Source organism: Miscanthus floridulus, chromosome 12 (assembly GCF_019320115.1).
Source record: "Miscanthus floridulus cultivar M001 chromosome 12, ASM1932011v1, whole genome shotgun sequence".
Classification (NCBI taxonomy): domain Eukaryota; kingdom Viridiplantae; phylum Streptophyta; class Magnoliopsida; order Poales; family Poaceae; genus Miscanthus; species Miscanthus floridulus.
In genome coordinates this window covers 53330598-53394830 of record NC_089591.1, presented here as the reverse complement: position 1 = coordinate 53394830, position 64233 = coordinate 53330598, and the positions used below count along the sequence as shown (strand labels likewise).

At 45.4% G+C, this 64233-nt stretch overlaps 2 protein-coding genes and 3 pseudogenes across 4 annotated transcripts; 2 read left to right on the top strand and 3 right to left on the bottom strand.

The window, feature by feature from the left end:
- The first annotated feature begins 11288 nt into the window (after positions 1-11288).
- Positions 11289-13271, top strand: LOC136495890 (ultraviolet-B receptor UVR8-like; annotated as a pseudogene).
- Positions 13272-13675: 404 nt separating this feature from the next.
- LOC136497045 (protein STICHEL-like 2) lies at positions 13676-24479 on the bottom strand. Of its 3 annotated transcripts, none has more exons than XR_010769178.1 (9): positions 23989-24479; positions 21178-22857; positions 20873-21092; positions 15530-15718; positions 15242-15442; positions 14473-15151; positions 14301-14372; positions 14103-14189; positions 13676-13969 (listed from the first exon to the last, which is right to left on the bottom strand). XR_010769178.1 is itself a non-coding variant. In XM_066492832.1 (8 exons), the coding sequence occupies exons 2-7, from the start codon at positions 22732-22734 to the stop codon at positions 14306-14308; spliced, it is 2913 nt and encodes a 970-aa protein (XP_066348929.1). In that variant the 5' UTR covers positions 22735-22857; positions 23989-24479; the 3' UTR covers positions 13676-13969; positions 14301-14305. The 3 variants fall into 3 exon arrangements, 1 of the variants encoding a protein (XP_066348929.1); XR_010769177.1 differs by lacking the exon at positions 14103-14189 and having other exon boundaries at positions 13759-13783; positions 13867-13969; XM_066492832.1 differs by lacking the exon at positions 14103-14189.
- Positions 24480-35045: 10566 nt separating this feature from the next.
- Positions 35046-36949, top strand: LOC136495288 (mitochondrial inner membrane protease ATP23-like). Its single transcript, XM_066491254.1, has 4 exons — positions 35046-35095; positions 35930-36067; positions 36158-36241; positions 36815-36949. Exons 2-4 carry the CDS (start codon positions 35951-35953, stop codon positions 36947-36949), a joined length of 336 nt encoding a protein of 111 aa, XP_066347351.1. The 5' UTR covers positions 35046-35095; positions 35930-35950.
- Positions 36950-46429: 9480 nt separating this feature from the next.
- Positions 46430-59236, bottom strand: LOC136496314 (protein ALP1-like; annotated as a pseudogene).
- LOC136498250 (uncharacterized) lies at positions 47468-50118 on the bottom strand (annotated as a pseudogene).
- Positions 59237-64233: the final 4997 nt, after the last annotated feature.

The following is a 64233-nucleotide window of genomic DNA, read 5'->3' as shown; positions in this document are numbered from 1 at the left end:
CATAGAATAGTTGTTTGCATCTTATAAATAGCCCAGATCCAAGCCTAGATAAAAATCATAGTGACGAAAAAGAACATCACAAACTAGTGCTAAATCATCACTGCATTAACATACATCATAGCTCATAAGATGCACCAATCACATAAATAAACATTAATCATTCATGTATTAGCAAGCCCACTGTTGTTACATTTTATCAAATACAAATTGGTCTAGCTCAGAGCCGTATAGTTTGAACAACTAAGCTTGAACTTAAAGATTCAATCTCCAGGGAGTCTTAAATAACTAAACATTAGTATCCACGAGCACTTCAATTGGCTTGCTACCCATAAGATGTGCTACCTGAAAATCAAAATGAATATAAGATAAGTCAGCTTTTAGCTATGATTGTAGAAAGAAATGCATCTATTTACTGGGAAGTTTTGAGACTAGTTAACTACTATAGTTCAATGCATATATTTTTGAGAGCCCAACAAGTAGAGCATGAGAATCTAAATATCAATTCACAACCAAGCTCATAACAACTAAGTAGCAGTTAGCATTTAGTGTTAAAGGAAACTAAGTTCATATTCATCACAACAAGAGTAGATTAGATGGTATTAGGAATCATTAATTTAGTTTCATATCTACTCTCAAATTCTCATTAAACTTCACATAGTGAAGCACAAGCAGTAATAATTCAGCAAAGCTCACATGACATACTTGCTTAAGGGCAGCTGCAGTAGTTGCACTACTTGTAGCAAAGGGACACCACATGTTATCTGTAAAAATGCATAGTCATGTTCAAGTTCAGTAGCCACTCATGGAGAAAAGAAAATTCCTCGTTGCTCCTCTAAAAAGCTAAACTTATTAACCATAGATGTAGGAATTACTAAAGGACATAAATGAAATGTAAAAATCTGCATCACAAAGGCTGACCGTTTAAATAGAAGATTTGTTATGACTTACATCTTTGAGGATAGAGTTGTCGTGCAGGTATGAACCAGGGGCTCAATGTTGTCTGCACTTTGCACTGAACTAAAACTTTTGGGATATACTTTTAGTAAGCAAAGTAACTGAGGAACTGTTTGTAAGTGAGATACCTCATTTACATTACTGCGAAGTGAACTTGTAAAGCATAGAACTAGATCTTAAAATCAAAGCACCCTATCAAAATTAACCAACTGAATGGAAGCGGGGAGCATTGAGATAGCTTATATATATCTATAAATGTGAACCACTGGACAGCGAGAAGGCACTTTGAACAAGCAAAAGTAGACCACCTGTCCAAATTGATTTACTGTACGGATCTTACATTGTAGGTCTGTGTCACTTATGCATAACAGAAGCTATGACGGGGGGACATCTTGTAATCTATGCTCAACAAGAAAAACTAGATTTCAAAATTCACACCCTCAAAGGGACACGACATGTTATCTGCAAAAATGCATAGTCATGTCCAAGTTCAGCAGCCACTCATCAAGCAAAGTCACGTGCAACTCAATTACAGGAAACTAGCTGACGTTGTTCCTTAAGAAAACTAGCTGCCTTGTAAAGATAATAATTTATACCAGGAAAATACAAAGTTTCATGTTAACAAACAATATACTAAAACAATGATGCTAACACAATTTTGACCTAATGGTACCGGTAGCTAGTAGCAAAGTCACCTTTTGTAGTTTGCCGCCCTAGGTCATGCATCACAGAAGATGTCACCTGCCGCTGCATGCACCTCCGGCCGCATGCTCGTTCTCGGCCACCACCGGTTGCGGGCTCGTTCTCGGCCGCCACCATGCCCCAGTTGCCTCTGGTTGCATGCTCATTCTCGACCACCACCGCAACCCTATCACCTCCAGGCAGATCTGAATCTGGATCTAGGCGATGATCGACGGGGAGGGCGGCGGCGGCGGCCGAAGGCAGAGGCAACGACGTGTGGGGGAGGAGCAAGGATGGGCGATGGCCGAAGGTGGACGCATTGGCCAGAGGTGGAGGCGTCGGCGTTTGGGGGAGGAGCAAGGAGCGGCGGCACTATGACGGAGACCGAGGGAGAGAGGGAGTCAGACATGAGGGAGAGCTCGTGGACTTTGGTGGGGATGGGAAATTTGGGTGTCGACATGTATGATGTATCCTCCTCTCTCTCTATTTTTTTAGTTCTTATTTCTTTTCTATTTTCTTTTTTTTTGAACTGCTCTTTTTTGGTATCTTAGATATTATATAAGTCATCGAGATGAGATGTGCATGTAAACAGGTGTGCTCTTTTCTTCTTTTCTTAATTTTTATTTCTCTTTCTATGAAATTATGTTTCTTGTTTTCATTCATGAAATTGTTTTAATTCCTTGGCTTTTCTGGAGTCTCACCTAATATTTTTCAATAACTCTTATTAATTGCGTTGATGCATCAATGATTAGTGTTAATGATTGTCTAACACCTAGGGTGTTATAATTAATTTGATTTTAAACATTAGTTTACAGTTAAGATTTACCATAGAGGTACCAAAATAATCTGCGACGTCCAACCATGATGACAACTTAACCAGTCGTCATAGATGTATCACTTCATAAATGAACCGTCATAGATGACAGAATTCTATGAAGATTTCTTAAAAGATCACATGTGAACTATCATGTATAAAGGTATTTCTTGTAGTGAGTATAAATTTGGCAAGTATATAGTGCCACGTAGTTATAGCAATTGTATAATGTGGCAGAACCACCCGAAATAACACGTTTTCAGAGGCGCTTGTCTTGCACTAGACACTAAGCACCTCAAAAGGGAGTTATATCGGATAATTCCGTCGAGAACACCCCATGGGAGAACCCAAAAATCCACATTTTTCAACAGGATCATAAATGGGAGAATAAAGCTTACAATATTTTAGCCATTTCTTACATCACTTTTTATGCAATATCAAAGTATAATATTTATTATTTATAACAGCGGAATATAATCATGTAATCAGAGTTTCAGCGAAAGTAAAATCATTTAATGATAAGTTAAACATTAACATGATGATCCGTTATATACATCATAGCAAGTTATAAGTTTTTTCATTGTAAAATATTTTGGGTGAAAGTTTTAAATAAACTCTATGTCCGTAATATTAAGAAAATCCTCGCTGAGCCCACCAGGAGGTTTTCACACACAAGTGCCAACTCCACATGTTCCTATCACCTGCAACAGGGTAGAACAAACCCTGAGTACTCAATTGTACTCTGTAAGGCTTACCCATCAGGAGGAAAGAAAAGACTCCAAGGATATGAAAGGCTATCTAGCTCGTGGGTTATTGCATCTGTAGAAAGCATTACTAAAAGTGCGTCCTTATATTCAATTTAATTAGCAGTCACCATTAGTTCATTAACTAACCATTCTATGTAAGCACCTGTGCTACTTTCAAGCAGGTGGTAAGCAATCAGACCATTTTGTCATCTTTCCTATTCCAATTCTTACTACGGTGCTAGATCATAGACAACTCATACCAGATTAACTGGTGATTCACAAATCAATGTGCCCAGCTGGGTACCCCAAAACACATGCCCCGCTTGTATCCCAGGCACAAACAGAACCAACACACAACTCTTCTGTCAAGGGGTCCAGGTCCCCGTCCAAACTTGGACTCTAAGCCCCCACACCTGAGTCCCGGACTCAGTGTGGTGCTTAAACCTCCATCATCCCCGCCTCTAATCAGTCGATCCGCAAAGAGCCGAAACCCACGACAAGTGAGCAACGAGCCTTCCCTGCTCCCATAAACAAGTATGTGTTCAGGATAAAAGTTTGTGATCTGACTAGAACCCAATGCAACGACCGGTCCTTAACCGACACAGGCGGAACAAGTGCAATTCGAGCCTCGCCCGAATGCCAAACTAAGTCCAGATCCAAAGTATCATTTCGTCCGGTCTCCAATTATCATTCATATATATTCCATATGATAGTAATATAATAACAACAATAATATCTTTCCTATCTCTCGCGAGTGACAGGTAATCACTCAACTTCTACTAGAGTCATGTAGCATAGCAATCTACATGATCCTGTCATACTAGTAAAACTCATAGGATAAGGATATATATATGCAATTGGGTTTCATTCAACTCCTTAAACTTAATGCACAAGCATAAAATAAAGTGCAGAATAATATAGGTTATGTATCGGGACTTGCCTGGGTAAAATATAACCAAAAGTTAACATTCCATCGTGGTGACACGATCATCAAGACACCATCTTTTCTGCTACTTTGGTGGACTACATGATCCATCGTTGTTCCTATTATGACAAACGTGGATGCAACGCAGAGACGTAATTAATCAAAGGCAACCGCAACTCTTAAAATACGTTTACGCCTCTCACGCTAACGAGCTAGCTCTAGTGACTAATATACTAGGCCACGTATCCATGTTGTCGAATAAGGCGTTATTTCCCAACAAATGTTTTAGTTCTACAACCCCAAGATGTTTCTCTATTTCATTGATTTAATATATATTCGAACTAGGGCTCATTAGCTACCTTAGTAAACTAATTATTCCTAAGTTACAAAAATTACAGAGAGCTCATAATAATACAATGAAACTACTGTAAAATTTTCAAGTCTATCACTTGCATCATTTGATCACAAAAATTCCTAAAAAATGATATCTTAATAATACTAAGCACTTCAAAATAACCAGAGCAACCCTAAAAATAGCACAACTAGATGAATAAAATACATTAACAAATAGATTATGATTTTAGAAACCTAACAAAATTGGTTTCACTATTTTTTGGGTAACTAAATGATTTTATATCTAAATAACAAAAATCAGCTCAGAATTTATTTTAGAAAACCTTTTCTAACTCCCTAGAAAACGAAAAGGACACCATGGCCCACTCGGCCCAGCGCGAGGCACGACCACGTGCGGCAAGCCGGCCCAGCAAGCGGCCCAAGGCGTGGAGCCCGCGCGCGTCGGCAACCTTGCAAAAAGTCCCCCAGATACTAGAAGAACTACATGGCGCAACGTGCCACTATTCCAACAGAGAAGGGGTTTGCGCTCAGCACCCTGCAAAGACTCATCTTTGCAACGAGCATGCCCCTGAGCGCGCGCGCGATGGCGCAGCGCACCGACGGCATACGACGATTAAGCCGGCCAACGGCAGGGTTACCCGACGGCCGGAAGGGGTCTAATACCTAAACCTAACCAAAGCGGGACCCTAGGAGGTGGCTAGGCGACTAGCGGGGCCCTACAGCGGTCTGGCCATGGTAGCAGGCAGAAACAGCGTCGTTCCGACGATGATGAAGCCATTCCGGCGAGCACGAGCGATACCAGAGCAAAAGGGAAAATGATACAGCATGAGGAGCTCACCACAGACACCGCTACGGTGTTGGTTGAGGCAGAAGAAGACTGGGTAGGGCTGGCCACGTGCGAGCCATCAGGGCGGCGGTGCTCCGAGATGAACATCGGCGCATCACCATGTCTTTGGCGAGCGCCCTAGCCAAATAGGGTGAGCATCGGGCAGAGAAAGTCAAGACGAACTCGGTGACATGAGCAATTGAACTCGAAGGCCTTACCCCCAACTCTACCGTCACAGCGGCATGCATGGCTAACGTCAAGCAAGACGTTCGACCACCGGCGGAAGGAGCTTGTTTATGCCTTGATGCGGGTCGGGTTGCTAGCTAGCTTCTATGTCTAGTTGCTGAAGCACTGGAGCAAAGTGAGAGGCCGCGTACAACAAGTGTTAAGATCGCAAAGCAGTGCGATTTCTTCGGTCGGCACGGGCAGACGAGGCAGCAGCTCTTCAAGGCTCGGTCGACATGGGCAGATAAGGACATGTATATACGTAGCAGTTTGTGTTGATTATGGTTGGTCGTAGTGCTGTTGACGTATTGTGCACAAGTGTTTCACATGATTTGCTAGATTTTTTGGTGAGGTGGGCTCTTGAATTTTGGTATATTCTTTCTTACATAATTTTTGCTGAACTTTGATAGACTTGCATGACTAAATGTTCTCTTACTCATAGACATCTACTGATTTGTATCTTTGCACAAACTAGGATGATCATGACTAATAGTTTTGTATGAAAAAATGCATCTAATTAGTCTGTTTGAAATCCATGACTAGTATTGAAACATGATACTTCTCTCGTTGGTGCATTGGTCTAGATTGTGGGCCAACAAGTGGTATCAAAGGCATACAAGCGTCATCGCCAGACTAACCGCTGGTGATGATGGGCGGTTCAGAGATGGGCGACAGCAGTGGCACTATTGTGGCTGACCAACCACGACCGGAGGTTGTTGTCCGCACGGTGTGGGAGGTCAGTGGCACTAGTTGGCCGACACTGACTTGCACCAACTATGGAGAGTGGTCGGTGACCATGAAGGTCAAGCTCAGAGCCCGACAGCTCTGGAATGCTATTGACAAGGGCACCGACAATGAGGAAAATGACATATCAGCGTTGGAGGCTATTCTCACTGCTGTACCAGTGGAGTACAGGGAGCCATTGGGGGCAAAGAGCTTGGCTAAGGAGGCATGGGAGGCTATTGCGGCGATGCGCGTCGGTTCCGACCGCGCAAAGAAGACGACGGTCTAGCTTCTGAAGCAGGAGTACACCAACCTCAAGTTCAAGAAATGGTGAAATGGTGGAGGACTTCTTCCTCCGCCTATAGACGCTCATCGGTAAGCTAAAGAGCCATGGCGTCACCATCGATGAAGAGGAGGCGGTCTCCATGTACCTCCACTCCGTGCCGGCAAAGTACATCTAGATCGCTCTCTCCATAGAGATGATGCTGGACTTGTCCACCCTCACCATTGAGGATGTGATAGGTCGTCTGCGGGTGGTGGACGAGTGCCGAGAGTAGGCGACAACAACGAAGGACAGCGACAAACTCCTACCGATGGAAGAGGAGTGGGCTGCTCGGAGAAACTCCGGGAAGGCAGCCTCCTCCAACCGTGGTGGCGATGGCAAGCACCGCGGCAAGGCTTCTTCGGAGAAGAAGAAGAAAGTCGGCCCCAACGCTTGTATGTGTTGTGGGAAGATGGGCCATTGGGCACAGAAGTGCCCAAATCACAAGCAAGATAAGAAGGTTGAAGCTCATCTGGCGCAAGCTGATGATGAGGATAAGGCCACTATCCTGATGGCAATGTTCTGTGCACTGCACGACATCGAGGTCGGGGAGAAGGAAGAGGCGACGATGGTGGAAGGACCTAGAAAGGCCATGAAGACTGTCAACCTTGACGAACCACGTGCCCAAGTTCACCTCGAACGTGTGGGCACCGACTAGGAGCAGCGATGGTATCTGGACTCTGGTGCCAGCAACCACATGACGGGCTCCAAGGCATCCTTCTTCGAGTTCGACGACAATGTTACCGGTACGGTAAAGTTTGGTGACGTCTCAAGGGTGGCTATCTAAGGGCGTGGCACCATCATCTTCAGGTGCCAAAACGGGGAGCACCGTGCGCTAACGGATGTATACTACATCCCGCAGCTGCGTTCTAGCATCATCAGCATTGGTCAGCTGGTTGAGCGTGGTAGCGAGGTATTGATCAAGGATGGAGTCTTAGGATCAGGGACTAGGAGTAGTGCCTTCTCGCCAAGGTGAAGAGGTCCCTAAACCGGTTGTACTTGCTCGACCTGAAGGTAGAGCAGCCGGTGTGCCTAGCGGCAAGGCACTCCGAGGAACCGTGGATGTGGCATGCCTAGTTCAGACATCTTAGCTTCGATGCGCTTGGTCAGCTGGAGAAGATGGTCCGAGGGCTACCCCACATCAAGCACGGAGGTGAGTTATGTGATAGCTACCTGGCCAGGAAGCAGAGGAGGCTACCATTCCCAAAGGTAGCCAAGTATCGCGCGAAGGATGCTCTTGAGCTCATCCACAACGACCTCTGTAGGACGATCATGCCTGCTATAAAATGGTGGTTGGCGATACTTCCTCCTGCTCGTGGATGATTGTAGTCGCTACATGTGGCTGCAACTCCTGACAAGCAAGGACGAAGCGGCGGCGGCGATCAAGAAGTTCAAGATGCGCGCGGAGGCCGAGAGCAATAAGAAGCTTCGCGTGCTGAGGACTGATCACGGTGGGGAATTCACTTTGGTGGAGTTCGTTGCGTACTACATAGATCAGGGTGTGGAGTGACACCACACCGTGCCGTACTCGCCACAACAGAATGGTATGGTGGAGCGATGGAACCAGACGGTGGTCGGCATGGCCCGATCCATGATGAAGGCCAAAGGCATGCTGGCAAGGTTTTGGGGGGAGGCGGTGACCACGGTGGTGTTCATCCTCAACTGCGCTTCGACCAAGGCCCTGATGGGCAAGACACCATTCAAAGCTTGGTATGGGCGCAAGCTGAGCGTGTCCTTCCCCAGACATTTGGCTACATCAGCCACGTCAGAAAGATGAAGCTGAACCTCACCAAGCTAGAGGACAGGAGCACATCGATGGTGTTCTTGAGCTACGCAGAGGGTACCAAGGTGTACCGGCTCTATGACCCACGCGGAGACAAGGTGCTTGTCTCGCGTGACATCGTGTTTGATGAGGAGGCGGCTTGGGACTAGAGCAGTCCGAGCACGAGGGAAGCTGGCAGCTTCACCAACACCTTTGTCGTTGAGCACCTGATCATCCATAGTGGTGGAGATGCTGGGGAAGAGGTGCCGAGCACTCTGGGAGGAGCGCTGAGCACTCCTGGGGTAGTGCCGAGCTCTTTAGGAGGGATGTCAAGCACTCCGGGAGTAGTGCCGAGCACTCCTAGAGGGTGCCGAGCACGCTAGGAGTGGCGTCAGGAGGTTTTGTAGTGGTGGCGACCACTCCAGGACGGGTGCCGAGCACTCCCGTGGTGGAGCCAAGATGTCTTACAGTGGTGCCAACCACTCCAAGACTAAGGCTAGGCACTCCTATAGTGTGGCTGAACACTACAGGAGTTATGACGAGAAGTCCAGAAGTAGTGTCGAGCACTTGAACCTGGGGTGCCGAGCACTTCAGGTACTGTACCGAGCACTCCGACAGAACATGAAACTCCATCAACGCTGATCAAGTTCGCCTCATCCCCAACTAACATCACTGAGTTCGTGGATGCCTTCCACAAAGGTGAGGAGATGCAGTTCCACAGGCTGGACGACATCGTCGGCGGCACAGGACCCTCAGGACTGGCTGGTCGGCTGCTCAATGACGTAGAGCTACTGTTGGTCAGTGCAGAGGAACCACCCATGTTCGCGCTGGCCGAGAGGGATGGAAACTAGCGATGGGCAATGCTGGAGGAGATGAAGGCGATCGAGGAAAATGAGACTTGGCAGCTCGTCGATCCATCTCTAGGATGTCGTCCGATCAGCCTAAAGTGGGTATACAAGGTCAAGCAGGACAAGCTTGGTGCCATTGTCAAGCACAAGGCGTGTCTCATCACCCGAGGCTTTGTTCAGCGTGAGGGCATAGACTTCGAGGAGGTCTTTGCACCAGTAGCACGCATGGAGTCGGTCCGTTTGCTACTAGCCTTGGCAGTAGCAAAGGACTGGCACGTCCATCACTTGGATGTTAAATCGGCCTTCCTCGATGGCGAGCTAGCGGAGACGGTCTTCATCAGGCAACCTCCATGTTTCGTCGTCTAGGCAGAGGAGCATAGGGTGCTCCGACTATGCAAGGCGCTCTATGGGCTGCGGCAGGCCTCTCAAGCATGGAACGCCAAGCTTGATGCCATGCTGGGCGAGCTGGGGTTTCAGAGGTGCGCAACCGAGCACGCGCTCTACACGCGGCAATGGGGGAAGGAGGAGCTCGTCGGTGGTGTGTATGTGGATGACTTAATCGTCACCGGCGCACGCACGGAGGACATCAACAGCTTCAAGCGCGAGATGGCGGCTTGTTTTTGAATGAGCGATCTCGGCACACTCTCCTACTACCTCGGCATCGAGATGAGACAGGGGAAGGAGGAACTCACGCTCGATCAGAGCGCGTATGCCTCCAAGCTGTTGGAGAGGAGCGGCATGGCTGAGTGCAAGCCATGCGTGACTCCGGTGGAGGAGCGGTTGAAGCTGACAAAGGCCAGCACCGTGGCGAAGGTGAATGCGACACTCTACCGAAGCATCGTCGGTGGTCTATGCTACCTAGTCCACACGGGGCCGGACATTACGTTCGCCGTGGGCTACGTCAGTCACTTTATGGAGGATCCTAGAGAGGATCACTGGGCTGTAGTGAAGCAGCTACTGCGCTACGTTGAGGGGACGGTGGATCCAGGGATCATCTTTCCCAAGACCGACGGGAGTAGGCTGCAGCTCACTGTGTTCAGCGATGCAGACATGGCGGGGGACATCGACGGACAATGGAGCACCTCTGGCGTGCTCGTCTTCCTCGGGTCGGCCCCAATTTCATGGTTGTCGCTAAAACAGAAGGTGGTGGCGCTATCTACGTGCGAGGCAGAGTACGTAGCGGCGACCACAGCGGCGTGCCAAGTTGTGTGGCTGCGCCGGCTGCTGGCCGAGCTGACCGGCGTGGAAGCTCACCCACCAGCACTGATGGTGGACAACCCGTCCGCCATCGCCCTCGCGAAGAATCCAGTTCTGCACGACCGGAGTAAACACATCGACGTGAAGTTCCACTTTCTCAGGGACTGTGTCGATGGAGGGCAGATCGTCATCGAGTTTGTCGAAACTGGTCGACAACTCGCGGACGTCCTCATCAAGCCGCTCGAACGTCTTTGACTCACGGAGCTAAAGGAGATGATCGACATGGAGGGGGTACAAGGGTTAGCAGTAGGATTAGGGAAAGATTGTTATATAATCTACTGCTACCTTTTGTGAACACAGCAAGGGGAAGGCGGCGCCGAAAAAGCTCCCTGCTGTGATACTGTAGCCGCTGTAGGTGTAGGCGCTGTACGGCTCACCTGCAGCACTGTAGCCACATGCAGAGGCCGGCGCAGAGTCAGCCCTGTATGTTATCTAGTTACTGTTACAGCATGTGCGCTGTACTAGGACTAGATGGATAGAGTTGTATAAATAGACTACCACGGCAACTCAGTAAAGAGAGTTCAGATTTGCCATCTCTCAGACAGGGCTTCGGCCAACGCTGGTGTCTTGTACTGTGTGTGCATGCTATGTTCTCCCTTCTTCTTCTAGCTCTAGCCATAATATGTGGGACAGACAACGCTTGTTCGTGGTCGGCACGGCTAGTGGGTGCTCGGCAACACTAGCGGGTGCTCGGCAAGACTGGTGAGTGGTTCACTCACCTGAGCCGGTGATCCTGTGGGCCAACACAGATAGCTATCCAGATTATGTGATGATCTGTTTCTCTTTTCCTTAGCAGCTCTAGTCCATGAAGGTTTTGAACTCACAATTAGGGCACCTAGTTCAGGCTCCCAATGGATGCCACGGACAGCAAAGCCTCCGTGGCTATAAAGATCCACAACATTGTGAATGAGGCCACCTCCCACTCTTGTCCACCGCTTCAGCAAATCCCCCTCACTGCAAACCCGTCCATTCTCCTCCATGTGCTCTCATCCTACGGGCTGGAACCCAAGGATCTGGCTGCTTTGGAGGCAAGTCTAATGTGTACAACCACATATAAAATGTTCTTAATATTTTGAAATGCTGCTTAATTATCATGTCTATGACGATATAATGCTGTTCAGGCTGCATGTGCGTTCTTCAGAAGCCCAGATGCCACGCTGTCTCTCCCAGAAGTTGCAGCATATGATACTTGCTGCCAAAAGGCCATCTTCAAGTCAATGAACAATGAGGAAAAAAGGGAGGCTGAAGGAGCGGTGTGGAGGCTCTTGGAAGCTCGTCCTTATGTACCTGTTGATCGGTGAGAAGAATTACCACCGTGGGAAATCTCAGGTTGTTTCTGGACCAGGGCACAGCATCGTTGTCACGTCAAAGGGGGATGTGTACTCATTCGGCACAAATTCTTCGGGGCAGCTTGGGCTTGGGAATACAGAAGAACAATGCGAACCATGCCTTATTAGGTAACGTATCATATGTTTGTTTTGCTGGTAACTATAGAACTATATATGCACAATAGCACAGCTGTCAAACCATGCCTTTAGGTCTCTGCAGGGCATCAGAATCACACAAGCAGCAGTCGGCTCGAGGAGGACAATGCTCGTGAGCGACACAGGAAGCGTGTACTCATTTGAACAGGATAGTTTCGCGAGTTTGAAATCAGCTGGTGCTTATACCAGCAGCCCTAAGCTTGTGGAGTCACTGAAAGATGTATTTGTAGTCCAAGCATCTGTTGGAGACTTCTTCTCTGCTGTTCTGTCTAGAGAGGGTCAGGTTTATACTTTCTGTTGGGGGCGTGATAAGAGGCTTGGTCATGATTTAGACCTGACTGGTCTCGAGCCTCGCCTTCTCTCTGGACCGCTTGAGGATGCTCTTGTTGTGCAGATTGCCGCGGGCAATTGCTATCTCCATATGTTGGCCTACCAACCGACTGGAATGTAAGTGTCGTTCCTTTGTTGTGCAGTATTCATTCATTGCTGGTCTTCTTCTTAGTTTTACAGTATTAAACAAGCATCACCGTTCATATACGTTGGACGAGCATGAGCTTTCTTTGAATTTTTTTACCTGTTCTTTCATGCAAAATAAGATTGAATTTGTATCAATATTCAACTTGCAGGTCGGTTTACTCGGTAGGGTGCGGTTTAGGAGGCAAGCTTGGGGCATGGATGCACGACAAACCTGACGATCCCAATGGTGATCCAACATTTCCAGACATTGAAGGTAAAACCGGTGTCGATTTCAGCGGGCGCTGTCCATTGTGCAGCCCTGGCGAGTGATGGACGTGTGTTCACCTGGGGGTGGCACTCCTATGGCTGTCTGGGACACGATGATGAACAAGAAAGTATTGACCTCCCCACGGCAGTGGCAGGCTTGGGGGCAGTGAAGGCTAGGCACGTCTCGGCTGGCTATTGCTCCACCTTCGTCGTCGCAGATAATGGCGATGTCTACTCCTTTGGTTGCCATCTTTCGCATAATCTGGGTTTTCAGGTTTGTACTGGAGTCTCGGACAAATCCAGATAAAGTTATTAGATTTAATGTTCCGAATTCCTGACCTTGCCGCTTCATCGTCTCTCGTGGTTTCAGGCAGCCGGCGTGGGAGACGCGGGTGAACGGATTCCCAAGCTAGCCACTCAGATAAAAGGCTGTGCAGATTAGCGCGACTAACACCTTGGACTGGGTTGGCGACAGTTACGTTCCGGATCACTCTCATACATTCGTCCTCACCGAGTCCGAGGCTCTACTCCCTCGGTGCAGGTAGCAAGGGGCAGCTTGGTGTGAAGCTCGCTGAGGGACAGAAAACTAGGCCGGCCCCAGATCGTGTCGCCATTGATCTCGCCTAGTTTCTTTCACCAGCATCGACCTCAACCTTCTCCCATGCCCCATGGTAGCTGCTGGTGTATAAACATTCATTTACTAACATGTTAGCTCGATTTAGATTCTGGATGGACTATTAGGTTTCGTGGTGGCTTCTTTTCTGAACATTGGACAGCCGTGGCTTCTGATTGGTTTCAGTTTGACTGATCTTTATGTTGGATTGCGATGGCCATTCTCTGGCAAATGCAACCGGTTGCGCTGAAACAAACTTCACATGCTGACGCTGATGCTTCTGCACGCGTGCCAAATGCGACTCAGATGCTGATCGATTTATCTTTTGATTGAAAGGAAGATCAATCTATATGAGTCGTAAGGAGTTTAGACGATGTTAATCATTCAGCTAACAAAAAAGATCATGTAAATGGAGAGAGCTTCGGATCGTCTTGCGAAATTTAGAATAACAGAACTGTTCAGTATACACAGGGTTTCATCATTGGCGCGCTGTACAACTGCCCACTAGTAGCGTTACAAAGGACCTGCATTTCCAAGAAAATATCACTAAGTAGTTTCTCAGCTGCCTACCAAGAACAAGAATAACACAGACCCCTCCTGGACTTTCCTTCAAAAATTGTCCCCGCAGGTGGTGTCCATGTCTCCAGCTTCGGGCAAAATTGGTAAATGTCATAGCAGAATTGCTGCCTTCCATCTATATGCTCGTCCTTTCCTGCAAATTCACAGAGAAATGCAAAAGGTAAGCTGAATGATTTGACACTGTTTTTCTGCATGTCAATGTTCTGCTATCATGATTCACTTTTCCCCAGCTTTCAGCATGTCAATGTTCTGCTATCATGACTCACTTTTCCCCAGCAGCAATGCTTGTGCTGGTTGTTGCAGTTACGCTTGTAAGAAAGCAACTTGCTGGTGTGGGGGATGCTCTGGCAGAACTGGGGTCAACATGTCACATGAACACTAGCAAATAGAAACCGAGCAGTCCAAAACACTGAATCCACATGGCTATTCCGACCAAGTAATGTGAAAAATACAGAGTAATGTACCTCTGTTACATGGATTGTTTTGGGGCCCTCCAGCAGAGTAGATTCGAACCAAAGCGTGAATTCTTGCTCCACCTGCAGAAGAAATAAAATAGTTCAGCACTCGTTCGTCACATGGCAGTAATGTAACTGAATATATCATTGCATGAGATTGTGCCAAGTTCAGACTGCTTACAAGTCATCATCTCTTGAACTGTAAGTAGCTCTTGAATTTGATCTTGAACACTGCTCGTAAGGTTCGTATGCGCAGAAGTATGTATCGAATTCTTTCTTAGGCAGGAAGTCCATCTTGTTATGTGGCTGGATCCTCAAACAGATTGTGTGTGCTGCGCCAGAAGACAATAGCTTCTTTTGAAGCTTGAGTGTTCGCGAGAAGCAATTCGGCTGTAGGTCAGGCTCCTGGATGCTATCAAAGTGGCCCTGCTCACTTACACCCTTTGAGTAGTTAGTCTCTGACCTGCACGTCCTTGTCAGGTCATCTGTCATGGATCTGTTTGACGTCAAGGTACTCCGAGCATCATCCTCACAACCATGGACCATTGGTTTTGAATCAACACGTTGCATAGAGGTGTAGCCTTTAAGCGGTGTCTCTCTTGCTCGAGGCCTCACAGCTTCATCTTCATCAGTCACAACTGAATCTGACAGCTCTTGCTTCCGGCCAGAGCAGTTGAGAAAACTGAACGACTGTCTCTTCAACCTAGCATCTTTTCTCACTGGACAGGGTACAAGTTTGAATCTAATCTCCACATTGCACCCAAGAACATGCTGTAAAGAGCATTCTATTAGGCTTTGCATTTTCTCTGCTCTTGATAGGTGATCCGGGTGTCCAAAACCAACTTCTGCTATGGCCACCTCTGAGAATTTGTACATATAGTGTATCATTTTCAGCACAATCCATATATGAGAAATTAAAAATTCAATTGAGATGGCGTGTTTGTTTTTACCTTCAGTAACATGAACCGATGATAAGATGCCTTCTTTCCTGAGGAAACTTTTGGCTGACCTTGATCGACACTTTCCAATGGCTCTCCTCCATATGTTCTCAAGCTTAAGCCGCCTACAGTGCCTCTCAGAACAGTTGGACTTGGTGCTGTTACATGCCTGACAAAAATTGGCACTTGAGTGCACCTTGGAAACCCAGTCATCTACACAATAGGATATAAAAAATGGTTATCATTCCATTCTGTATGGAAATCGGAAATACAGGGGATACTGTGAATTAGTATATTTACCTGTATATCCAGTTACTGAATGTGCATGCATATCATTCAGTTCAGCAGCAAGGTTAGGTTCATTGGTGCTAAACTGCAAAAGCGCAACTGTAACCCAAGTAGCCTGATTCCTTGATGCCCTCAATTGTTTTTCAGTTTCTGACAGTATCTTCAGTGCATGTCTTAGTTTCTTTATTCCAACCTCTGATACTGCATAATCGTGACAAAAAAGACTAGACTTGAGACGAAAACCTTTGTGGAACTGTAAAGTAACACCGCACACCCTAATCAGGGGGGGTGACCTTCATTATATAGCCTAATAGGCTAGGGTTACATTGTACAAGGCCAATGGGCTGTTACTATTACATTCTAACACCCTCCTTCAGTCTAAGCGGGAGTGTCACGAACACAAAGACTAGACCTAAAGTCAGTGAACAACTGTACAGGTAACCCTTTGGTCATAATGTCCGCGAACTGATGAGACGATGGAACATGGAGCACCCGAACCTGTCCCAAAGCAACCTTCTCACGGACGAAGTGAATATCTATCTCAATATGCTTCGTGCGACGATGATGAACTGGATTGGCGGTCATGTAGACAGCACTGACATTGTCGCAGTAGACGATCGTCGCCGAAGAGATGGGTGCGTGGAGCTCCTGAAGTAACTGACGAAGCCAACAAGTCTCAGCCACAGCGTGCGCAACAGCACGATACTCAGCCTCCGCACTCGAACGAGAAACCGTAGTCTGTCGTTTGGAGGACCAAGAGACTAAGTTGTCGCCGAGGAAGACACAATAGCCTGAAGTGGAGCGCCGAGAGTCTGGACAACCAGCCCAATCAGCATCGGAGTAGGCAGTCAAGCTGGTGATGCTGCCTGTGCCGATGTGAAGCCCGGTGGACAGGGTGCCCTTGACATACCGCAGGACACGCTTGAGCATCGCAAGATGAGGCTCTCGCGGGTCGTGCATGAAGAGGCAAACCTGCTAAACTGCATAGGCGAGGTCCGGACGAGTCAGCGTGAGATACTGTAGCGCACCGGCGAGGCTGCGGTACTGAGTGACATCCGCCACCGGAGCGCCGTCCGTAGCAGAGAGCTTGGCATGAGTGTCAACAGGAGTCGCCGTAGAATGACACTCAGCCATGCCGGCGCGCTGGAGCAGGTCCACAGCGTACTGGCGCTGAGACAGGAAGAGGCCGTCAGCAGAACGCGTGACAGAGATCCCGAGGAAGTGATGAAGATCCCCGAGATCTGTCATGGCGAACTCGGAGTGAAGGAGCTCGGTGATGCGACGAAGAAGCGGGGTCGACGAGGCTGTCAGGATGATGTCGTCGACGTAGAGCAGCAAGTAGGCGATGTCGGCACCCGCTTTGTAAACAAAGAGGGATGTATCGGAGGTCGAAGCAGTGAAGCCGGACCGCTGGACGAAGCCGGAGAACCGCTGGTGCCACGCCCTGGGCGCCTGCTTGAGTCCGTACAAGGACTTTTGCAGGAGACAGACGTGGTCGGGAGCCGCCGGGTCGACGAAGCCGGGCGGCTGCTGGCAGTAGACTATCTCGTTCAGATGGTCGTGAAGAAAAGCGTTCTTCACGTCCAGCTGATGTATCGGCCAGGAGCAAGAGGCGGTGATGCCGAGGACGATCCGGATGGTGGCCGGTTTGACAACCGGGCTGAACGTCTCGTCGTAGTCGATGTCGTACCGCTGCGAGAACCCACGAACAACCCATCTGGCTTTATGACGAGCCAGAGAGCCGTCAGCACGAAACTTGTGCTTGAAGACCCACTTGCCGGTGATGACGTTGGCACGAGGCGGTCGAGGAACAAGACGCCAGGTGCCATTGTCCACGAGCGCCTTGTATTCTTCGGCCATGGCCGCGCGCCAATTCGCATCGGCGAGCGCGGCGCGAGAGTTGCCCGGCAACGGAGAAGCCAGACTGGAGGCCGCCGCGGTTAAGCCATACCACTGCATGGGCGGCGGCAGAGAACCCGTCTGGGAACGAGTCGCCCGTGCAGGAGGCTCTGGAGCCTGGGACACCACTGCCTGCGGCTCTGGGGCCGGAGGTACCTCCGGCGGCGGCTGTGGAGCCGGTGCCGGATGCTGACGACGGCTGTAGTGGATGTCATACCGCTGCCGGACAGGGGCAGGGGCGACGGCACCTGCTGGCGGAGGAGGTGCAGGAGCCATGGCCTGCCGAGGCACCTGGGGTAGCCGGTGGGCAGCACCGTGCCACAGGATGGCAGGGTCGAACCCAACGGGGTCGCCGGCATCGTCTGAGGCAGACGAGGCAGGCGCAACCGAGGCCCGCGAGTTTCGAACGTCTGAGGTAGACGGGGCAGGCGCGGGAAGTATATCCTGTAACAAAAAGTCAAAAGAATCCGGTCGGGGCTTGGAAGCCGCAAACGGAAAGTGAGTCTCATAAAAAACAACGTGGCGAGAGATGATGATCTTGCGAGTGGAAAGATCAAGACACCGGTAGCCCTTCTGGGAAGGAGGGTAACCGAGAAAGACACACGCTGCTGAGCGAGGAGACAATTTATGGGGAGTCGTGGCACTGAGGTTCGGATAGCACAGGCAACCGAAAACTCTAAGGATGGAGTAGTCTGGCATTTTGCGGTGAAGGAGATGATAGGGAATACCATTATGTATGGACGATGAGGGCCGCCGGTTGATCAGAAACACAGCGGTGGAAAGAGCTTCGACCCAATAGGATGGAGGCATGGCGGCATGAAACAGAAGCGTGCGAACAGCATTGTTCAGTGTGCGAAGCATCCGCTCAGCTTTGCCGTTCTGGGCAGATGTGTAGGGGCACGAGGTGCGAAGCAGGATGCCGCGGCTAGCCAGGAAGGTAGCGGTGGCATTGTTGATGAACTCGGTGACATTATCTGCCTGAAAACAGTGCACAGGAAAGCTGAACTGTGTGTGAGCGTGAGCAACAAACTGAACAATATATTCATGAACTTCGGATTTATGGTGAAGAGGAAACATCCAACAATAATGAGTATAATCATCAACTAGCACGAGATAAAATTTATAACCAGAAATGCTCGAAATTGGAGAGGTCCAGACATCACAGTGAACAAGTTCAAAAGGTGCAGATGTACTAGAAACCGAACTAGCAAATGGCAGCCTAGCGTGTTTGCCTAGCTGACAGGCATGACAAAGGCGGCGAGCTGCTTTATTACACTGGATAGCTGATAGCGTATTTAGAGTAGTGACGACGGCAGGTGCAGGATGACCAAGGCGGAAGTGCCATAGCTCCGGGGAAACGACGGCGACATGGCAGCGAGGTGGCATGCGATGTGGAATGGTGTAGAGGTCCCCGTTGCTATTGCACCGAAGGAGGACCGTCTTGGTCTGTAGATCCTTAACAGAAAAACCAGAGGCGTCAAACTCAATTGAACAGTTATTGTCGCGAGTAAGCTTTCGAACAGATAGCAGATTACGAGTGAGTTGGGGAGCGACAAAAACATTATCAAGATGAAAAGGACGATCAACTATTTGAATAAGAGAAGTGCCACGACTAAGAATAGTAATTGATTGACCGTTGTCGACCGTAATGGAGGACGGTGGCGACGGGAGATGGGAGATGGGAAAGTAAAATACCGTCGTTGGAGGACATGTGAGATGTCGCTCCGCTGTCCATGACCCAGGGTGCAGACCCACCCTGAACCGCCATCTGGTTGAGAGCGGCGATCAGGCTGGTCGGATCCCAGCTGGCTGGAGGCCCGTAAGCCGGAGGACCGCCGGCAGTGGAGAACTGAGGCGGCGCGAAGGCGGTGTGTGCCTGTGGAGGAGGCGCAGGTGGCGCACCCCACTGTTGCTGCTGCTGAGGTGGCCACTGGACGGCCCAAGGGTTGTAGCAAACCCAAGGGCCGGCCGGCTGAGGAGCCTGACGCCCGCCGGAGCCGCCGCCTTGCCCGCTGAAGCCGCCACCGTGCTGCTGGTTGCGCCCGCCACCGCCACCGCCACCGCTGCCGTTGCCGCCACGCCCACCCTTGCCCTTGCCACCCTTGCCCTTGCCACCGCCCCCACGATTGGTGGGTGCAGAGGAGGTGGACCGGCAGGACGGTGAAGTGCAGGAGGAGGTGGTGGAGGCGGCAAGAGCTGAAGCCGAGGCCTCGTTGCCCTCGGTGCCAAGGCGGAGCTCCTTGATGCGGAGCATGTTGGTGGCAGACTTGAAGTCGGGAAGCGGCGATGAGTTGGCAATGATGTCGGCGGTGTTGGCAAAGCGGGAGTTGAGGCCGCGCAGAAGATTGAGCACGAGCTGCGCGGGGGAGATGGTGTGGCCGACCTCCCGAAGTGCATCAGCGGTGCGCTTCATCTGCTGGGCGTAGGCGTCAATGGAGAGGTCGCCCTGGGACAGGTTGTGGAACTCCTGCTCGAGGACGACGGCGCGGGACTCCTTGTTCGCCTGGAACAGGGCCTCGATAGAGACGTACAGAGCGCGCGCATCCTGATCGGGCTCCATAGCGAGGTCGAGGACGGCGTCGTCGACGGAGCCGTACATCCAGCCGCGGATGCAGGCGTCAGGCTGAGACCACAGGGGGTCAGCCGGGCGCGCGGCCTCCGTGCCATCGATGTGGCCGAGCAGTCCGTCTTGCCGTAGAGGGCGGTGAAGAACGCCTTCCACTTGGAGTAGTTCGGGCGCTCGAGGCTGAGCGCGATGGGGACGTGCTGCTTCACGTTGACGGAGGCGTAGGCGGTGAAGAAGGGAGCAGCGAGAGAGTCCCCCATGGTGCCGGACGACTGGGGCCCGAGGGCGCCGGTTGTGGAGGAGGAACTCGACGACGACGTCATGGGCGCGGCTACAAGGCGGCGGCGCGATCCGCGCGGCGGCCTGGAGCGGCAATAGCGCGCGCGACGTGGCGGCGCGACTGGAGGAGGCGTGCGGCCTGGCGATCACGATGCGGGGCAGGGGCGGCGGCGCGAGTGCGCGCGCAGCCGGGCTGGTGCGGTGGCGCATGTCCTCACGGAGGACGCACGGGCAGAGGAGGCGCGAGAGCGGAAGGAAAGGACCGTAATTAGGGCTGATACCATGTAAAGTAACACCGCACACCCTAATCAGGGGGGGGGGGTGACCTTCATTATATAGCCTAATAGGCTAGGGTTACAATGTACAAGGCCAATGGGCCGTACACCCAATATGGGCTGTTACTATTACATTCTAACAGGAACAAACAGGGATGTAGATAGACACAGTTTCAAAAATCAAGATAAAAGATCATGACAATCTTCCAACAATAAATGTATGATCCTATAGTTGGTTCAATTCAAGCTCTTAAAAGATTAGCACGCAATTTTGAACAATAGGAGAATGCTCATGTGGCAAATAAGAAAGAAACATGGCAAGGAAAGGACACGTACATGCATATCTACCCAAGAAACTTTTGCTGACTTCAGTAACTGCAGATTGACATCGCCCTGAGAGAATGTCCATAATAAGGTTGGCCAACTGAGACACCAGCTGCAGAGGATCAATTGCTGACCCCATAAGTTCTCGAGCTCGTCTTACAGTATTGGTTGTGTCGGATGACAATGCTAGGTCAAGCAATTCAATCAACTCGTCATCAGACACAGATCCTACCTGCAAATAACAGATATATAAACATGACAATACTGACTTTATGATATACTACTTAGAGCATGACAAATGACAGTAGACAACTCACAAGCTCATGCACAAGAGAAATTGTGATCTTCTTCCCGAGCAAACTGAGTTGATCAAGCATTATTTCTGAATCTCTAAGAGAACCATTAGACTTTGCAGCAATGAAGTACAACCCATCATGGTCAAATTCTAATCCTTCTTCTATACAGATTTTCTCCAACCTGTAGACAATATCTGCCACCTTTATCTTTGGAAAATGGAACTTCTGGCAATGTGCGATGGAAGTGCGAGGCAGGCCTTCTATGTCAGAAGTAATCATAATGTATACTGTATACCGGTATGGCTCGTCAAGACTCTTCAGTATTGCTGACCATGCATCTTCTTGCAAGAGATGGCATTCATCTATTATGAAAACCTTGAAGCGCGAAGAGTATGGTACGAGAGATGCACTCTTGAGAAGTGCCTTTACTCGACCTAAACGATCCATTTTCGCCGCATCAAGTTCTTTCACATCTCTACTCTTCCCAGAGAAAAGAATGACACACTCTTTACAGAAACCACATGGCCTTTGCTCTTCAAGAGATACACAATTTAGTGCTGCGGCAAAAATCCTTGCTGTGGATGTCTTGCCTGTACCCCTGGGGCCATGAAACAAGTACATTGGAGCAACTTTTCCTTTGCAAGAGGAATATAAGAGGGACTGGGCAACAACATTTAGGCCAATCAATTCACTGAAGGAACGAGGGCGAAATTTCTGGCTTAAACACCTTGGTGTCTCAGTGTATGGTACATTGCCTTGGAATGCTGCCTCAGTCCCATCTGTAGATAAGAGAGGTTGATCTGGACCATCACTATCAGAATAAAGTTCTCGGTACTTTGACCCTCCTGACCAGCAGTAGCTTATACCACAGCCACTAAAATTCGATCCCACGACATCATTTGACCTCAGTTGTGTATCCTCAGTTCCATGCCCTAAAGTGCTTCTTCTTGACCCAACGGAGCGTGCCTCACTGGCTGACATACAGGGGCTCCCAACGCGGCTCACTGCAGCGGGAGACTTGCTCCTGAATTTGGAGTAGCCTGGCATTTTCACTTCTTCATCAGCCTTATCTGGCATTGCAAATTTTGGTCTATCATAAGAATTCACTTCCTCCTCTTCCTTATCTGCATCCACATTGTTGACCATATTGTTTGCCAACTGATGGATAGAAGTATGATTTAAGTGGTTAGAATCTAATGACTTGCGGTGACCATCTTGGCGGACACGATGAACCTGCTTGTTTCTCGGTGGGTTCAAGCCTCTGATCCTGACAGCAGAAGATTTCCTATATGATGCAGTCCTTGCATTTGGTCCCCGAAAACTCCGCTCTGAACCCATTGTAGGCTCAGCTCCCACATCTTCGTCTTCTTCAGCCAGGTGATGATGTGCTGACCTGCCAAGCTCCAGAGTCACCCCATTGCTAGAAGCAGTCTCCCAGATCATGTGATCAGAAGGAGATGCATACTTGCTCATCGAGTTTGTTGCTGGATCCCGCAGCGATCTCACTCGCTTGAGCTGCACCAAGGTTCTTGACAGTGGGACATCTAAAGACACAGAGTGCCGCCTCATGTCCATCATCTTGAATATGTACTTCTCTGTTCCAACTTACCCAGCAATAATGAAAGATAGTAGTATCTTCAATGTTGACATGGAAATATGGTCCTTCTTTTGATTAGGACATGACCCATTGTAGCGAAGTCACTGCAGAAGATCAGACACAAGAACCATAAGAACACATGTTTCGGTACTTGCCCTGATTCTCCCCTTGCACAGCCAACAAGGAGCTTCAACTCAGATGAGAGATCAGGTCAAGATCGTAGCTGGACACATCAAGGCTGATAAAACTGTACTAAAAGGGAATCATTTGCATTGCTTTTGAGCTCAAACAGAAACTGCTGCATGTTCCGGATCTCCAATATATATTAAATCCAGGTCAGAACTTGAGACAGATATAAGCATAAAAGAGGAGGAAGAGAGAGATTTTTAAAAAGAAGTCACGTTAAAGGCTATCTTAGCGCAGTATTGGAGCAATTATTTGTACTAGGAGTATACACTAGGACAGGCCCATAGAAACGAAATGCCTCATTCAATAAGCACAGATCAAGGCAGTAAAATGAAATGCCTCATTTTTGCTGTACAAAGGAATCAAGAATGAGGCGTCACTTCTCCCTTTTCTAACCGAAATGAAAGGTAAAACAGTGCAGATAATCCACACATTCTCTCCTTTTCTAACGAACGTGGGGCTCCCAAGAAAAAACAAACAGCAAGTGTGGAGAAAACAATCAAAAAGTCAAATCCTACCCTAGCCTCAGCCCCAGACCCCCAGTAGCCTACACTTAAAAATAGAAGAGATTTGCGCAATTGCATGTACCAATCACCACCAACCTCTCGTAGAAATATGACATGGCACATTGGCACAGCAAACCAAGAAATAAAAACTACTCAAAGAACAGCGAAGAACCCCTCTCAGAACCTCAAATGAAATCAATCGCTGAAGATTGCAAAATCTTTGGGCCCATATCCCCCACATCTCCCAACAAGCAATGGCTCTGTTCCTGCTACAGTGTACCGAATAGAGATGCAGCAACGGACGGGTGCATTCCTTGTCGTTTAGCTCCTCGCAAGAACACGGATCAGAAGCTAGCAGAACTCGACCCCCACAAAATCAGTGCCGCGGCATTGCGAAAGAACCACGAGATCCAGCGGCGGGGCAAGCAAACAACGAGACGCGCTGCAAGGAAGGCAGGAGACCCCGTCCGGAACGGAGGGGAAGGGAACCCGTCGGGATTAAAGCGATGAATGCGCGAGGAACAACGGAGGACGCTTTCTCACCAGAAGGAAGCCTGGGCGCTGGCGGCGGCGGCGGCGGCACGGGGCGAGGGAACGGCCAGGGCTTTTGCCTCGACGGGGTCGGGACAGCGCCGCGTGAGGCCTGCTCTGTTACGGTGCAGCGTGGTAATGGTAGCGGCGCGTACCGTCAGCTAGCTACTCAGCCGGTCGGCCCAGCACCTCACCTCACCTCACTCAGCTGGGCTCGCGCGGCTGGAGCCTGGAGAGGAGGAGAGCGGGGAGCGTGTGAGCGTCTGAGCAGTGAGCACAGAGCTGAGCAGCACCAGCCAGCGGCAGCGTGGGTGTGGCCATGTGCTCAGTGGCAGAACGGCACGGAAAAGGGCAAGATTTGGGGGTGATTAAACAAGTGCAGTGGTCAGGTCATGGCAACGGGTGCAGCGGCAGCACGGACCACCCCGCAGTCCTGGACGGTGGGGCCTCGGCAGCCTCGGCGACCGTGCCGGAGCGATGGCGTTTCTGTAGTTTTGCCGGAGGCTGGAGGATGGTGCAGCAGAGAGGTGGGTTTGTGTGTGAGGGAAAGGCTGCTAGGCTTTTTGTTCGTTGCGGTGGCTGGCTGGGCAGCAGAGCAGAGCAGAGCACAAGAGTGGTCACGCTCCGTCTCCGTGTGTTTCTGAAACCAGAGGAGAGAAGAGGACTGAAGTGAAGAGCGTCGTTTTCACGTGCACGCGGCACCTCCGTCTTACTTGAAATTACACAAGGGTCCTCTTTTAAGGTCTTGTTTAAGTTTAGGGAGTAAAATTTTAAGGTGTCATATTATGTGTCGTACGGGGTGTTCGGATATTAATAAAAAAACAAATTATAGAATTCGTCAGTAATCCGCGCGACGAATTTACTAAGCCTAATTAATCCATTATTAACACATGTGTTACTGTAGCACAACATTGTCAAATCTTGAACTAATTAGGCTTAAAAGATCTATCTCGTAAATTAGTCATAAACTATACAATTAGTTTTTAGTCTATATTTAATATTCCATGCATTCGATGGGATATGAAGTAAACTTCGAGGCCTAAATCCGTTTTTTTTTTGTGTTGTACCACAAGAAAGCGCACGGTAAAGGACAAAAGAACTAGCTTCAGATCATTTTTCATGTAGTGAACCGACGTAGCTTAGGTTTGATTGGAGGAAGGAAGTACATCACTACTGTCTCGGACATTTTTTTTAACGAACCGGGCAGGAGAGCTGCCTGTTATCTTAAAAGGCTGGAAAGTCCTCACAGGCACTGTATAGAGAGAAAAAGTTACATTAGCGGCAACAACGGTCTCCGACAATTTTGTTGCTAAGTAAAATCTTTTTGTATAGATAGCTCTTGGAGTCTTGGTGCAGAACATATATACGACTACACCACAAACTATTTATACTCCTTTTCCTCTCTTTTTTCTAATGACGGCAAACTTTGGGATCCTATAAACCTTCGAAACTCTCCTTCGGATGAGTTATTGGTGCAGAACATACTAACATTGCGCATAATCTAATTTCTAAAATCATCCAAGCGATAGTTATATTCCATCACGCTTTTTTATTTAGCATCTAAGTTTCAGTTTCTACTTAAAACTTAGCGCCATATATGGAGACACTATGAGTTTTCGTTAACAAATGTTGCACTTTTGCAAAACTATATTACCGTTCTCATAATATATTTATTAGGACAAACGGAGTATGTTAAATTACAATGTTTTGTTTGCCTAACATAAGGAAGAGGACTAAGGATTTACTTTGTTGTTATGTTAGTTACTTCTTTTAAGAGCTCTTTTGGATCTAGTCGGATAGCAGTTACTAGTTGCCTAAAATTTGTTGGGTAAATCCAGACTGCATTTGCTAATAAGGCTAGCTAATAACTATCGCATTAGATGGGCAAACCCGGCTAATAGCATGTAGTAATTGGTACCAACTGACCAAAATACTCTCTCACCAATTCATAACTATTATTACTCTATATGGCCCCGTTCGGCTTACCTTTTATATCCGGCTTGTTCGGCTTCTTTTTTCAGCAGGAACAGTATTTTTCTCTCACAACATTTCAGCCAGAACAGTGTTTTTCAGCTAAGTTTCAGCAAGCCGAACAGGGCCATATGGATTCTAAGTTACAGTTCACATTGTTTTGTTCTAAGTCAGACTTATCAACTTTTGACCAAATTTATAGAAAAATACACTAACATCTAAAACATGTTAATATATGTTTTGAAAATATAGTTATTACTCTACCATTTCATGCTTGGAGCAAGCGCATTGAACGCGATGACCTCGCTTGAGCCCCCACTACTGCTATTCGGAGCATAAAGCCTGTGCCCCTCCTAAACCCTCTCTACAAAAATAATACAAGAGATCTCTTCTAAGCCCGACACTCCGACTTACTTTCCTAGATGGCTAGATCAAGCCTCTCGAAGCCTGGAAGATGTCAAGGGGCTAAAAATGAAAAATAATACAAGAGATATCTTATTATGTCCTACTTACATTCCTAGATCAAGCCCTCAAACTAGGGGCTTGTTTGGATGCCAAAATTTTTGGCAAAGTGCTACTGTAGTATTTTTTGTTGTTATTTGGTAAATAGTGTCCAATCATAATTTAATTAGGCTTAAAAGATTCGTCTCGTGGATTTTGTCTAAACTGTGTAATTAGTTTTATTTTTTATTTATATTTAATACTTCATTCATGCATCTAAAGATTCGATGTGACGAGAAATCTTGAAAAATTTTGCAAAATGGGGTGGAACTAAACTGGCCCTAGCTCAATAGAACTCCTCGTCCGCTTCCTCAGATAATATCTGGTACTATAAGGTTTGAAGTGCAAATATGCCAGTCAAGGAATTCCAACAAGTAGCGCCATGAATGGCATGAAAAGACAGGATGACAAAATGCAAAAAAACACACACGTTCGCGTCATGTCAATGCCCATGCCCGATGTCCCAGAAATGCAGAAAGACGTGCCGTGAAATAGCAGGAAATTGTCTTCGAGAAGGACGAAAGAGAGAGAGAAAAAAATTTCGTTGGACGTGTGCCGTGCGCGTCTGACGATGTGCGAGGAGCATGCCATGGTTATCATCGCCCGAAACCTACTTGTACGGAGTTCTACCCCTACCGTTACAGAACGTGAAAGGCTATGCGATAGCCGATAGGGGCAAGCATCTCTGCTGCATGCCTCCGGTTGCGCCGTGGCGCCGTGCACTATGGAGAATCATCGCACGTCCAATCGAAATCCAGCCTTGCGTCGCGCAAAAACCTGGTGCCCACCCTTTGACCGGAATGAACGTTCTTCTCTGTTATTCCTCCGGCCATTTTTTTTAAAAAAAAAACAGCGTAATTTTAGCTTTTTTAATTTTAACCCTGTCTATAAAAAATATTAATAGTATTATAGCAACATCGAACAAGTAATATTTGAATTGGCCACAAAATATATTTTTGTAGCATATATGTTTTTGATATAAATATGATATTTTTTATAAATTTAGTTAGACTTAAAAATAAATTGACTTGCATCGAATTTATAATTATATTTTTGCACAAAACATGTCGGGATTTTTTTTATTTCTGGTGGCCCATGTGGAATTAGTTAAGTTGTTTGTCTTGTTTTTTTAAAAAAAAATGTTTGCGTGTCTTTATATTAAGATAGAGAAAAAGTTTAATACAACACGTCTTAACGACGCCCTAGGTGGTCAAAAGAGATGTACATGGACGCTTGGACCCTCCCTAATGTACGAACAACGTAATCCATAGTCCGTGCTGTTATCATTTCCTTTTATTTAGAGAGTGTTTGATGCCCGCGGCTATTGACCAGCTTATTTTAACCGTCGCTTTTACTCTATTTGTGTAGCTTATCTAGGAAGCACTTCGCAGATAAGTTATACCAAACACGGCCAAAAAGGCCTGATAATGATTACTAGAAGCTACTCCCTACAGTAACCTTCAACATGCGCAATCAAATCTCTGCTGCCTATCTTCATGCATACACAGTAGTGTGTGCTTGCTGGTTCTAGGTTTTGTACCTAGGTACATAAAGCCCTGTGTAGTACTAGCAGAACTTAGGGTCTACACGTACGACGCCTAGCCCGAAAACTAAGGGCGTGTATAGATCCAAAAATTTTTGGGTTTTGGCTAGCAATTTCGCTTTTATTTGGCAATTAGTATCTAATTATGGACTAATTAGGTTTAAAAGTTTCGTCTCGTGATTTCTCACCCAACTGTGCAATTATTTTTTTTTGTCTACATTTAGTACTCCATGCACGTGCCGCAAGATTCGATGTGATGGGTACTGCGCAAAAAAATTTGGGAACTAAACAGGCCCTAAACACTTGCCTGAACAGGGCATAGATGAGCTAGCCGAGTAGCTACTGTGATAATATAGTTATTGCAGTAGTATATTAGCAGGAGTACGTGCGGCAGGACTATGCTATACGACTGCTGAGTGCCGGAGACATCCGTGGTCTTCCAACCAGCATGATGCGCCATCATTAACCATGGCCAGCTTTATTTATTTTACTTTGCTCTCTAAGCCGAGCGCTTAATGCAGTTTTAAGCGACGGAGAGGATCGGAGAGCCAAAACGTACTGCTGTACTGATGCCGGCTGCTGCCGCCTGTGCCCTGTAGAGAGCATCGATGATTGGGTCCTGGGCACGTGCCGAAAGCCTCGCGCCCAAAAGATTCTCAGCTCCTTGCAGGAGTAGGAGTAGGAGTAACTTGGTGCCTGCGAGTGGCGATCGGGTGTGTGTACTCAGTAGTACACTTATTATGTTTGTTCTTGTGGTGTTTGTTCCATGCATTATTCTCTGCTTCTACGCTGTACACCATGCATCGAGATGCTCCTGCAAACTTTTTTATTAATAAAAACAAAAAAGGGAAAATGTGCAGCTTCAGCTCATTTACGGTACGTGCAAGCCCTACATACGCAGCAGCATGACAGCATCGGTACGAGCTTAAGTTTTTTTCTAGATCACGTAAAAGATTTACGCGTCTTTGTATTAAGTGGGGAGAATTTTAATTACATTGGGTTGGGCCTTATAGATTTTCAATAAGCATATGCCCACCCAAACTCACCCTTGACTACTCCTATTACTCGCTCAAGAAGACAACCTAGGCATCTCGAGCTTAAGTGAGGATCTCAGAAATTCAGAATACAGAGGGGGTCCAACCAAGCAATGCGAGTCTACACACTGTACTAGAGTGTGTAGTCGTGTAGAGACAGTCACAGTCTCGTGCGCCGCACCGACGTTGCCGGAAACCGGTGGCCTGGAGCAGGTCTTGCACGGCCTCCCTTGGATTCTTGAGCGACGAGAAGGGGTGGATTCGCGTCTGTTTGGCGCCTCTGCATGCGCCCATCGTGCGTGGCACTGGCGCACACGACGTCCGGTTCCGGTGTTCCAGATCGGCGCGGCAGAAGACACAGATAAACAAAAGTGCTTCTGCTACGCGGGTGCCCCGCCCGGTAGGTTTATTTGTCCCGGCGCGGCTTGTCATCCATGGCTCCCTCGTCCCCGCCTGCCAGGCTGCTCTGCCTCGTGCATCGGCGTTCACAAAAACAAGTGCAAGCTGCTCCTCACCTTTTCCAACCTATCCTTGCACGAGGTTGCTAGCCAAAAAAAGAAAAGAAAAAAAAAGCACGCACGCACACACACACATGCGAACGCAGCTTGGCGCGGTGGCTCTTCATACTCGTTGGTTTTTGGCCCAACCACTTTCCGGCCCATTAAGTTCTGCGCGCTACAATCTTCGATCCTCCCGTCGAAATCGCGCACCCGACTGGCCCAAACTAACTCCAAGGCAGCGACGGGCCGACGGCTAAACCTAAACCCCTCGACGCAGCCGCCGGGATTTTTTATTATTATTTTTAACACTTTTTTGAACTAATTTTAAATCTAACACTGTTTTTAATTCAAAACTAACACTTTTGGCCGCGTCTATTGCCATGGTGCGGCGAAAAGCCTGTGCCGCGCCATGCATTGTGACACGGCGGGAGGATGACGTGGCGAAGACCGCGGGCTGCTGACCGCTGACGTGGCAGGGGCTACCGCGCCACCGATCTTGGCACGGCAGTGACGCGCCCTGATCCGTAGCGCGGCAGAGCCGAATAAAAGGCCCGTGGCCCAGTTCCGCCTGCCTGCCGCGCCCGCCGCGCATTCGCTCTGTCTACCCGCCGCGTCCACCCACCTGCCCGCCGCGCCCTCCCGCTACTCCTAAGTGCTGTCGGCGACCGTCCCTCCGTTGCCGCCTCCCTCCCTCCCTTCCATTCCCCGGCAACCTCCCTCCCTCCTCGGCCTCGTTCAAGGTAATGACACATTTTTTATTTTCGTTTGAATGGTGGATTGGGTATATAGGTTAGGAGGAAAATTATGTTTGAGATCTATGGCCTATGGTTTGGAGGAAGATATTAGTTTGATTTTGTCAATGTTAAGATTAATTATTTAGTTAGAAGTATGTTTACCATGTATATTTTTGTTGCTATAAGTGTTGGTTATATTATTTGAGTTGCAATGCAAATGATTATATTTTACATTAATTTGCGTTGTTTTGATTGATGTTTAATTTGAACCGTTTTATTAGATGGAAGACATGTCTCCGGAGCAGTTGTAGCGAAATGGGGTCGTTCTAGAGAATTGTACCCCGGCGAGTCTAGCCTAGATGCCCCCATCCCTCCTGATCTTTCTGTCCCTAACTGTGATTGTGGTCGTCCGACCGACGTGTTTCAATCAAGACATCCGGACACAGCGGCTCGTTGTTTCTACACATGCAGTCGTTTTAATGTAAGTAATTGTTTCCGTATATTTTTTTTCTTCATTTGTATTACTAGGTTACTAATATTTTATTAGAATTTTATTGTGTAGTCCCATGAGAGGTGTTTTTTCTTTCAGTGGATCGACGGTGCAGACAAGTTTGACCTCAGGTACCTTCTTTTCGACGATTGGTGGAGAGGGCGACATCCACGAGAGCACTTCGAGCACTGGGTTCCACCTCCCCCTAACCCCCTCCAATGACAGCTAAGGAGAAGCACTTAGCCGCAGTTAGACGACTCGAGGAACCTCCTCTGTGCGATTGCAGAGATCGAGCTATGATAAACCCTAAGAATACGTTGAAGTTTGTGTGTCCAAACAAACATGAAGTAAGTGCAAAGTGTATATATTGAAATGTTGAGCTATATGTGTTCATGTACTAATGTCACCTTATTTAGGTGTTTTCAGTGGCAAAGTGTTGTTTCAAGGAGTGGTTATATGGTCCAAAGAACCAATAGCCAAAAGAACCGCCAAAGGCAAAGCAAAAGAAGAAAGAAATGTTAATTTACAAAGCACCTCCAGTCAAGTGCGAATGTGGTGTTAAATCCAACTATGGTCTAGTTTCTTCGGAGCTTGGAATAAATCATTATTACGGCCATATGGTTGACTACGATGAGGTTGGTTATTTTTGTGGTAAACATAAAATCGTATTTTGTTTTATTTGCTAATACATATATGATATAATTTTTCGTTTGAACAGAGCACTAGGAAATGCAGGTGGGAATGTTATGATGGTCAAGCTAAGTTCTTGGATGAACTGAAAGGGAAGCAAGTAATTGCATGAAAGAGGAGATTGGACCTGACTACGTCAACCTATTCATTAAACATCATAAAGACAAGATGCGTGAGTTTGCTAGATAGCGCGGTATTTGTAACCCGATCGATGTTGGGCTTGATAAATAGGGATTGGAGAGACGGATGATGTTAGAGGAGGAGAGGGCAAGAAAGGAGACAAGGGAGGAGACAAGAGTACAGATGCATATCTTGAACGAGCATGTTGTTGCATTATGTGTCAGTGAGTGTTTGAAAGCCTTTTTTCGTTGCCTGATTTTAAATGTAATATAATCGCGTTGCTAACTGATTGCATTTTATATATGAAGGGATTGGATGCAGCAAGAAACATGCTGCAGAGGTGGCTCATGCAAGGTATGAAAAAAAGAAGTTAGATAAGTACAAAACGCGAGCTGGTCGCACCATTGAATCACCGATTGTGTTGCCTGATGAGGGGAATGAGGATAAGAACGATACTACCAGACTGAGTGAGCTCATCGTACTAGCAGAGGTGGGCTTGCAGGCGAAGAAGGCTAAAGATGACACTGGCAGACTAAGTGAGCTCAACGCTCTAGCAGAGGCAGGCTTGCAGACGGAGGAGGCTGAGGACGACACTGGCAAACTGAGCGAGCTCATCGCTCTAGCAGAGATGGGCTTGCAAGTGGAGGATGACGACGACGCGTTCTTCACTCAGGCCGCAGAGGCCGTAGATGAAGCGGAGGCCGCTTACTACAGGCGAAAGGCAGTTCAAGGCAATGTAGGTGACCCTATCTATAGCAACAGGGTTAGGGTAGAGGATTAGTACTCGGACGACAAGTTGCTTACTCAGTATGTTTCTGACTGAGGGTTTTTTATTTGCGTTGTGTATCAAAACTTTCATTGTGTTGTCTTATTTTTTATTTGAACTATTGATGTATTATACCCATATATCATGTGCTCGGATTACCCATGGTCAATCTTAAGTGATCCCATCTATTTGTCACCCTCCAACCTATCCGTTTGTCGCTCTTTAAGTTTTTTTAATAATAACAAATGCGTTGAGAATTTCTAAAACGAACAAAATCGACGTGTCAATCCTAAGCCCAGGTTCTGTATGTGTCCAGGTTCTGCTGCGCCATAGCCCACGGCGTGGCAGTACCTAGACACAGACAGAAGCTGACCAGCCTCAATTGCAACTAAACGGGAGCTGCCGTCGGTGTTGTAAACAACTAAAAGTGCTGCCGCAACCGTGCGCAAGTTGAAACAAATATGAAGCAAATAAATGGAGACTGTGCGCAAGTTGACAAGTTGCAAGTTTTGGACGACAATATTCGTTCGACATAAGTTTGACATAACCAACTAAGTCCTAGGAGTGAAAGGATCCCTCGGACGCCTCATAGAAACCTCATCGTCGTACTCCACCTCAAGAAGGGGGTACATCTGGTGCGACGTGGGAGGGGCTATCCTATTACAAATTAATAAACAAAGGGTTAGAGTATTCAAATTAACAATATTCAAATTAACATTATATAACATTGCAAAATTTGAACTACTTGGTATGCAATACGAACATAATATGAAAGCACCTGCTCAGCTATATTCCTCTGCGTAAGTTCTCACCTCTTGACAAAATCTTTGTTGCACTTATGAAAGGAGAACTTAACAATTCCAGACACAGGCAACGATCGAACTCAGATAAATACACGGTTGAAGGACTCTAAAAAGTTAGTGGTCATGATGCCATACCTAAAACCCCCCTCGTCATATGCTAACGCCCACTAAGCCTTCTGTTCCATCTGCACCTCTAACCAGGCCTTTCCTGTTTCATTTACCATCCTGTCTAGTTCTCTCTTTGTCTCCTTGAACTAGTGCTATGTACGTACACAACATAGAGCCTTTACCTTGTCATATACCTCCTGCTTCCTCTGACGCCGCTAGAAATTAGCGACAAAATGTCTCATGCACCATCTATGCACTAGAGGCGGGACCCATCTATATGCTCAGCTGCAGCATTAACAAGCTCTGGGTGACGGTCCGAGATCAAACATATAGTCCAAGATGGGCCTAGCACTTGTACACGTAGGAGCCGCATGAACCATGATCACGATTTATTGTTCTCTCCCTCTGCCAAAGTAAATGTCATGGGAACTATCTGGTCCTTAGGATCAACAGCAGCAGCCATCATCGAGGTGTCTCTATACTTTCCTGTCAGGAAAGTGCCATCAACAAGTACGACTGGCCGATAAAACTGAAATGCATGTTAGGTTTGCGCGAACGACCAGAACACACGATAGAGGACATGCCTCACCGGATCTCGAAAACACATCCCTCCGGTGTCCATAAACCATTTCAAGTTAGGGTTGTAGTAATGCATTGCATATAAGATACGTGGCACCCTGTTGTACGCTTCCTTCCAACTACCCCATCGAATCGTCAGAGCAATTTGCTTAGCACACCAAGCCTTTCCGTACTTAACATCGTACTTAACGAATCCAGATATAAATTGTTGTAAAGAAGACACCGTAATGTCGTTATTGTCATCAATGAGCCCCAATATACGATGAGCAAGGTAACGTACAGTGAGTTACTGATGATTTTCCTTCCCCCTATTTGTTAGGTAAGTGTGGGGTTCGATAATTTTACTTATCCTTCACTTGCCATTACTCTGTCTCTTTCGTGCATTTAACCTCCACATACAACCGTTTTTGCATATCACGTGGTACCTCAACTCTTGATCCGAATGAGTGACGTTGTACGGCCTATGGTGATACACAACATAGTCCTGAAGGAAGAGCTTCATCTCTGACATTATATTGAATATCATCTACTTTCTAAGGGTTTCTTTCTCATGGTCATATAATGATTTTCTACACATCTGGAGACTAGTGTCACAAACTGTCATATCCGTCATACTGACATTCATATATTTTGGAACGCCCCTGAAAGGTACGTTCATCAACCTTAGTTGCTCAAGCTCAGTCGTTGTGTAAGGTGGTGGTGGAATATACTGCTGCGCTTTGCTAATTCTGGTCCATGAATCATAGGAGGTATCATCTGCTGCCAAATCTATAACTAGTCTACCCTGAGCCTGGATACCTTGTAAAACCTTAGTTGGTACTGATAATGGCATAGTATGAACCGGTACTGGCAAGGCATCAATCAGTGTTAGCATAGCATCTGTACCCACTTGGTCATCATCAGAATCGTCTGAATCACTGCTAACTACATCACCGATCCTGTCCTCCTCCTCCTCCTGCTCCTTCTCTTTCCGTTTGAACTTGTTCACATCGAAGTCATTGCTTATACAGTCTACTGCAGTTGAATGAAACTGCTCCTGCGTCAACTGATCATCCAAATCCATGTTACTCTGAGTTGCTTCCCCTTCGATCTCTAATTCTTGTTCATTGCATCCAACATTGTCAATGGACGAGCCGTCCTGGACACTCTGCATCCTGTACCCATTCTCCACCACCACCTCAGCCATGAGCACATTGGAACTTTGGAGCACCCTAGTGTAGCCGCGCCTCATCCAGGCGGCAACCTGCTCCGATGCCGGCGGCTACGCCAGCGGGCATGGGGTATGCTCTTCTTTGCTTCCCTTTCCCCATCTTTTGCTTCCAAAGGATCGTCGCCATTGCCCATTGATAGATAGTAGGGTGTAAGTAGAAGGCTAGAAACTTATCTTGACCAATAGCGCTGCTGTATAATCCGCTTGGAATGTGCTCCTATCAGTCTGCTCACAGTTAGGAATGATTCAGTGCAACATTCTACGAACGATCTATTCTTCATTTGGCAAATGACAGTCCTTTAGCTGTTTTTAATTTGGCTCAGGATTGGCTACCATAGTGCTCAAGATTTGCCATCTCAGCCTCTCAGGGCACCTGAAACTGTGATATGCCAAAAGTGTGATATCTCCTCTCAAAATAAAAAGGGGTGTCAGAGCTACTGATGAAGTATGTTGGACTGGCTTAGGAGCTTGATTGCCTGTTCCCTTTAGGTAGATGTAGTTCATTGTATATCAATTGGTAACTTATTGCATATATAGTTGGAAACTAAAGACCCTTTCACCTTTTGTGTTGGATGGGGCTACAAGTTGGCAGTGTAGATTGCTATGCTATTGTTCGTTCCTGGGACACTGCTTTGATGAACACTTGGGTATTTGGACAGCATAAAGTTATACTGTCGAATGTATGGGTCTCCTACTTGCAACACATCAGCTAATCTCATGGTTCACGTGGATATGGCACCCTTTTTTCTCAGTAATATCGTAAATCGTAATAACTATGTGCTTATGTGTTTGTCAAGAAACACTGAATTCTTTAATGCTTTGATTCATTTGTCATCTAGTACTCTATTTTCCTAGTCGACTACTAATGGCAGAATAGGCTTAATTTTGCAATGATTGTGTCCAGATAAAAGTTTGCTGCAATCACATGGCTTTTCAAGATGAGATTACCCAGGTCCTTATTCATGAACTGATACACGCTTATGACGACTGTGTTGCCAAAAATCTGGACTGGAAGAATTGTGCTCACCATGCTTGCTCTGAGGCAAGAAAGCTCTCTCCTTTTACAATGTCATGTATTGTTGCATGAAAACTTTTGCTTGGTTTAATGCCTGCACATTTACTCTATTCTTAGATTCGAGCCAATCACCTTAGTGGTGATTGCCATTACAAACGTGAATTGTTGCGTGGTTTCATGAAGATAAGGGGTCATGAACAAGTAAGTCTCTTTTCTAACCTTGTGACTCATATTCGAGCTACAAAGTACAAACCACATGTGCCTCTGTTACCTAGCTGTTTTTTCTCTGTTCTCTACACACATAACATTATTGTATATCTACTTGCTTCCTCCGTTCCAAATTATAGTTAATTTTGGCTTTGTTCTAAGTCAAACTTCTTTAACTTTGTCCAAGTTTGTAGAAAAACACTCAAACATCTAGAATATCAGATGAGTTTCATTAGATTCTTTATGCAATATATTTTGATAGAGAATTTATTTGAACTTGTAAATGTTAGTATATTTTCTAAAAGCATGGTCAAAGTTTGAGAAGTTTGACTTAGGACAAACACAAAATGAACTATAAATTGTAATGGAGGGGGTATGAACTATCAAAATTTAATTTATGTGTGTTAGCAATAAAATACTCAGTTACTATTGTCAAATATAAAATGCATATGAGGATACTGAGATTTTTCTTGTGCTTCCGATGGCTCTTTCAACTAATATCCTCTAATGGTAACTTTTGCCTAATTGAATTTCATCTACTGTATCATTTCTTTTTATTTCTTAAAGGACTGTGTCAAAAGGCGGGCTCTGATGTCTCTGAAAAACAACCCATACTGCTCAGAGACTGCTGCAAAAGATGCAATTGAAGCTGTATGGGATATATGCTACAATGACACACGCCCATTTGATAGAGCTCCATGAAATCTTTTCAGAACTGGGATACATTAGCTATTTTTGTGCAACCTGCTTTGATATTCTGACGCCCTACAGAAAACTGTATTTCAGCAAACTGTGACAGCAAAGTACAGTTTTTTTTCCTTCTGCTGTAGCCAAGCCGTGCTGCATCCGTGATGAGTCTGCGCACATTGTAACGATTTAGTTCGTGTAATTCAATTCTTTTGCGCGACATCCCGGCAGTTCAATAAGTTATAAACATAAAGTTTGTCGGTGGCGTGCATACTCTTCAGAAGGAAATTGCTGTTGATGTTGGTGTGTTGTGCCATTATATTTGTTAGCATCAACATGTGGAAATGCATCCACCGCGAGTGCCTACTGAAGTTCTCAAGTCTCAACTCAACCATCTCAAGCCGTTAAATTACACACCAGGAACTACTTTATAAAAGAACAGTAGGAGAATAAGTTGAAGCTTCTTAGGGGAAGCTGAGATGATATGGAAATTTGAAGTTTGAACCATCTCTTGAAAACTCTTTGTTCTAGACCAGCTTGATCCGCAAGAGATAAATAGTCTATATATAAGGAGTCCCTAGTTAACTAGCGCTATGCTTCGTGAACGGAATAACTCAACTTGAGCTTGAAAGAAAGGTTCCCCGGAGCTCCCTCCTAAGAAAATGGAGTGGCAATGTAGAATGGTTGATCAGCTAGCTATTTGGATTCAAGGTGCCTATTAGCCTACTATTCTTTTCCGGGTAGGTTGGTTTAAGCAACGGGTGGGAATGATCCGGCCCTTTCATGTCGGAAGAGAGTCTGACCCTACGATATACGGAGTACCAGTGCTTTATTGGACTCTATTGATTCGAACATTCTCTGAAATGTCAAGACTCCCCAAAAATTACATGGTGGAACTTTATTATTTTTTCATAAAATGTCGTTTGAAGAGCGTTGCTAAGTTCAATCTTATTTCTTTGTTATAAACACGAGACAAATACAAACACTCATTATATGCACGTACACTTACCCATATGATCGCACATGTGCCTTACCTCTATAAGCACCACTGACAGATTGAATTAGTAGATCTTGAGAATGATAAAGTCATTATAGGTGGCCCGCTGTCAGAGGCACATCAACTTTTACAAAATAATACATCATTTCATCTTCGATTAAATATAAGAAAATACAAGCACTTGTATATAGAAGTATATTAATTATTTAATTGTTAACAAAATAAAAATAAATTTACTGGTAAAACTGATTCAATAATAAAAGAAATTAACACTTGCTATTCGTTGGTTTTTCTTATACTGAAATTTCATTAACCAACTCTCCTTGTGCATAAATAAATCAATGTGGGCACATGACCACTCAATAGATCCCCAAAACTTTTCCACGAGGCACTAAAATAACTTTTTAGAACTTATCACGAACCTAAATGCTTAGAGAAAGTTTAATATCATATTCAAATTCGAATTGATGGAGTTTTTTTTGGAGAAAGATTCGAATTGATGGAGTTAAAAAGAATATAAAGTCAATATTAATTCCAAACTCGGTTTGATCTGCTTCTTTGTCGTCCCATTCATTTCTCCCACACCCGAGCCCAATCTGACCTGTGGCCTTTTCTCTCCGTCTCTCTCTTTAGGCCCAATAGGCCGCCAGCCACTCCCCTAATTAACCCAACATGCGCGGCACACAACCCCGCATATCAGCGGGAACACACGTGTAAAAAAAAAACACCAGCGGCAACACTCGCTTGGCCACAATGCCCACAAGTATTTTATCTCGAGGAAAATGTAAACACAGGCATAACAAGTAGGAGACTATCCTCAAGGACGTCTCTTTCATCTAATAAACACAAGCTGCATCGCCTGCACGCGTCTAGGCTTCAAGGGTATATGTACGTGAGCCATTCTGGTTGATACAATACCATATTAATGCCACGAAGGTTTCAGACTTTCAGTGACGATCCGGGTAGGCCGCGACAGTCGAATCTTATCCTTTCCTGCAGATATCTATATCCGGGTAAGCTGCGACAATCAATGGACACTTTGTTTTTATGTATGGAACTTGTAAAGATATGGGAAGAAAAGAAATAGGAGGATTCTGGAGTTTCGAACATGCCATCACAGGTGGTTGCGCTGATCAAGGGAGATGAGGCTAAGAATACTACCGGAAATCTGTAATCGTGTTTGAGTTTTTCCATTTAGTATGTACACCTTTAATTTGTAAACTTGGTTTGGTTCTTCTCCTCTTCAATGACACGGCAATGCTCTTGCCAATGTTTTTTTAAAAAAGGCTGCACCTTACAAACGTGAACTATAGTGTGGCTTCCTGATTCTTTGAATATATGGGGATCACAAGCAAGAGCAAGCATGCTTCTTTTGTGCTGATTATCCATTGAGCCCATATATGGCCTATGTGGCTATGCCTCTAGTTTTCGCTAACGTTTTCTATTCTTTTTTTTTTCTATATAATATTCACGCATGTGTCTGCTTATGAACTACCCAGCATTCCTGTTGCACATAGCTTTTGTCACCACCAGAATAGATGGTTGCAATGATCAAGCATAGAGAACCACTAATGTTATTGGAATTTCTAGCTTCAGGAGCATGCATGCCTTTTCTAGTTAAATAGTTGCCTCATTGAATTCTATCTGCAGTGGCATTTGCTCCATTTATGAAGGGAGCGTCAAGAGCTAAGCTCCGATGTCTGTTAAGAACAGCCGGACAGCCCAACCCGTGACTAACGAGTGTCGAGTGATCTAACGAGACATAAACCGCATGATGCAAGGTATCCTGAAAATGTACATGCAACCTATGTATCGGTATTGCTGATCCAACTCAAGCTAACTGGATGGTATCTGAAGCTGGAGATCCTGATATGGTAAGTGGCGACAGTATCATGTTTATATGTACCCCACAATCTTCAGCGATATCACCAATCAACTTTCACAAAGTATTAGGGCACTAAGATATTGCTGTATGTTCCAGCTAAAGGCAACTCAAAACAGCATGGTACAGCATATGAAGCTACATGTACACTAGTCATCAATAGCTACAAAATGATGCTACATTCATCTGTATGTAGGTTGCAGGCTAATCTCGACGAGCTCCAAAATATTGTGTACACGAAAGAGATCCTGGTGTGTTTGTTCTGACAGAAAAGAGCACCAACAAAGATTCAAAGTATGATCATCCCGACGATCACTAGCAGGGCTATCTACTTTCACAAACTATCAGGGTACTTAAAGTGGCACTAGGACTGCCGATCTAGCGCTGCTGCCTCCTTTTCAGCTTAATAACAGTCCTGAAGACAACTAATCTTCAGAGGCCACTGGCGGCTAGGAGTAGCCAAAACAATCAACCAATGCCCAATGGAACCGCAAATTGTTCACTATTCTAGCACTTTTTGCACAACAATAGCATGTGAATATTACTACTAGTAATAAGCAAATCCAGGCTACGCTCAGAGACCATGAGCCTACATGAAGAACCTAGAAACAATTTAACAATAAACCATGCTTAGTGGCACCTTTTGTGAATTCAAAACCACACTGTTTACTGGAGTATATTACTTAATATCGGCCTCGGTATTCGCGTGCGTGGTTCGCTCGGGCGAGTGGAGCTCACATGAGCCGCCATTAAACTAGCTCATCAGCTCTCGGCCCCAAAAAGCCATGGCAGGGCCGCGGGCTTAAACAAAAGGCGCGAGCTCCAGAAACTATAGATTCTTCTCATGGGATGCGTCCCTCTTCCGAAGGCCGAGGCCGGGGAGGGGGACAGGACGGAGGTATTAAAACTCGGAACCCTGCACTGCCTAGAGCCAAATCTCCTGTGTCTTTGACTTGCGAGCTGCGTGCCCAACTGTCTTTGACGAGCCTTACCTCTATATATGCACACACGTACGCTCGCAGATGCAAGGAGGTAGGTGAGAGCAGCGAGACCGTGAGAACGAAACGAACACAGGTGAGACGTGAGAGAGCAGCAGCAGCATGGTGTCGCTTGGGATTGTGAGGCTGGTCGCTTTCGTGCTTCTGGTAGTCTTCAGTTCATCACTGCATCAACAAGCAGGCGTTGGTGAGTCATCTAGTTGTTATAGGCTTTGTTCATACCTTTGCTGCAAATTAAATGCTGCTGCCACTATGTTAGTCTTTCATCTTTCACTGCTGTAACCTCTTCCATCTGAATGCTCACTGTTTAGTGATGACTGAGTCCTGAAAGTTCTTTTTCTTCTTCGGTTCTGAAGGTGCTATTAGGCTGCATGACAGAAGGCAACACGCCCAGCAGTGGGCGGAGGAGAGGAATCAGCTGAGATCATACATGACCATGGACTACGCCCCAAGGCACCGCCGCGTGCCCAAGCACAACTGATTCAGCTAGTATAGGGCCCAGGCAGATTTCAGAAAGCCGGCAAGATGCTTTGAGCTCGAAGTCCATTATTCAGGCTCAAGCGCCAACATCAACACCAGCAGAGCATCCATCGAAGCATGAAGACATTGAGAGACAGAGCTTTCTGATGCTCTCACTCTCTCAGCTCACTGTCCGTTCTTCAGGCTCCAGCACTAGCAGCATCTGCCGAAGCATGATGACAGACAGGAGAAGTTGATAGTAGGTGCGATTCTTTTCGTTGTAGCTGTATGTGTATCTACGTGTCCACAGCGTGCAGATATATGCACGCAAATTTTGCACCCCCCCCCTGACCTAATGGTATTTGCTAGGATAAATATATACGCAGTTATAGTACTAGTTACTGATCAGTGTCTACTTAGTTTCTGTAATAAGGTGTGTTGAGGTCTTGTAGTTTGGTTAGGTAAAGTTTCTGCTTCTTCTGTAAGTGCAATAGGAGGTACTATAGTGGAAAGTTCAGGCTCAAAAATGCATATGTACTGAACATGGTGGCCATAATGGAATAAGTACGCTGAAGGAGCATTTGCAACATTGCCGCTCTGCCATTTTCATCAGTTCTTTATTTTTCTTCAATTGGATTTGGAGGAAGTCCATAAGCTTATTTTTCTTGCCTTTTTTTTTTGTCATGCTATAGGCTCTACTAACTAGTATTATTCACTAACTATTCATTTTTCCCTGTCTTGTCTCTAACGACATCAGGCTTCATGAACGAAGCTTAGTTGTTGCTTAAATTTGTTAGATATTCAGAATTAATGCTACGACGACGCGGCTAGCTGCCAGGTTTCAGAAGATGGATTCAGAGTAAGAGAAATGGGAATATGGGATACCATGGGACTGTTGCACCACTGCCCATATGGCTAGGATGCATTTCAATCTAAGTTTTACTAGACAACTAAAAAATGTAGGGATTTCTGAGTTTATCTTAAGTTACAAGTCATGAAACTGATTTCAGCCGTTACAAGTCATGGACACTTTGCTATTCTAGTACTCTCTCTCTCTCTCTCTCTCCCTCTCTCTCGGTCCTAAAATATAAGGATTTCTGAGTTTATCTTAAGATGAACTATCCTACGTTTAACCAGTTTATAGAAAGGAGCAATATTATTTTACAATATCATCTAAGTTTAGTCAACAAGTACTATACCACACCCTTGTGTTTTAGATCAAATATGCCACCAGTACCCACAGACCGTAATTCACAGCACTTTTAGACTGAACCTGGACCTATTGGGAGCAGTAACTCGAAAACGGATACGTGCAACGGTGCAACGTGCAAGTGCAAGAGCACAGGACCAGAAGAGAGGAGGACAGAATATTCAGAGCTTCAGCCCAGCAAATATGGTGATCTCCCTTTTTGGCAGTAGAGGATAGGCACGCTCCAATCCAACTTTTGCTGAATGCACCGCGAAATCGCGGGGCAAGGCAAATACCGCGTTGTTCATGTCGTCCTCCTGTTCACATCGGCGGTGCGGCAGCCGTACCACCAGTCACCAGACCAAAAGGTTGCTCCGACCGCCCTGATCGTCCTCCGGAAAGCGAGCGGGCAGCGCGATCACATGGATCGCCTGGGGCGCCGCGGAGGCTCCCGGCAGAACGGCGATTAGGCTTTTGACTGGCCACCGGTTCCGCCGCGCTTTGACCCACCCCGCGCCCGCGGCGTGGAATGGCATGGCATGGCGCGGCCGCGGCTTCTGAACGGAAACTTTGCCTTTCCGTATCCGCTCCCGTTCGCCGTCCAGCCATTTGCGTGTGCTGCGCCGCATGTACAGTCGATCGCACGGCGAAGTGCCCACCGGGCTGCCGGGCAGTGGACACTGTCATCGGATGGGCACTGTGCTAGGGGCAGCTCCACCGCGTGCTGGGCATCGTGATTGGCCGGGGCGTGAAAGCGGGGGAAAAGTAGCAAGCAAATGATAGATCGCACTGAAAAATATACTAGATGCCTAGATGGGTCGTCGAGCGAGTTTGCGCGCGGTTTGGAGCAGCAAAATGGCCGCGCCGCGGGATAACGGTGCCTACGCCGCCACCGAGCGGCACGAAGCGGAGATCGACATCGCCGCGGAAGGAAAAGCCCATCCGCCGGTGGATCGATGTCGACCGGTACCAGATTGTGAGCTCCAACTCGGTCGGACTCGGAGGACGAGGCGGCGCGGGCAAGTGAAAACCCGAAGACTTGCCTCGCCCCCGTCAGGCCGTCACCCGAGGGCCCTCCACGAGCGGCCGTACAGCGCGCGGTTAAAGAAACGCAACCGAGACGCGGTCGGGGCCCGGCGAGATGAACCAGCCGAAATGCACCCAACCCGCGAGCTGGACCGGACGCTGGCGGCCTTGTCGATGCCGGGACGGGGGTGCCGTGGCACGGTGGCAGCCGCGCCGAGGAAGGGAGCGAGGGACGTATGTGTGTGGTCTCTGGGGCCGGTCGGTCTCGCCGCGCGTGGTACGTGCGTACGTACGTACGCGCCGTGGAGACCGAGGTGGCGCACGGGCGCGGCTCGAGATCGGGGCCGGGGTGTCCGGAGTCCGGACTACGGAGCCGGGCAGAGCCCTCGACACGAGGTCTGGTGCGCCGCGCCCGCCAATGCAATGCACGGCACTCTCACGCGTCACTCCCCTCGCCCCAAGAGATGCCCGCCTGTCACAGGCGGCCTGTGTGGCCTGCTGCCCGCCGCGCCCGCCAATGCAATGCACGCCGCTGTTTGCTCGTTCCGCCCGTTCGTTCGTACGTACACACGTTCAGTGGTACGCTGGTGCGTGGCTTTGCAGAGCTGGCAAAACAGAGGCGGCGTTCTGCTCTTTCCTGTTTCAGGCTTCGTAGCCTTTCACTCTTTTTTTTTTTTGCAAAAGCCTTTCACTCAGGCTGTGTTTAGTTCCACCCCAAAATTTCAAAAATGCTACAGTATCTATCACATCAAATGTTTACGGTCCGTGCATGGAGCATTAAATGTAGACGAAAAAAAACTAATTGCACAGTTTGATGGGAAATTACGAGACGAACGTTTTGAGCCTAATTAGTATATGTTTGAACACTAATTGTCAAATAAAAACGAAAGTGCTACAGTAGCCCAAAATTTCAACTTCTTGAAACTAAACACGCGCTCAGTAAACTCCAGCCCTGAAGCTACTCTGCTTCTCAGGACCACCGGCCCATTTAGGTAGCGTTTGGTTGGGTGTATATAGATGAATGGGATGGATCATCCTGGATGGATGGATTATGCACGGTCTGTATAGGATGGTACATGTTGATTGTTCAGTTACCTGTACCTGATGATACATGATTCTTGTTTGGATGGTTGTATGGAATGATATGATCCGGTGCAAGGTTATGTTTGGTTGGTTGTATAGAATTGTATGATCCGGTACAAAGTCATGTTTGGTTGGTTGGTTGTATGGGTCTATCCAAGAATTTTACACATGTAGTACTACATACTTGCACATGTTTCCTATTACGAATGCAACAACAGAAGATAAAGGCAAAATATTTAAGACAAGTCTCCACTGACATTACTACAATAAGATCCATACTAAAATTTAGGTTCCATAGTGTCATAGTGCCAGGTCTACTGTAGATACAGACTACCACATACCAAGCTAGTAATATACACCAAAAGAGCTTGGTCTAATCTACCTACACACTACCAGAGTCCCTACCAAACCAATGTACACCACACAAAGTTTGTCCTTCCAAAGTGTTTATTTAGTCCAAAATACCACTGCATCCTTACAGTACCTACATCAGTTCAGCCATATGATTCTTGATGTACCTAGCCACCCATATCATTTTGCTAGAAAGTTAAGGCAACGCATAAAATGCCCTCGCAAGTGGAGGATTCTCACACAGATAAGCATAGTAGTGCTCCAGATGCGCCGGATCGAACCCCGGGATGCTCTTCAGCTCTTCATACAGCCCCTTTGGAACAGGAAGGTCAGGTTGTTCAGCGAGCTTCTTTATAGCAGAAGACAACTCTCCAAGGCTCTGACTCATCATCACAATCAGTTCATCATCAGTACATGTCCTCTGCTGCTTGGAACAGGAAGGTCAGGTTGTTCAGCGAGCTTCTTTAACTCTCCAAGGCTCTGACTCATCATCACAATCAGTTCATCATCAGTACATGTCCTCTGCTGCTTTGGTGCTGGTCGTTTAGTACCCGAGGACTCCACACCATTGTTGGTCGAAGGTGTCCCATCATCATTAATCGTTTGTTCACTTGGATCACTAGACATCAGTTTGGGTCCATTATCTGTTTTAGTTAGTTCAATACCAAGTGGGTCATTTGATCCTTTAGCATAGACACCGGTTGCCAGACCGTTCCCAAAAAATAGTGGCCATCTCATGATAGTGCTCAATCGGAACGTTCAAATAGTTGGCATCTTCACGGTGGTCCTGCAAGTCATGTACAGTACAATAAGCATAGTACTTGCCTTAATATAATGGTTGTACTGTACGGTGCATCCTAAATTTTCCATAATCATGAGTGCAATAATATATGGTGCATCCTTAAATTTTAAATAATCTAAAAGTACAAATAAGCATAGTACTTGCCTTAACATAATTGTTGTAATGCTCCGCATCAAGACTGATTGTACAGTTATTCTCATCCCAAAGAGCTCCACTGATGTTCTTCAGCTTCTGAACCTTTGCATAGATCCTTTTCCACTTCCTAAGATGGTTTGCAACCTGTCCGCCGGTGCACTGGACACCCAAATTCTCATACAAAGCTTTAGCACAACTGTTAAGATGAACTTGCTTGAAGCCCGTTGAGGTTTTAGTTCCACTAGCAACTAAGTCAAGTCAGCCAAGAATTTGAGTACAAATGTAGACATTGCGTTCGACCAATGGACCTGTCCAGCTCCACCATTGCCTGGCAAATTATCCCCATGTTGATCCAGGTCCATGTCCTGTGAAGTTGCAAAATTTAACAAAAGAGCAGCACAAATCACTGTTACAGTAACAACACAATACTGTAACTAATACACAACCAAAGGTCCGATTCAGCAAGCGACAATAATAAAGATCTGTTCACAACAGCAGTACATGTTACGTTGACAACAAGCAGCACAATATACATTTTATTACTAGTTCATTATTACATAAAAGCACTACATATTAGTTGCCGTGGTGGTTTTGACGATCAGCCCACATTTGCTCAGCAATCATTTGTCTCTTTTCTACCATCATCCTATGGTCATTTGCTTGTTCCCGTGTTGTCCTCCGTGGGTTTGGTGTCCAATTGTCCTCAGGTACAATGAAACGATCAATCCCTTGAGAGATAACCCAGTTGTGAAGGATGCACAAGCTATCACAATGTCAACTTGAGTTGGAAAAGGGAAGAACGGAGTGGTATCATCAAGAATTTTGAACCTTCTCTTCAGTGATCCAAAGGCACGCTCAACGGTAACGCGTAGGAAAGAGTGTCTAAGATTAAATAATTCCTTCTCATTTTGCACAGGATTCACTACTAGGGATGTGTACATCAATGATGCTCTTCTTTCGTCACTGAAGACTCCAAAATCGTCACATATATTATTTTATGACGAAGTTGTGACGATATGGTATTCGTCATTGAATGCGCGTCATATTTTACCTATCGTGACGAAACGTGTATTTTCGTCATAGATGTGCATTTGTTCTATGACGAAATGGCCGTCGTCATAGAAGTGTATTCTTTCTATGACGATCTATTTTCGTCATTGATATAGCCCCTTTTTCGTCATGACTTGCCGTCTGTTAGGCGGCCAGACGTCGTCTGCCACGCTGGCAGCTGACGTGTCTTGTCCACGTGGCGCGTCCACATTACAGGTGACGTGTCTGACCACGTGGCAGCTGACGTGGCCAGTGATGTGGATGGTCCACGTGTCCACTTTTTATTGGGCCACAAGGCTTGCTGTGATAGGTTCTCATTTTCGTCACTGAAGTAAATAGAAATTCGTCACAGAATCAATTATCAAATCGTCACAGAAAGGTCAGATAATTCATCACAAGTGCACATGCTGATTTCATTACAGAATGCAAATAATACTGGAATGACTAAAAGCTTCCATAAATTAATAGATCCAGTATTCCAATGACCAACAACTTAATCAACAATTCTAAACTCGGTTCACATAACTCACTAGACATCACATTTGAACTACTAGTTTTATCTCAGTTCACATTAACATCACAGGAAATAATAAAAAGTTGCCAACCACCAGCAATATAAGTTACTACATAAACAAAATCACCAGCAGACCCCTTGCTTAATGAACCAACAGCTACGAGCAGCGCTCGTGTCGAAGAAGCATTGTTGATGGCCAAGATACGCTTGAGCAGCGCATTGTTCTCCTCCATTGCCTTGTTGTTTATCTCTGTCAGCTTCTTGTACTCCTCCATCTCCTTTTGTATCCTCGCCAGCTTTTTCTCAGCTTCTTCACTTCTCTTCCTGAGTTCATCGATTTCACCTTGTACAACAGCCGTAGCTTCAGCTGCTAGTTGCTCCCGAAGCTCGCTTTCATTTGATGATGATGATTTGGAGGATGGCACTAGTTTGATGCCAACACTCTTCAGGAAAAGGTTTGAGCTGTTCTGGGAGAGCACCTAGGACACAACCTGCACACTGGACACTGTTGTCTCACCTTCAGCAACAGGTTCTGTCCTCAAAGCTTCCATATTTGACTGAAACAGCAATGACCCATCATTAGTTGATACTTATTACATTAATTTGAGGAGGAAATATCACACAAGATGTATTTTAAAAAATAAAAACCTATGCTGCATTGACAGAAACTGATGCCAAATAGGTATGCAATCATGAGTCATTTATTTGTTGTCAGGTAACTGAATACAAGTAGAAGTCAACAACATAGGATTATTATTTAGCAAGTATGTCTAGCTATATTGGATTATGACCAGTTTTGAGCAAAAGACAGAATACAAAATGTTTGAAACAAGACATATTATCCAATTAATGAATAGTTGTTGGCACAATGAAACAGATGTCGTGACTTACAACTGCTTCTCTTGCTAGTTCAGTCAGACCATGTTTGGAGCTCGTATGGCAGGTCTTGAAGGCCTCCACCGCATCAAGTTCTTCATTTTGTTCTGTGCTTGGTTCTGCATTGTTTTTCTTCTTCTTCTGTTTCATAGATAATCAATTACAACAAAGTTTTCTCAGATGAAATGCAAAATAAGTTGTTTAGTGCAAATATGTACAGGGTACTCCTTACTTACATATGCATGTAAGTGTGCCACATAGCTGCGAGAACCCGTAGCTTGATGATACTTGACTTTACGGCGATTCTGCTTGTTCTTTTCACTTGATTCCTACAAGATAATGAACATGTCAGATGAGATCATAGGTTTAAAATGAGAAGATCCTTTGGAAACTAATTGAGAAAGAATATATGACAAGATACCTATTTATCTGAAAAACAGTAAGATGGTAATTTTTCAACTCCTGCAGAGTTGTCTACTCTTTTATGCCCCTATACAACTTCTATGAAATGTACATCTCAAATTGTCTGAATGCTCACCATGAACTGCCTTTCTATTGTTCTGTTCATGATTTTGTCCTTTAGAATATGTTATTCTATCCTTTGATGAATGGACTGATATTTAAGGGCATATTTGTAATCCTTTTTGTTTGCAGGATATATATGACCAACCCTTTTTTCCCAAGTACATTCTACTAATTGCTCCAATTTAGGAGCTTAGGGAATCTTTATGTTTGAAAATATTTATGTGTTGCACTGCTTTTCATTGAAGGGCCTAGGTATAGCAAGAAGGATTGATGAGATGATATGTTTAAAATGAGAAGATCCTTTGGAAACTAAATGAGAAAGAATATATGAGAAGATACCCATACCATGTTTTTTGGATCAGACCACTTTGCAACTAGTGCCTTCTACTGTTCATCAGTCATGCATGCAACTGGAGAAGTTGTCCTAATCTCATTTGCAGGTACACCATTGAAGTATTTATTCTTGAGCCGATAACGCATTTGTCGCACCCTAGAGCGCAGCATATCGGTGCAAGCTTCCTCTGTTGGCTTGTCGTCAGGGTTAATGGCCAAGCGCCCCTAGTCATATGACAATTCCATATTTAGTTAGTCAATTCAGGTTAAACAGATATACATGTTAACCATAGAAACAGTAATGCACTTACAGAGAGCTTTCCCACAAAGTTTTTGTAATATTGATCGTCTCTCTTGTATTCTTTCCAATGAGGTAGGACAGGAACCTTATCCCGAATGATGACACCAGCCTCAAATGCAAACTTGGCTGCTTGAACAGGTTCATGAGGCCTTCTTTTGCCTTCAGCAACAGCTATGGGCATTCTCCTTCCCATAGCTTTTGTCATCCTGTCCAGCTATGGTCCCTTGGTGGGTGGCCCGGGTCTCCTTGGGGCTCGCTATGTAGGAGCTACAAAATAGAATTTGCATTAAAATGATTTAGTTTCATGCAGATAAGCAAAACAAATGACATATTTGAATGACAAAGAAACTATAACTTGCCTTCAGTGTCTTCCTCTCCAGCTACATTGTCTTCATCAGCACTTGTACTGTCTTGAGCACCAGCTCCACTAACTTCCTCTGCAGCTGTATTGTCCTGACCACCAGCTCCATTGCCTTCCTCTACATCCGTATAAGACCTTTGTGGTGGTATTTCATCATGACCATCTGTAGGATCCTCTACATTCTAGCCATCTCTCGCTGAAGGTTGAAGCCTTTTTGATGATCTTGTTTGGGATTCAGGAGTTTGCACCTGTGATCCTTGAGATGCCCTCACTCTCTTACTAGCCCTAACTCCTAGAGCCATGGTGGGACCTATCTTCTTCTTCTTTGAAGCTAGGACTTTCCAACTATACCCTGCAGGATACTGTGGAAAAAAATCAAGTAAGTCATGTGCATTAATAAGTAAGACCATATATTAAAGAATAGGTATGTAAGAAACAAGATGCATCTAAAAGCAAGGGCATATATTAAAGAACAGATTAAAACATTCAAATGCAATATAAATATTCCCCATCTAGTACTTTGAAGATAGAAGAAGCACCTTAGTTGCCAGGGGTTGTAGCTGCACATCAGATTCAGTGTCATCATCATCACTATCTCCTTGATCATCATCTTCAAGGAGATATTCCGATGAATTTGAATCTTCACTATTTGTTTTCTTGTTTGCTGATTTTCCCCCTTCTTTGATGCAGATTGTGATACAGAGTTATTAAATTCAGTAGATAGATTTATTAGGCTGAGTTCTTGCATCTTCTTTAAATTGTTCGCCACGCGTGTATCCCGGCGTCTCTCATAATCAGTTTTAGGAGGTTCTTACAAAAACAAGCAAATTGTGTCTATTAGAAAATAAAAAGGAGTGAACTAAGTACTAGAGGTAGTAATACTAGATGCTAGATAGATAAGAGGTAGGAGCTAGTAGTGCCTGCTGAAGAGCTAAGGGATAAGAGGTGATAGGTTATAGGCAACAAGTAATAGGTCAGAGGTAAGAGGTACAACTTTTTTTGTACTGAAGCACAAATACTCTAAATTATCTGAACATTTTGAAGATAGCTTGTACTAAACTACTCTTTTCCTATCAACACACATGCATGCACTCTGCTACATCCAAATCCAGATCATTAAAATGGTCAAACAGACCATGCCAAAATCTATTTGAAGTCAAGAGTCACAGCTACTTTCAGAATTGTACTACAATTGCTTTCAGAAAACATCACTGTTGCTTCTATTTCAGACAAATACAAGTGCAAAATAGATTATAGATCCAAGATTCAGAATACAATTTGACTGAATGGTTAGCAAACCCTAACTAGATACCAGGGCAATAGAATTGTACAACAGAATTCATCAATATAGAAGAGATTTGCTTACCTTGTTCTTGTTCTGCAGGTCGCTTCCTACCTTGCCCCCTTGTTGCCACCATTGCGGTTATGGCTAGGTTGCGGATGTAGACCAGGTGCTCGTCATCGGTAGTCGTCAAAGGGGAAGCAACCCTGGTGCGGTGAACCCTAGTCGACGGGGAAGCAGATCCAGTGCGGCGATGACCCACAATCCGACAGTGGTTAGGGTTAGGTTGAGGCGAGAAAGAGGTGGATGGGGCGAGATAGGTGCATGGGGCGATGAGAGAGAGGGGAATGCGGCGATTGATGTCGGCGAGGACGCAGCTCGTGGGTTGGGACGCAGCTCGTCGATGGCGGTTGTGTCCCGGTGGTGGTGGATAGGGTTGGAGAAATGGGGGGAAGAGAGAACGAGTGGCCGAGGAGGTGACGAGTGTGGGAAATGAGTAAATATACCGGTGTTTTTGGTGGAATTTTTTGACGAGGGAAATTGTTTTGGCGCCTTGAGGCGCGAGAGGTTGCGGTCTTTTTTTGGCATTGCAGGATCTGTTTATCAAAGACTGTGCTCGAGAACTAATGAAACCACTTGAGTAGCGCAATGGTATGGCCCTTTGAGTTTGATCCCGAGCTCCCGGGTTCGAACCCGATGATAGCCAAATTTTTTGGGTTTTTTCAATTTTTGAGTTTTGTCAACATTTATTGTGTTTATTCCTTTTTTTATTTCTCCATGTTCTTTTTTGCTAGATTTTTAATTAGTACAATATAGCTTAATGATTTACCTTATTTTAGTGTATGATCATGACATAAAAATTTCTAAAAATTTGGATGGACACCTTATTTTAGTGTATGATCATGACATAAAAATTTCAAAAGGATTTTGACAAAGTGGTATTATACATCTGTAAAGAACTTCAGTCCAGATATATGGAATCTCTATCGTACTTGCTCATAGTCTAAAATGACTAATAATACGTGACAGAGGGAGTATGCCGTTGTGAGGATGTGCATGACCACATTCTTAGAATCAATTGAAACTTTGTTGTCATCATTATACTCCAAAATGAGGTGTCCATGTAAGTTTTAAGATTTTTCTACCTAGCTTAAGGTATGGTTACCGGAAGAAACCCTGAACTCAGAAAGATATGCTAACTAGGTTATTAGAAATAAGCAAGGACACATTGGGTCTATCTATGCTTCATTCTTCTGAAGGTGGGAGAAAAGATCAAACTCTCAAGTACGGTTCTAGGGAAAGGAACTGCATATTCCGGTCTTTCTCTAAAATAGCTATCTTTGAATTCCTACTTGTAAACAAACTAAACTAATAAATATGCCTAGCTAGCATCCGCCAATGCTTTTTACTATCCCGCGACAACAAAAACTTAGTCCCTTGCCACGCTCGCTTAAATGTGTCTTTCTTTGATAAATAAATACCAAAAGCAGAGCCTTTCTTCCCTTCCTCGACATAGTGGATTGCTTTTTTGCCAGGAAATGAGTTCCTAGACTTTGGGCTTGCATCCTTTTCTCTACTTCCTATATTGAAAGAGTGGACTACAGAGGCTGAGCGATCGATCAAATAGGATAGGAACCTAGCTGTCAATTTCCTTGAGTAGAAAGGAAAAGAATTTGCCTAAAATGCTTGTTGGGGTAGGTCAAAGAGTATAGGTTTCACCCGGCATAAGATAGAAATCCTAGTCTCGATAAAGCGTGTACCAAAGAGTTTAAAGGGAAAGAAGCAAGGGTAAGGGGCTTTGATGAAAAATAGGTGGTGGCTAAAGACTTCCGCGATCCTTCACTTCCTTAGGGGACAGACTTTGTTTAATAAAATAAATAGGGAGAAGAGACAATAACTAGCTGACTTAGCGTCACCGATCATAGTTCTATATTCACTAAGTGAATGAAATGCTGATTGCTTGCTTGCAGCACTAGCCGCCCAACTATTATACCTTGATTGGGGAGAGCAAGGCTTTGTGCCCAAAACAAACAACCTAGCTTGCACTAGCTGATAGAAATAAGGCTCCTTTCTATCTTGACTAATAAGATAGTGTCATATTATTGCTAATATTTAGAAAATCACAGAACGTAATATCTAATAAAAAATGTTGCAAAAAAATTTGGCTACCACAGGGTTCAAACCCGGGAGCTCGATGTCAAACTCAAAGGGCCAGACCATTGTGCTATTCAAGTGGGTTCATTAGTACTCGAGCGCAGTCCCTTTTCAGCCGCGTCAATCCGGCCTCGCTGCCCCTAGGATTCTGCGTTGTCGATGTAGATCGGACGGCCGAGCAAGCGCTTTGGAGGATAAAAAACAGCGATGCGGCGCCGGCTCCCAAAACCCTAGCTCACTTCTCTTTGCCCTTTCTCTCTCAGTCCAGCGAGCGACAGAGCGCAGCCGAGAGCTCACAGCAGATGTGACGCGGTGATGGCGGCTCCACCGTGGCACCCCTCGCCGGCGCACGCGTGCGGCCGGAGCTGCACGCGGCACCATCGAGCGGCACCACGGTGGTGCCCTTTGGCCCGAGCCTGAGGTGGAGATCTAGGTGGGCGCTGAAGCTTGAGGGCTGGCACCTCGGGAGATCCAGGCGGCCGACGGCGGCGGCGACTCGGAGGGCTGCTTGCGGTTGCATCTCGGGCTCGGTCTCGGAGGACTCCAATCGGCCACTTGGCCTATACAGGTACCCTCACGGCCTCACCCTCACCCTCACCGTCTATTGCGCCCACCACAGCGCACAAAGGCGCCATAGGACGCCAAATTTTGACAGAGTATTTTTCACTGGTTGTATGCAGTTCTGCTTGAAAGTGGATACAATTTCAATAGAATTTGGACATATAGGTTCACACAATAGATAGGTAGCACTTAAGTTACAGTAACATAGGTCCAGATAACATGATAGGCCGAGATAACATGTCCAGATTACATGTTTAGATTACAGGTTCAGATAACATGTCCAGGGAAAACAAAATAGTAGTGCAGTCTAGGGACATGTCAGTGGTCCATACTAGAAATCATCATCTTCATCATCTAGGGACATGTAATCATTGTTATCATTGCCACCATCACTACAGTAAGTATTGTCTCATCTTCCTCCTCATCCTCACTATCTTCACGAATAATAGGTTGCTTCTTGCTATTTATAAGGTCTTGTAAATTTCCTTCAATTATACTGCCTTCTCAACCTTGAATATTGTGCGTAATCTCATTATCAGCCCTTGCTTGCACTACATGTTCAGTATCAGAACAATAATCATCCTGATGCACATCATGACTTGCCTCATCTTTTTCAGCGACATCATAAATATTCCTATGTGCACAACACGCCAATCTTTACCTAAAGATGTGTCTTGTAGGTAAAATATCTTTTTCGATTGAGTTGCTAAGATGAAAGGATCAGTCTTGTACCATAATGACTGCACATTGATGGATTTGAAATGTCCATCATCTCGAAGGCCTATCGTCTTGCCTTCTTGCTTGAACCAATCGCATCAAAATAGAACCACCGTCCGACAGACTTGAAGATTTGAGTTATATTGCATCTCAATTACCTCTTTAAGGACTCCATAAAAATCTATGTTGTTCCCATCATGTGAACCTTCAGTCATTACACCACTATTTTGTGTCAAAAGGAAATTCTCACGATCCACGGTGCTATACCGTACTCCATTAACCTTGCAAGCTGCACAAGTCTTAACTCGCAGATCTGGGCCACATGACAGTGCCCACAATCCTTCGCTAACCGATTCTGGATTCTCCTTGCGTTTGTTCTCAATCTGTTGCAACAAAAGTACTCAGTTAACCAATTACATATGGATACTAATGCATTTACTAAACCTAGAAACACAATGTGTAGTGACTTACATGGCACCTAAACCACTTTGCAAATCCTTTTATCAACATCAAGTGCACCTTGCTACTCAAGATCGTCCCTGTACAAGCTGTAGGGCAAAGTTAAGTCATAAAAATAATTTGAAAAATTAGAAATAAAACAAAAACTAATCCCCAAAACATCTAATAGATACTTACTCTAAATATTCCTCAGCTTCTTCACAATTATTTAGCACATACCAAACTAACTTATTGAGGTCAACATCATCAATGTACTGGCTCCTATTAGATCCAACAAGAGTAACACCATGCTTAAAAACAGAGATGTCATCAGGCAATGGCATCTCTCCATCACTACCATCATCATGGTTAAATCTATTGTCAATATCCTCCATATACCTAGAACAAAAAGTCAAGGTGTCACTTGCCATATATGCCTCAGCAATTGATCCTTCTAGCCTAGCCCTGTTCCTTACAAAATTCTTTAAAGTGCCTAGCCGCCTTTCTATTTGGGTACATCCATCCGTACTGAACAGGTCCTCTTAGCAGTGCCTCATCAGGAAGATGGACAGCCAAGTGCACCATGACATCAAAGAAGGCAGGTGGAAAGATTTTCTCAAGCTTGCATAGGATCAATGGAATTTCTTCTTTTAGCCGTTTGACAACATCAATCCTCAGATTTCTACTGCATAGTTCCCTGAAGAAGGTCCCGAGCTCTGCAACTGCTTCATATACATCCTTCCTCACCAGTCCTCTTAGGCCAACATGTATGATTCTTTGCAGGAGTATGTGGCAAGAATGTGTTTTCAGCTTTCCCTGCACCTTCGAACCATCTTCACTTATGTATCTTGCTAGGTTAGCCGCATATCCATCAGGAAACTTGATACCTTTGAGAAACTTGCAGAACTTGATTTTTTGATCCTTCCCCAAGACATACGGAGTAGGTGGAGCAGTGACTGAGTTGCCATGCTGCTATAAGTGCAATTCAGGTCTTATGCCCATATCATGCAAATCTAGCCTAGCATTGGTTGTGTCCTTGGTCTTGCCCTGCACATTGAGTATTGTGCCAAGAATGTTTTCACATATGTTTTTCTCTATGTGCATCACATCGAGATTATGTGGAAGCTTCAAATGTTTCCAATATGGCAATCTCCACAACCCAACTTTGCGGCTATAAATCCTTGGACCCTCGTTGCGCTTCCTTTTATTTCCAATAATTTTAGGATGCTTCCCTGGCCTGACATCTTTCACCTTCTCTAGCTCCTCTAGGACCTCCTCCAAAGTGAACTTGCCTGGCTGATCTTTGTTTTCACGCTTACCATCGAAAGCCAAGCTTCTCCACCATGCATGTGTCCTTGGAAGGTAACGACGATGTCTAATGTAACATATTTTACTCCTTATTGCCTGAGACAATGGATCCTTGTCGCAATGAATACATGCATAATACCCTTTTGTTGTTCGCCCTGATAACGTGCTCAATGCTGGAAAATCATGTATACACCATAGCATGACATCATGAAGGTTAAACTTCCGACCAGTACATGCATCATAGGTACTGACACCCTTCCATAGATCGAGCAGTTCTTCAATTAGGGGCTCAAGGAACAAATCAAAATCCTTTCCTAGAGATTTTGGACCTAGGATGAGTAAAGACATAAAGCAGTTTGCTGGATTCACGCATTCTCATGGTGGGAGATTTAGTGGTGTTAGAAGCACTGGCCACATACTGTACTGCGTACTCATGTTGCCAAATGGATTGAATCCATCGGTAGCTAAGGCAAGCCTCAGGTTCCTCAAATCATCTACAAAGGTTGGTTCCCTCGTGTCAAACTCCTTCCATGCTTCTCCATCAGCTGGATGGCTCATTACATTGTCGACTGGCGTCCTCATTTTCTTGTGCCATTGTGTTTCCTCAGAAGTGCGCTTTGAAGCAAAAATTCTTTTCAACCTTGGCAAAAGTGGAAAATGTCTCAATACCTTATGTGGAACCCGCTTGTTCCCAGTTTCATCTTGCCATCTAGACGCCTTGCATACTGGGCACACATTCTCTTTATAATACCTCTTTCGAAACAACACACAATTGTTCTTGCACACATGGATGTTTTCAAAACCAAGGCCTAGTTCTCCAAGATATTTCTTGGCCTCATCATATGATTTTGGCAACTCACTCTGAGGGTATCCTGATGACAACAACTTCAGCATTGTGGAAAATGTTGTATTGCTAATTCGATAACGAGACTTGATATACAACATCCTCACCAGAAAAGAGAATTTTGAATGGCTAGATCCCGGGCTAAGTGACTTCTTCGCATCTTCAAGGACTCTTGCAAACCTTGGTTGTTCTCCATCAGCCTCTGCCGCAACATACAGATCTCCTATCATCTCTAGTACTCCGTGATCCTCATCATAATCATCATTGGCCACATCCACATGTATCCCAAAGTCATGATCACTTCCTTCGACCTCCTGCTCCAAATTTTCAACTACTACAGTATCTGCCGACTCCCCATGATGAATCCACCTGGTGTATGCAGCTGACATTCCATAAATGTGTATATGGTCATTTACATCATCCTGAGGCCGTAAACTTTGATTAAGACATTTGCTGCATGGACAAAGTATGTGGCTGTCTTTGGGGTATCTTTCACTAACAAATTTCATGAACTCTTCAACTCCTTTCACATATGCAGGTGTGAATTGTGTCCCATAAATCCAGCTTCTATCCATCTATTTTGAGAGTAAAATAAACCTTGTGCTCAGTCCTAAAATTAGAGTAAACTCAACAAAATTTAAAAACACATCCAACACATGCATATATATAAAGAAATTCAAAAACAAATCAAACCTTGTACTGCTCTGTCCCACGCGCCGGCGCTGCTCTGTCCCACGATCGCCGGCGCTCCTCTGTCCCACGCAAACCGCCGCTGCCCTGTCCCACGCAAGTCGTCGCTGCTCTCCTCGCCCCACGATCGCCGACGCTGCTCTGACCGCCCCACGATCGCCGACGCTGGTGCACTGACCCACGCGCGCCGCTGCTGCTCTGTCCCACGAGCGCTATATATATAGTTTGCTGTGATTGTGAATGAATTGAAAAAAATACGAATGATTACTATTTACCTTTAGGGCCTCAGCGCCTCGCCTCGCCTGGGTCTAGGTGCCTCGCCGCCGTCAGGTCAGTTCATCACGCTCAACGCGATACGTGGCCGATAGGGCATCAGGGCGATGGGAGACGTCGAGTCGAGACTTGGGATCGCAGCAATCTAGGAGACAAAACGACGTCCATCCAGCGGACAGGAAATCATTTTCTATTGGGCTAATAGGCTTGCTAATGGGTGATGTTGCTATTGGGCCAAGGCTTCTGTGCTTACTGCTTAGCTATACGTTTACAAATAGAAAAACATGCATGCCTTTATCACAAAACGGCGAGTGCTCCAATGGTAACGCACCAACATGTCTAACAACAGGTCGCGGGTTCGAATCTCCCTGCGTGTGCTATTTTTTGGCAAAAAAAAAGGGAGGCGGAAGGATGCATGATTAGCTGGACCGTGTGGGCCACGCTGCCCCACTTGTTCGCCGCCACGTCCTCAGGCTAAGACCCGCTGGTGGGACCGCATCGCCACGTCTTCGAGGTTGGGACCCAATGCTGGGACCACATCACCACGTCCTCGAGGTGGGACCTACTGGTGGGACCACGGCGCCACGTCCTCGAGGTGGTACACGAGCCAAACGATCTATGACGATTTAGTTTTGTTGTTTTATGACGATTCTTTTGTTTTCGTCATTATTCTTCGTGCCAAAGCTCCGTCACTTGTTACTTATGACGAAGCTAGAAATTTCGTCATAGAAAGCGCTTGTTCTGTGACGAAATTTGTAAGCGTCATGACTGAATCGTCATTGATGAACACATTTCTAGTAGTGATTGCTACCCCATTCATTTAAGTGGTAACGAACACCACGAAACGGAGGCATGAATCCGGGCTTTGCTCCATATCCGGCATCAACTAGGTAGAATTTTCCTAGGAAATACCAAACTGTAATTAAATTATTTTGAATATATTATCCGTAAGTGTAGTAACAACTAAAATAGTGTTATTACCTTCTGGGACTCGAAGACCATTCACTGGCTCTAAAGCACCTGATAATACCACAGCATCATGTGCTGTCCCCTCCCACCCGGCTAGCACATATGTGAATCTTAAATCAAAATCTACAGCTACCATCATATTTTGGGTTGCAAACGATTTCCGACCACGAAAGGCAGCCTCCATAGACTTACTAACAGATGCACGCACATGTGTCCCATCAATTGCTCCAATACAATCCTATATGGTCAATATATTTCAAAAAAAAATAGTAACCTTACAATGTGTACGACACGTGTGTGGGCGACATAGTTTGTCGTACCTTAAAATATGGATCCCATCTTGGGTTCCCTGCAATTTTGGCCGGGGTATCAAGGAAGGTGGTCGAATAAGCTCATTGCTTAGCTCGCCGATGGCACGTAGGACTAGGTTGAAATATCTACTAATTGTTTCACCCGACCTGATGAAATTAGTCCCAACTAGCCTATTCCTTAGGTTGTGTCCAATTGTATTCAAGAACATGGCTACTTGCTCCTCAATACAGACATGGATAGTGTCATAGAGCAAAGAGCGTTCGCGTAAAACTTGACACAACTGAAAGAAAGAACCTCTCTTAAACCTTATCATTTTGATGCATGTTGTATCGTCCTTGTAAATTCTTGTGTTTAGATAGTCAATCCTATTTTTATCCCGTTCTTCCATTGGAGCATACGTAATTAGCTGCCTTTTTTCTTCTTCTTAATCTTCTCTGAATAAACAAAACCACCATACAAGCCGCTAGATATGTAGCAGCACTGATGAGCATTTTTTTTCTTCCGTCTAACCTGCCTGGCCACCATCTACAGTCAATAGAAAGCAAACATTATAATAGTTTGGATTTGACAAAGAGAATATAATCGATTTGCACTCGCATATTATGAATAAGCAAGTTGCAAAGATAGTACAATACTACAGAACTGTTGTTTCATATTAGTAAAGAGAATATGATGCCGCATAGTTCAAAATTGAACGAATTAACATCATGAATGCCCTGTTTTGTCTACTTCCAGGAAATAATTTTTTAATTCTCAAGTGCCGCATACCCCATATCAGGAACAAGGTGAGGATAACTCATCTGTAGGCCGCGTTTAGGTGCCCGAAGTTGGCGCCCCCGGAATCAATGTAGCACGATGCAGTACACTGTAGCATTTCGTTTGTATTTGGTAATAATTGTCCAATCGTTGACTAATTAGACTCAAAACGTTCGTCTCGCAAAGTACAACCAAACTGTACAATTAGTTTTTGATTTCGCCAATATTTAGTACTCCATACATGTACCGCAAGTTTGATATGACGGAGAATCTTCTTTTTGTATAGTGCCAAAGTTTGGATTTTGGAGTAACTAAACAAGGGCGTAGTAATGAAAAAGCAAGTAGAGAAACCGGAAAGCAGTAATCCATCAAATCAACCATAGTAACTTCAAAATGCCTAGTAGAACTACAGCATCCGGTTTTAAGAACAAAACTAGATACACAACATATGTGAGCCTAGAAAATCAAATCTCACGTATAGCCATAAATAAGGGTAATATCAAAAGATAATATTTATTACATAACGTATCAGTAAAAGGAATACAGCCTCAGAGTATATACAGTGGAAAGACATCTCCGATCTTCAGGTGAAGGCTCAAAATCCACAGGAACAACTGACTGATTGATCACAAGCCTAACTCCTCCAGACTCTGACAATCTGGTACCCATCCGGGATTTTTATTCAAATAGAAAAAAATAAAGCAAACATAAGCAATGTTTTCCTAAACGGTAAATGGTCTTTACACGGCCACCCTTCGTTTAGCGTTTAGCCTGTTTACACGGTGTTTAAACGAAGTTAAACGGTCTAAACGGTTTTATACTTTTTAAAAAATATATATATATAATTATATATGTGCATGTAAAAAAATCAAGTATTCTAGCATTTATACATATTTATCCAAGTAAAAATTAATTATTTTGGTATGTATATATATTTATGTATGTGAAAAGAACCAAATATAGATATTTATGCATGTAACATATCAAGTATACACATTTATATTAAGTATACAAATTTATCCATACAAAACTGAACTAGATTTACCTCGTGTTCGCCTAAACAACCGTTTAAACAACTGTTTAGCGCGTTTAATGTTGTTTATCTCCGTTCCATTTAGACCGTTTAGACCGTTTTTTCCGTTTTTTGACCGTTTAAACGGTCAACCGTTTAATTTCCGTTTACCCCCTAAACAAATCAGTTTACCACCGTTTACCATTTATTGGCCGTTTAAACAGCAGTTTAGGCCGTTTAGGCGAACACTGAACGTAAGTACATATCGTATTCAACAATTATGTTATGGGGTTCATGAGGCTCAAAAGGTTTGACATGGGTTTACTGCGATTAGCTTTTAGTGAGTCATACTTTTAAGCAATTGAGTAACAACAAGTTCAGCATAAGTCCCAAATAACCTCGTGGTCATGTAAACAAGAATAATGTATAGCATAAATAGTAATCTTTAGTGAGCATCTCCATCAACGTTATCATCAGTGTTCATCAACTATTCAGTAAGGAGTCTAGGCCACTCGTAACCGTGAGCACGGCTGTTATAACAGTTTTACACTCTGCAGAGGTCGTATATCTTTACCCATAAGTCGTGATCCCCATATACCATCACCTCTACCAAGAAAGTGGGGCAGCATACACTACGAGACTGTTCACAGATTCTACTAATAGATAGCAACCCGCTAGGTTTTCCCATCAATAAGCATGAGCTTCCTCCAAGGAGTGACTAATAAAAGACCAAGAAATCAAAGTGCACTCAACTTGGCAGACCAAGATCATACAAGTCGGAGCCCCTCTTGCGCCCTTACGGGTAGCTGCCACAAACTAGTAAAAGTCTAATACTGAGTCAAGCCAAAGCCATGTAACTTGTGGTTGCACAATAAGTCTCGGGTGATCGCTTAAAGATAAGTCCTTAAGGAGAGAAATCTAGAGCATCACAAAAACAACCCAATGCTCTAGCCCTCTGATTCCATGTTGCTAAAAAGCATCTTTTAAACATTTATTGCATATACCATTAATCAAGTTATAAAGTCATGGTTATTTATCTTGAACACTAGCATAATACTACCCAATGCAAAACACCCATGGTGTCAAGGTACAAGATATCAAATAGCTAGGATATCCTTAGTGGCAACAAGGTAGATACATGCAATATGAATTAAATGATTAAAGGTGAATAGGACAACAAGGATGATCCTATGCTACAATTGCCTTAAAACTCAGATCCTTCTTCTAGTCCAAACCTTCAATGAATTCCTTCTGGATTCACCATGTATAGCTCACCGACTAGACATGATCATAGAACACCACACAAGCATCCATGCAATCATACACGAAGCAAATAATAGAATTAAATTAGAACAATACAACAAACAATAAAAAGGTTTGAAAACTAATCTACGCATTGCTACGAGCACGCAGACGCGAAAAGCACGCTAATTGGAACTACGGTGTAAAAGAAACGACTACCGAAGGGTTTACTTTGAAAAGAAAACTATAGGCTTCATTTACTTTATATCTTAACTATATAAAAGCATGGATAAGATATTTCAGAGAAATATCTAAATTGACTTAAACCAAATTATATTTGATTTAGAAAACCAAGATAAAACTAATCTTATTTTATTTAGAAAAGATAGAAGTGGAAAACCTAAGTTGTTTTTAATTGGGAAACTAATTGCATATAGATTGATTCTAATTAACATTTTATTTGAAAGCACAAAATAAACAAAAAATGTGACTATCACATAGATTACGTCGTTACGAATCTAACGCAACTTGAATGGAACAAAACAGAGTTAAACGTAGAAGATATGATGAAAACAGTGTTGGTGGCAATTTTGTAAATAACCCGAACTAGATTACATTTTACAAATATGAAAACGTATGTTCAAATAGTGCTTTGGACTACGGGTTGGAATAAGAAAAAGTGCCGAGACTCTTTGGCAAAATCCCTAACCAAAGGGGTATTAGCCGATCTGAGCCGTTGGATCAAAGATGGACGGCTCTGATTAGATGGGAAGGGGAGAGAGTCACCGACGGCGAGCTGGGATGGCGACGCACGGCTGGAAAAATAGGGGACCTCATCGGCGTTTGGCTATTTGCCGATTTTAGGCATCATTGGCCAAAGCAAGAGCATAGGGAGAGATAGGGGAGCATGGCGAACTCGGAGTGGGGATAGGGAGAGACCGCAAGGGCACAGTGACGGCGCAAGGCTCGCCTGAGTGGCTTGGGAGCGACGGCGATGCTGCAGTGAGCTTGTGCAGGCGTAAAGGAGCGAGAGGGGAAGCATACAAGATACCGGCGGCTTTCTTACCTTCATGCATAGCTCGGGAACATGGTCGCGGCGGCAAAAGAGCAGCGACGATGGAGAATGCGACGGTGGCGCTTCTAGGGTTTTGGTGGCACGACGAGCTTAAGCGAGGGTGGCTGGGCGTGCTATGGTTGCAGGTAGGGGTGCGGCATGGCTCAGGGCTACCTTTTATGTGGCCAAGCTGTGTAGGGCGCACACCAATGACGCGGGGTGAATGCAGACTCATCGGATAGAGTCCGAACAGAGCACAACAGGAGTTAGGGGAAGGCGGCTGACACGCGGGGCCATGTTGTCAGCCAGAGAATGGGAGAGAAGGGATGCTGGGCCTCGGTGGGGATGTGGGCCGCATGAGCTAAGGGCAGAGGTGGGTCGCTGCGTTGGCTTGGGCCTACGGAGAGGAGAGCTGGAGCGGGCCACGGAAGAGGGGAGAGAAAGGCCTATGGGCCAAAATGGGGGAGGGGAGGTTTTCTCTTCTTTTTTTCTTTATCTTCCTTTATTTCTTTGATTTCAAAACTATTTCAAAAAAAGTTTGAATCCTTTTGAATTTTGGACAAATCCACTCATATCAATAAATCAAATGCATAGGCATATATGCTCAAACATGTTTCTACATCCTATGACAAATTTTAATTTAATGAAAAAAAATTATTTCCCTATGTTTTCATGAGCACAAAAATTCAAAATTATCTCAATTTACATCTATTTCAAAAGGAGCAAATTTTAGGGTGTTACAAGAACTTTGGATCTGAAAAGCATAGACCCCTTCACGAACTCTATTTCATCCAATCAGGCAATG

What these genes read in the sequence shown, in the direction of transcription:
- LOC136497045 (XM_066492832.1), bottom strand. Translation starts at nt 22,734, where the DNA reads ATGATGGACATGAGGCGGCACTCTGTGTCTTTAGATGTCCCACTGTCA. An exon ending in TTTCTCTTGTGCATGAGCTT is followed by an intron (nt 21,093 to 21,177) that starts GTGAGTTGTCTA and finishes TGTTATTTGCAG; the next exon opens with GTAGGATCTGTGTCTGATGA. An exon ending in TTCAGTAACTGGATATACAG is followed by an intron (nt 15,443 to 15,529) that starts GTAAATATACTA and finishes CCTATTGTGTAG; the next exon opens with ATGACTGGGTTTCCAAGGTG.
- LOC136495288 (XM_066491254.1), top strand. Translation starts at nt 35,951, where the DNA reads ATGGCTTTTCAAGATGAGATTACCCAGGTCCTTATTCATGAACTGATA. An exon ending in CTCACCATGCTTGCTCTGAG is followed by an intron (nt 36,068 to 36,157) that starts GCAAGAAAGCTC and finishes CTCTATTCTTAG; the next exon opens with ATTCGAGCCAATCACCTTAG. An exon ending in AGATAAGGGGTCATGAACAA is followed by an intron (nt 36,242 to 36,814) that starts GTAAGTCTCTTT and finishes TATTTCTTAAAG; the next exon opens with GACTGTGTCAAAAGGCGGGC.